Source organism: Nicotiana attenuata, chromosome 1 (genome assembly GCF_001879085.1).
Source record: "Nicotiana attenuata strain UT chromosome 1, NIATTr2, whole genome shotgun sequence".
In the NCBI taxonomy this organism is placed as follows: Eukaryota; Viridiplantae; Streptophyta; class Magnoliopsida; order Solanales; family Solanaceae; genus Nicotiana; species Nicotiana attenuata.
The window spans coordinates 11,570,928-11,643,016 of NC_031989.1; the positions used below are offsets into that span (position 1 = coordinate 11,570,928).

The 72,089-nt window shown below is 42.2% G+C and overlaps 1 long non-coding RNA gene across 3 annotated transcripts; it reads left to right on the plus strand.

Annotated features, from left to right (window-relative positions):
• On the plus strand, positions 19,199-44,285 carry LOC109239626. 3 transcript variants are annotated; one of them, XR_002069944.1, is made up of 5 exons: positions 19,199-19,630; positions 35,191-35,254; positions 35,885-36,027; positions 43,339-43,400; positions 44,023-44,285. It is a non-coding gene; the product is annotated as an uncharacterized LOC109239626 (long non-coding RNA). The 3 variants fall into 3 exon arrangements; XR_002069945.1 differs by lacking the exon at positions 43,339-43,400; XR_002069956.1 differs by lacking the exon at positions 35,885-36,027.

Consider the following 72,089-nt stretch of genomic DNA (forward strand, 5'->3'; position numbering starts at 1 on the left):
CTTAACCTCGGAAGGCAAGAAAGTAGCCTTATGCAAAATGCAGATAATGCAGATGGAGACAGAGCTTAGTCTCGGAAGGCAGAAGAGTAGCCTTATGCAATGCAAGGAAATAAAAGGCAAATAGTAATGAAATCTCTTAGCTGGTGGATGATAGCTGATAGCTGATTGCATCATTGTGGCTGCTGGGGATGTCGTGCACGGATAGCAATTGTGAATAGGTGACGATTCTAAGAAGTTTCATTCTTGAGAAAGTATGAGTGCATAAATATCTAATGATATTGTGAATTGAGTGCCTGCATCCAAAGAAAAATCGTGAGTTTTGTAAAAAGGGGGAAGGTTAGTTCGTCTTCCCGTGGCCTTTGCTCGTCCTGCTCGACGTTGTGTATCATTGGGGTAGCGTTTCTAAACAAAGCAATTCGGATAATAGTTATGCATGTTTTAGTAAAAAATGTAATGTAAATACATAGTCGAAAATAGTTTTCTTATAGATGATCCAACGACTGCGACGCGGTTCAAGACATTGAAGCCTCTTGCTTCGAAATTTTGAGGGTCCTCCTCAAAATTCTGCCCCTGTTTCTAATAGCGGGGGAAATGGAAATTCTATTGAATTGTGACCGAACCCATAGGGCTGCCTACGTATCCCCTATTAAACGGGAATTAGGTCAGGCGTAGTTCAAAATACATCATAAAGGAAATCATAAATGGTTACACATAGTATCGTTTCACTGCATCTGGATTGATTGGCTTCGGCCAAACTTCTCCGTCATTTCTTCAAGTATGAGGGCTCTTCCTGTTAGAACCCGGTGAACCATGTACGGACCTTGCCAGTAGGGAGAGAATTTCCCTTTGGCTTCATCTTGATGTGGAAAAATCTTCTTCAACACCAGCTGCCCCGGTGTAAACTTCCTTGGCTTGACTCTTTTGTTGAAAGCTCTAGACATTCTGTTCTGGTACAATTGACCATGCCAAACTGCATTCATTCTCTTCCTATCAGCCAACTCTCGTAGCGACTCTTTATACATTCTGCATCATCTAACTCCACTTCTTGTATAATTCTCAAAGAGGGAATTTCTACCTCGGCGGGAATGACCGCCTCCGTACCATACTAGCATATAGGGAGTTGCCCCGGTTGATGTTTGGACTATGGTGCGGTATCCCAATAAGGCGAATGATAACTTCTCATGCCACTGCTTGTGCTTCTCTATCATCTTCCTTAGTATCTTCTTGATATTTTTGTTGGCTGCTTCTACAGCTCCATTCATCTGAGGCCTGTAGGCTGTAGAGTTCTTGTGTTTGATCTTGAATGTTTCACACATTGCTTTCATCAGATCACTATTGAGATTGGACCCGTTGTCGTTAATGATCGACTCTGGAATGCCGAATCGACAAATAATATGGTCGCGGACAAAGTCTGCCACAACCTTCTTAGTTACTGCTTTATATGATGCTGCTTCGACCCATTTGGTAAAATAATCAATCGCCACCAGAATAAACCTATGCCCGTTTGATGCGGCAGGCTCGATAGATCCGATAACATCCATTCCCTAAGCGGCGAATGGCCATGGTGAGCTTGTTGCGGTAAGCTAATTTGGAGGCACCTTTATCATATCTGCATGTATCTGACAGCGATGGCATTTGTGAACATACTGGATGCAGTCTATTTCCATAGTCATCCAAAAATATCCTGCTCGGAGTATCTTCTTTGCTAAGACAAAACCATTCATGTGAGGACCGTAGGTCCCTACGTGCACTTCATCCAATAACCTTGATGCTTCTTTTGCTTCGACACACCTCAGTAATCCCAAATCGGGAGTCCTCCTGTACAGGATTCCTCCACTGTAAAAGAAGTTGTTAGACAACCGCCGAAGGGTGCGCTTCTGAGTAGCGTTGGCAAGTTCTGGGTATTCTCCTATTCTCAAGTACTCCTTGATGTCATGGAACCATGGTTTTCCATCTGCTTCTTCCTTGATATAAGCACAGTAAACTGGCTTATCATAAATCTTTACCGGGATGGGATCGATGAAATTCTTATCTGGGTGTTGAATCATATATGATAAGGTAGCCAATGCATCTGCGAATTCATTCTGGACCCTGGGGACGTGCTGAAATTCTGTCCTTGTGAATCTCTTCCTCAACTCCTATATGTGATGCAGATAAAGAAGTATCTTAGAGTTCTTGGTTGCCCATTCTTCTTGAACCTGATGTATGAGCAAGTCTGAATCCCCGATCACTAGCAACTCCTGAATGTTCATGTCAATGGCCAACTTGAGCCCCAAGATGCATGCTTCGTATTCGGCCATATTGTTGGTGCATGGGAACCTGAGTTTGGCGGATACCGGGTAATGTTGGCCGGTTTCTGATACTAGGACTGCTCCTAGGCCAACTCCTTTGAAGTTTGCTGCTCCATCGAAAAACATTCTCCAACCATCATAGGATTCTGCAATATCTTCTCCTATGAAAGATACCTCTTCATCGGGAAAATACGTCTTTAGTGGCTCGTACTCTCTGCCCACGGGATTCTCGGCGAGATGATCTGCCAAGGCTTGTCCTTTGATTGCCTTCTGAGTCACGTAAACAATGTCGAATTCACTTAGCAGGATTTGCCACTTGGCGAGCTTGCCAGTGGGCATGGGCTTCTGGAAGATATACTTCAGTGGATCCATCCTTGATATGAGATAAGTAGTGTAGGTACAAAAATAATGCCTCAACTTCTGAGCTACCCAAGTCAGAGCACAACTGGTGCGCTCTAATAGAGAATACCGGGCCTCGTATGGGGTGAACTTCTTTCTGAGATAGTAGATAGCCTGCTCCTTTCTCCCCATTTCGTCATGTTGTCCCAGAACACAACCGAATGCTCCATCCAATACTGCAAGGTAGAGCAACAGAGGTCTACCTGGTTTGGGCGGAACCAAAACTGGCGGCATTGAAAGGTATTCCTTGATTCTATCAAAGGCTTTCTAACAATTATCAGTCCATTTGGTAGCAGCGTCCTTCTTCAACATTTTAAAAATGGGTTCACAAATGACAGTGGACTGAGCTATAAACCGGCTGATATAGTTGAGTCTTCCCAGGAAACTCATCACGTCCTTCTTGTTCTTTGGTGGTGGCAATTCTTGAATGGCCTTAACCTTTGATGGATCCAATTCTATTCCTCGGTGACTCACAATGAACCCCAATAATTTTTCGGCAGGAACCCCGAATGCACACATGGCGGGGTTCAATTTCAGATTGTACCTTCTTAGTCTGTTGAAGAACTTCCTCAGATCTTCCATATGGTCAGTGGCTTTCTTTGATTTAATGATGACATCGTCTACGTATACCTCGATTTCCTTGTGTATCATGTCATGGAAAATAGTAGTCGTGGCCCTCATGTAGGTGGCACCAGCATTCTTAAATCCAAATGGCATCATCTTGTAGCAATACATCCCCCACGGTGCAATAAAAGCCGTTTTCTCCGCATCTTCCTCATCCATCCATATATGATAATACCCGGCAAAAAAATCAACAAATGACTGTAGCTCATGCTTGGCGCAGTTGTCAATAAGAATGTGTATGTTTGGCAAGGGGAAGTCATCTTTGGGACTGGCCCGATTAAGATCCCGGTAGTCAAAACGGACTCTAACCTTCCCATCTTTCTTCGGTACTGGCACAATGTTGGCTAACCATGTCGGATACTCTACCACCCTGAGAACCTTGGCTTTGACTTGCTTGGTAACTTCTTCCTTGATTTTTAAACTCATGTCAAGCTTGAACTTTCTGAGTTTCTGCTTTACCAGCGGACATGTTCGATATGTTGGTAGTTTGTGAGCTACAATGGATGTACTGAGACCATTCATATCATGATACGATCAGGCGAATATGTCCTCATATTCCTTTAGAAACTCCGTGTACTCTTTCTTTTCTGATGGTGACAGGTGAACACTGATGCGCGTTTCTTTGACATTCTCTGTATCCCCCCAAGTTAACGACCTTAGTTTCGTCCAAGTTAGACTTAGGCCTATTTTTAAAATCCTCAACTTCTTTAACGACTTTTTCAGGTATATCATCCTCTTCTGAATCTATGTTCGTTTGTTGCATTGTCTCGTTGCAAGTCACAATCGTTGGTTCATCATCAAAATAAGTAATAGTAATGCTGTGTAAATAAAGTAAATGATAAAGAAAATAATAAGAGCGAGATATACATAAGAAACTGAAATGCTTTGATTAAATTTCATAACTGTTTGGAACATTGGAGCTCTTTTCGAAATTAAAGAAAATATGGAGGAAATCGACTGGTAAAAAAGTAAAAAGTGATGCATGGTGCTTTGTTTAGCCTTGCTACCCCGAAGCTTTCCGGGCCCTGGTGGTTCTAATGGACCAATTATTGAGGCGTTCTCCTCGGTTCACAGCTTGTATGGAAGGGCCTTCCTCCCCTTCCTCCTCGAAAATAACACATCAGTCCATAGGATACTGGGACGTCTATCACTTGGAAATCAACGTCGAACTAAGTTGGTCCCATTTGCAGGCATAAACTGATTTCCCCAATAGTGGATCTTTGGGACCCATCGAAGGCTTTGACATTGATAGCCCCATCATTGATCTCATGCAGGATCTTCCCCAATGTTCTGAGGGTTATCAATGGACATATGTTGAGGCTGGATCCTCCATCGATCAGGACTCTAGTAATGAAATAATCCTCGCATTGCACGGTGATGTGCAGTGCCTTGTTGTGACTCAGCCCTTCCGATGGCAGCTCATCTTCGTGGAAGGTGATTTTGTGGCTTTCCAGTACTTGCCCTACCATGTTTGCCATTTCTCCTCCAGTTATGTTGCTGGGCACGTATGCCTCACTCAGTATCTTCATCAAGGCATTCTTGTGTGCATCGGAGCTCTGCATAAGAGCCAGGATGGAAATCTGTGCCGGTGTCTTATTTAGTTGTTCAACGACTGAGTACTCTTTTGCCTGTATCTTCCTCCAAAGATCATCGGGCCCAGTTTCTATAGGTCGTCCAGAGGCTTGCTTGCTGGACTCAACTAGGTGTTCTGGGGTGTAACCCTGTCGGTTCTGGTCATACCTTGTGCAACAATTGCTTCTCCAAATTTGGTTTTCCCTTTCCTTCTGGCTTCAGCTGTGTAATCCTACGGTATGGCCTTTGAGTGGAATGGTGTTATGTCTGTCATTGCAACCGGAATGTGCACCCTTGGAGGTAACACAGCAACTTCGAATGGCATAGGCGCTTTTGGAACTCCAAACTCGACCTCAATTGGTTCGGGCGCCTTTGCAGAAGAAGGTGCTTCAAACTCGAGTGGTATAGACATGTTTATTTCATCGCCCCCGGAGGGCTGGTTCTGGACAACAATCGGGTTAAGTGTGTCTGTTGGATTCTTTGGCTCATCACCCTCAGCAATCAATCCTATCGACCCTTTGGGGTCCCAATCATCTTCGATCTCGATCATGTGAATGCCCCCACCCTTATGGTCAGGCAGAGGGTTGTTGCGAACATTAGGAGCAGGCTCCTTTGCTACGATGATCTTGTTGTCGATCAGGGTTTGGATCTTGTCCTTCAGTGAGCGACACTCGTCAATGGTATGCCCCTTCATGCCGGAATGGTACGCACAGGTCTTGTTCGGGTTGACCCACTGGGAAGGATTTTCTGGAGTTATGGCAGGGAGAGGGGTGACATAACCAGCAACTTTAAGTTTTTGATACAGCTGGTCGATTGGTTTGGCGATGGCTGTGTATTGTCTGGGAGGTCTGCGGTCAAAATTCGGTCTAGGTCTAGGTCTAGGGAAATTTTGGCGAGTGGGAGGTGACTGGTAGTGAGAAGGTTGAGCATTATAAGCTTGGTAGACAGATGCGGGTTGAGAGTATCTAGGTGAAGTGGGCTGATATGTGGGAGGTAGAGATGATTGATAAACGGGTGGTGGATTTTGGTAGGAGGGTGTGGGTGCTTGGTAATTTGGGGTAGGCTGATATGTAAGTGGAGGTGATGGGTAAGTTTGGTATTTTATCGGGGATTTTGTTCTCTGTGCGACCATCACGGCACTCACATCCCTCTTCTTGGACATGCCACCAGACTATAGAGCCTTGTTGGTGGCCTGTAAAGCTTCAAGGTTAGTAACCATACCACTCTTAATGCCTTCCTCAATTCTTTCCCCTAGCTTGATGATATCGGAGAACTTCTGGCCGTCGATCAGCATCAACCTCTCATAATATTGTGGATCTTGAGCTCGGACGAAGAATCTGTTCATCTGTTCCTCTTCTAAGGTCGGCCTGACCTTAGCAGCCTCTGATCTCAAACGAGTAGCATACTCGCGGAATGTCTCTGTAGGTTTCTTCTTCAAATTTTGGATGTAGAATACATCTGGTGCATTCTCTGTATTGAATCTGAACCTGTCCATGAAATCGGACACCATACCTACCTAGCTTATCCACTTCTTGGGGTCTTGGCTGATGTACCAAGACAGAGCATCCCCTTTCAGACTTCTCATAAAGAGCTTCATACGGATTTTCTCATCCTTTCCGACTCTAACCAGTTTGTCACAGTATGTCCTTAAATGGACTCTGGGATCTCCCGTGCCATCGAACATTTTGAACTTGGGAGGTTTGTACCCTTCAGGAAGTTCAACATCTGGCTGAATGCAAAGGTCCTCGTAATTCAGCCCCTCATTACCTTTGTTTCCTTCAACACCCTGGACTCGGCTAGTCAACTTCTTGAGTTCTGCGGCCAGGTTCCTGATAAGAGAGTATTTGTCATCAGACTTAGGTGTGCTTGAGATTGGTTGGGTATAGTGTGGTATGGTTTCCACATACATGGGGGTGTTGTGGAGAGGATCATTTGTGGTGTTTAGTGGTTCAGGGATGAGCAATGGAGGGTTATTGGAAGTGTGGCATGTGTTGCAATGTTGAGTATGAGTGGGTTGTTTCTGTGGTTGCGGGATGTTCTGTGCAGGTGAGGGATTTTGAGTGTTGGGAAAGTTGATGTCTGGGGTGGTAAGGGAAAATGATAAGTTGGCCAAGTTCCAAACTTGGTCCAGTTCTTCTCGAAACTTCAATAACTTCTGCTCAAGTTGGGCAACACTTTCCTTGGAGATCTGGCTACCCTGAGTACCCTCTGCTCATTCACCCGAGTTCTCTATTCTAATGTTGTTCCAGTCTTCCATTTTAGCCTTGTTCTTGTTTCTGATAGGACTTGGAGGAGGAAGAGGTGCATGATGATGATGCTAGAGTGCATGAACTAACCTTTTGGGGAGGGGAGTAAAACAAAAGTAAAAACAAAAAGGTAACAAGTTAGTGCGGAAGAAAACGTCGCAATATTTAAACACATTGTGCACAAATATAAATCGTGTCCTAATTTGGGTGCCTCGTTGTGCCCGAGGTAGGCCTAGCGACAAGTTAATTAGGAGAACATATAATGCTAAATGCCTCATTTTATTGATAAAAATAAGACGAATCCTAAAACGACGCTAAATAACAGAAAGTAAAATATCACTAATGGCCATTGGCCTTATTACATCATTAAAGCAAAAGAAAAAGACTCCTAACTACTTGGTCCCGGAAGGACCTTCTTCAGGCTGAATGTTCTCGTTGATCAGATCCTCCAGCTCGCGCAGGTTTTCCAGTAAAAATTCCTTTGCCAGGCGCTCTCCTTCGCTTCCCTCAGCGTTTTGACAGTTGGTGACTCTTTTCCCTTCAAATTCCAGCAAGCTGTACTCCAGGTATTGTAGCTTCTCACTAGCCTTGGTGACTCTCTCTTTCCATTCATTGATTTGGTTGCTCGATGGGAGGTTCCTCCACCAGGTTAGCAAGAGTGAGGGTATGTTTACCATACCGAAGTCGGGAACTTTGTCATTAATTTCTGCAAAACGAAAGGATAAGGCCCTTACCCCCGCCGAACTCGACTATTTAAACCAACAATTAGCATAAAAAGCATTTAGTTCTCCAAATAAAGGCACAGAATATGGTGGTGTCCGTTTGGGTTTCAAGGAAATCAGTGGACTTTGGACAAGACTATCTTAATGAGTCATTATGTGGACAACATAACTGACTCGGATAGATTTGACCATAATGCATGCACAGTTAAACAGAGTAAGGTTTCTATGGGGTATTAGACCGGTACCCTTGAGCGGACAACTCAAGAGGGAAAGGCACGGAACTGTCGATTGCACCGCCGATCGACTGGTTTTACCGCAAATACGCCTTTGCCAAATTTAGGGGGTGATAATACTGGAAGAGCGCAACCACTCATTGTAAGCGTTGCTATGGTATTTTGTTTGGCACGAGTGGAATATGATGTTGAAGATGCAATTCCAAGAATGAAACAGATTGTCATGTATTTCCACGTTCATAAGATAATAATTACAATAATTGCTTGTAATTACAACAGTATTAAAGGAAAGCGGTAAAAGAAAGCATTAAAGAAAAGAAACAAAGAAACAAGTCAGTTTCATAGAAAAAGAAGACATACATCAGTAATAAAGCAATAAAGTCACAAATAACATGCAATGGTAAAAGCCTAAAGAACATCCCCAGCAGAGTCGCCGTGCTGTCGACGCCCCCTTTTTCTAAGAGTTGAAATCGGGTTTACGACATTTGGGAGGACAACTCTATTCCCTTTTGAGAATTGGTTTTTGGAATTGGAGAGTCGCCACCTAATGATTATAGTGCATTAGGACACTTTAAGAAGGGTTTGAGTTGAAGAAACCAGAGATTTGGGTAAGGGCTAGAATTATCTCGAGGGGAAGGTGTTAGGCACCCCTCAAGATCCACTAGTGTGGTCCCGGCCATGTTACAATTGTGACTTTACAAATAATCAATCAAGGCTCAAATAAGGACTTGCATACAACATTGCAATTAAATTAAAACTTGTGAAAGAAAGTAGAAAGAGAGAGCAGAAATTTGAAAGGTTTAAACAATTCAAAAGAAAGCAAACCAAGGAAAAGGGGTCCTAGGTTGACGATTAATATGGATCACTTCAATGCAATACCCAACAAACACTCCTCAAAGAGGGGCCGCACGTAATATTAGCGCATCAGTCATCATCTCCATATTCTACCCTTCCTACCCCGTAAAGGTTATTTAAACGCGTGGATTAGTCACGAATGCTTATCGAGTGCTATTACCCGTCCCATCCTATAAGTCCTAGAGGGTATTTAGGACCACTATTCCTACAAGGTAAGGACTAGGCTGAACCCTTAGGTTTAAAGGACAAAATGCTAGGCAACATACATAACAAGTAGGACTACACATAAGAGGAACCATACAAAGGCAAATAAGAGGCTCACAAATCCCTTCACAAGTAAACATGTAATTAGCACGCCTCAAACACATTTAAGGTCTTAAAAGATAAGAGCTTAAAGCAGGAATGCCGGAAAAAGATAAGTTTCAGTGAAAGCAGAAGGTTTAAAACTGAGTGACTTAAAGAATGTTCGATTTTCAGAAATATAAATAAAGACAGCAGTAATTATACAACAGTTTAGGAATTAGTAAAAGTATAGATAAACTTGTTAAAACAGACTTTGAAAATATAGTAGTGGTAGTAAAGATACAGTAACCTGACAAGGCGTGGTATAAATAGAAAATAGCACGATTCCGGACAAGAAAATAACCCAGTAGAAAACATGACAGAACAGATGCACGATTCTGAGATTATCTCAAAATAAGGCGGGAGTTTTAGTAGAAACATAATAACTTCAGAGAGCCAAACGAGGAGCAGAGTTCAGAAGTTTAAAAGAGGCTGAGTAGTCTGAAACAGGTAAAACATAATTAATTGATTTTATTAGGCCTAAAGCTTGACTAGGAGTCGTATGTATTGCATGCTTATCTTAAAAGGTGAACATGCATATTAATTCCAATTTTAAAGAGAAGACACAGTTAACCAAACTTGTATTATTAAATTAAACAACTGGTGAGGCGTTCAGCAATTGCAACTCAGATAAAATAAAAAATCCTAAGTAATATGATATCTAATGCACATAAAGCTCCTAAAACATGGTCTCTAAATGCCAGTGAGAATGCATCAGTAGTTTTAATAATTATTCGTTAGTTATTAGCTAGTCATGATTACGAAATGAGTATGATAACAGGCTGAAAGTAAAGAGCTCTAAAACGAGATCTCTAATTGCATGAGATGCATGTCCTATACATGATATCTATTGCACAAATAAGTAAGTAAAGCCCTATAAGCATGTTTTCTACCTATTGCTTTAACCTAAGCATGCATAACCCCACCCGATTTCACTATAACCCCAATCAGTTGTTTATAAGTTATTACAAACTATGATAGCTGAATTACATAAGTAAAGAAATATAAGAAGTTACTCTACAAGGAGCCTTCAACCAGGCCCAATTCTTCCAACCTCACTCCTTTCGAGTTTCACAACCTTTGCCATGGTCTGGGTGCGGCAAAGCTCCCTAGGATCCCATTGGGTCCCTGGCCAATACCAGCACCCAAACATTTACCAAAAATGTTGAACAAATGCAGTGTGGAATTACCGGCCTTGTGCATCAAAGTTAAGTGGGCACTCAGAGGTACCCAAAGCAATGCTTACACGAAGGGGGTAGAACCTAATCTCTAAGAGTAGTGAGAGTGTATGATAGAGTCTTAAAGAAATTGAGTTGAGAAAGAAAACATTTTTAAAAGATGATTCATATAGAATCAATTTTTGAAAGAAACAATAGAATAGTGAGACAGTTTGTAAGGAGGTGAGTAGGACAATCCCAGAACTAGAATACCACACATAGTTCAGGGAAGCAAACACAAACAGGGAAAAGGGGAATGGGGACAAGTAGTTCGCATCTAAGAGCATAGACATCATAGAAAACATTTAAACAATCACAACACATTTCATCCCAAAAGGTTCAGGATTACATTCTGATAATGTACTGGGGGTAGGGGGAAGGGGAGAACATGCATTAAGCAAATCAGTAGGCATGCTGAATTAAGAGGAGGATAGTCACATTAACGAACTAACACATAGGCATGTTAGTTGCAGTGAGAACAACAGAACCATAAGTAAAAGCATAAAAGAAACATAAGGAAGTGCAATGCACATAGAAACATATTGTTTTGAAGACTGTAAATCAAATAGAGGACATACCAGTCGAGGATGAGATAATATAGAGCAGTAGTGTTTAAGGAAGTGAGCAGTAGTATGCAGACCATGCAAGTAGCAATGTAAAGAGCAGTAGAATCGTAGAGCAGCCCAAAATCACTCAGTCTTGGCTTTCAGCCGACTGATTAACCAGTAGTCAATAGGGGAAGTGAGAGAAGATGTGTAGAAAATAAGAGAGAACACTGAGTATGCTTATGTGTGTAAGAGAGAGTTCAGAACAATGAATTTTTGTTCGTGTCCTATGCTAAAGAGAAGGTAGAGCATTTATAGTTTTGAAAATAAGTGGAAAATAAGGTAATATGTATAGACTGATTACAATTATAGAAAGAGTACCTATTAGAATCAATTAAAGACTCGGATTTCCTTCAATTAGGGAGTCATAGCTCAAACGGTACAAATTTCATCAAATAAGGAAGACTTTTGCAAGACTGATATTTTCTTAACAGGAATAGCATGATGCATGTAATAGGGACTAAGTACAACATAATTACAAGTAAGGAAAGTAAAATAACAGTATATTGTGCACATAAACAGGCAGATTATAGACTGATTTTGAAAAAATTGATTCAGGAAGTCACGGACGAGATTGAAAATCCCAGGGAATCAGCACTAAGTAAGGAAAGCATCTCACAAACAAGGAAGTGACTCCAATCAGTGGAAAACCTCCAAATAAATCACATTCAAAAATCAGGGATTCGAAGAGATGCACAGAATCAGCAGAACATTTAGTAAATAGAAAAAAATTAGACCTATTAAACACAACAGGCACAAAACCAAAGAACCCTAAGTAAGAAATCACAGAATCAGTGGAGCGTTAGAACAAAATTAAAGCATAGAAATTGGGAAATAACCTAGAAGATCACACAAACAAGTAGAAAAACAAACACAAACATATAGTACTAGAAAAAATTAGAAGTTATAGTGATTTCGGAAGAGGTTCAGAAACCATAGTTTTAAAAAGAAGAACAAAACGTTGAAAACTTGAGCAATCGTAAAGATCGAGTAGAGAGTAGTGTAAAACACAAAAGAGTAAGTTAAAGATCGTTAAAAAGACAGGGATTTAAGAGGTCTAGGTAGGGTTTCATAAGAAACTAGTGAGAGGTAAGAAACCTGGCTGCGAAACTCATCAATAATGGTGTTCGTAACACCATCGGACCAAAACCCATCGGAGAAAGGCCGGAGACAAACCGGGCAAAGCTTCCGGTGACCATCTTGTGTGGTGGAGGCTTCTGGGGTCTCGAAGATAGAGAGAATCAACAAGACAAGGTTTCACGGCGACTGATGGTCGATAGAGGTGAGGCTGAGGTGGCCGGAGAGGCGGTGGATTCATCGGAGAAGAAGAGAGAAGCAGAAGGTTCTAGAGAGAAGGGAGAGCAAGAGACCAAGAGAGAGAGAGAGAGAGAGTCTCATAAAAATTGAGGGGTCGGGGGAGGGTAGTTGGGATTTAATTTAGGAAATAAAATCTGGGCCGTTGATCTCATTTGATCAACGGCTAAGATTAGATCGGAGCTGGACCGAGTCATTTGAATTGGGTGTGGGTCGGGTTTAAGTAGAAATTGGGCTAGGAACTTGGGGTTAGAATTGAAATCTGAATGGGCTATAATTATAATGAAATGAGGCTACATGTTAAATTACCTAGTTTTCCCTTTTTATTTTATAAAAATAGTTAAAATGATTTTAAAAATATATGAAAAACACTGAACTAATTAATAATGTATAAGTATTAATCTAAAGATACTGGAAACGATTTTATAATTATAAAATGCAATTAATTATAAACTAGGCTATAATTGCAAATATATGCAATTTAACTTTAAAAATACCAAACAAATGTATAAAAATATGAAAAATTTATTTAAACTATATTTTAGTGTAGATATAAGAATGAAATGAGTTATTCGCCAAAATGATAACTTTGGAAATAATTACTGAATTTTGTAGTATTAAAATAGACAATAAATTGGGTTTTGAAAATCTTTAAAAATTTGGAAAAATACCAAAACACTTGAGTATGCTCATATATGCATATATATGTTATTCTGAAAGTACATTGAGTATAAAATACCTAGGAAAAAATTGGGCATCAACAAGGCCGACTTCGGTTTTTCTGCACAAACAATACTACCGAGTGTGAAGCTTGCATTATGGGCGTGAATATGGCAATCGACCAAGACGTCGAAGAATTGTTAATCATGGGAGATTTGGATCTGATTATTCGACAAGCTCAGGGAGAATGGGAAACTCGAGATGTCAAGCTTATTCCCTACATGCAACAGGTGGAAGATCTCAACAGGCGGTTCAAGGCAGTCGAGTTCAGGTACATCCCTCGTTGTCACAATGAATTGGCCGATGCACTCGCTACTTTAGCCTCAATGCTTCCATACCCAGGCAATGCCCACATTGACCGGTTGGAAATCCAAGTCCAGGAAAGGCACGGTTACTGCAGTACGGTTGAGGCATAACAGAATGTTCAACCATGGTATCATGATATTAAGAGAGTTCTGAAAACCAAATAATATCCCGATCAAGCCAGTAGAGACCGAAAGGGAACCATTAGACGGCTCGCAAGTGGTTTCTTCTTGAGCGGTGAGGTCTTATACAAAAGGACTCCAGATCTCAACTTGTTAAGATGTGTTGACGCCGAAGAGGCCAGAAGAATCATGTATGAATTACACTCAGGAGTATGCAGACCCCACATGAACGGGTATGTTTTGGCAAAGAAGATCTTTCGAGTAGGTTATTATTGGATGACTATGGAAAAAGATTATTTCAGTTTTGCCCGGAAATGTCATCAGTGTCAGGTGCACAGTGATCTGATTCATGTACCACCTATAGAACTGCATCCCATGTCAGCACCTTGGCCATTTGTTACCTGGGGTATGGACGTCATTGGGCCGATTGAGCTAAAAGCCTCAAATGGGCATAAATTCATATTAGTCGCTATCGATTACTTCACAAAGTGGGTCGAAGCAATTATTCTCAAATCTGTCACCAAGAAAGCTATGGTAGACTTCGTGCATGCCAACCTCATTTGTCATTTTGGTATCCCCGCAACTATCATTACAGATAATGCTGCAAACCTGAATAGTCATTTGATGAGGGAGATATGCGAGAAGTTTAAGATCACACATCGAAATTCTAGTCATATCGGCCCAAAGCCAACGGTAGCGTCGAAGCAGCAAATAAGAACATCAAAAAGATTCTGAGAAAGTTGATCCAAAGATCCAGGCAATGGCATGAAAAATTGCCGTTTGCATTGTTGGGATATTGCACTACTGTGCGCACATCAGTCGGAGCAACCTCGTATCTTTTGGTTTATGGCACTGAAGCCGTAATACCCATAAAAGTTGAAATCCATTCTCTTCGGATCATTGTTGAAGCTGAAATTGAAGACAGTGAGTGGGCCAAAACCCGCATGGAATAGTTAACCCTGATCAATGAAAAGCGAATGGCCGCCGTATGCCACAGGCAGTTGTATCAACAAAGAATGGCCCATGCTTACAACAAGAAAGTGCGGCCTAGACATTTTGAGGTGGGGAAACTCGTCTTGAGATGCATTCTCCCTCACCACCACGAAGCAAAAGGAAAGTTTGCTCCTAACTAGAAAGGCCCATACATTATCAGAAAATTGTTGCTAACAGGGGCATTATACCTGGGAGATATCGAAGGAAATGACCCTGAAACAACCGTAAATGCAGATTTAGTCAAAAGGTACTATGTCTAGTCGTTCTGCAGCAATAACATTATCTGATTGGGATGACGAAGGCTTTCATTCTCGCTACCCCAAACACTCCAATCCTTTGCTAACCTTTCGAGCCGGTTACCTTCCTTTCACTACCCTCTTTGAAACTTGATGTTAAAAACAAATCATCAAAACAAAAGAAAAGAAAAAAAAACAACAAAAACAGCAAAAACAAATGTCTCCCTGAACTACGTTTGACTTGATTCCGAAAGGATACGTAGGCAGCCTCTCTCTGGGGTTCAGTCACACCAAAACAAAAATCCAATTTCCCCCAAAAAATGAAACTGGGCAGATGTTATAATGGTTCAGCGATAATCCCGCCTGAATGGTTCCAAAGTTATAATTCGATCCGAGTCCTTTTTACCTAAGCCTTGTTCAAGTCCTTCCGATCAATCGGTGAAAGTTGTTCAAAATTAGGGAACGCAGTTGATTGGATCCAACACAATCAAGATGAAAGAAATAAAATAAGAGACTCTTACTGGTGAAAACCCATGGGCGCCATAAGTCGATGGTGAGTAGAGAAACTGAAAATGAGAGAGTCTTGTTAGTGAAAACTCGCAACAAGCACTATAAGGCGATGGTGAGAAGAGAAATGAGAGAGGTCGATTGGCGAAAACCCATAAAGGGCGCCGTTGATCGAAAAGAAGAAGCCCTTCACCACCATCGGTACTGAAAGAGTCCTGGCAAGGTTTCCTAGATTTAAAACACAGGTCGCAATGGGTTTATGAGAAGTTGGATAGTTGTGCAGATCAGGTATTTAGTCCAAGAAGCATGTCATGTCTATTGAAGTCTGCATGCACCCCAGATAAGTCCTTCTTTCCTCCCCGAAAGAGACACTTCTCCTTAAATTCACTTTCTTGTCTTTTGTTTACCTTTCTTTGAATCCCTTTCGGTCTAATTCTGTTCTGAAACTAATACAAAGAAAAGGTGACAAGATTGGTTTTACAGGGTTCTGCTTAATAAAATCCAAGTCCAAAGAAAAATATCCAGGCTCAGCGGATGCGTCAAGTCGATCCCGACTGGCCATGAGTGCCGATGCTCTTAAATCAAAGTTATTAAAAATAAAAGAAATGCAAAGTCAAAATCCCCTAGAGGCAGAATAAGGTGAAATGACCAAAGCCCCACACGAATGAACTGTCATCTGGAAAGTTTGGAAAGTTGAGTTCCTCGGTTTTAGGAGAAATATCAATCTTAAGAAAAGCCAGCAAGCAGTAGAGGTCCTCACTAAAAGAGTTGGGCCTAGATCAAAAACAACCAAGGCCACAAAACCAACCACCGTTTAAAACTAACAATTGTTCTTAGTTTAAAAATGTGAAACAGGTGCAATCCAAAGCAACCGTGCAAGAAGCAGGTGCAACAACCAAAAAAAAGCGCAAGTGCTAGAAACAGCTTTGCAGCGACAATCCATAAAAAGGGATGTCCCCTCCAATTTTTCTTTCCCGCATTTACTCAGTCCATGAAATAAAAAAAGAAGAAGAGAAATGAAAAAAGAAAATAATGGTAGTTTAGGATCCCCAATCTCAATACTTTACACTTTTCCAACATAGGGTCTCCAATCCCTAGTTGAGATTATTTTTAGACATGGGATCTCCATCCCCTAGTCGCCTTTTGCCAACATAGGGCTCCAATCCCTAGTTAAGATTTTAGACATAGAGCCTCAATTCCCTAGTCTCCTTTTGCCAACACAGGGCTCCAATCCCTAGTTGAGATTTTTAGACATAGGGTCTCCATTCCCTAGTCGCCTTTTGCCGACATAGGGCTCCAATCCATAGTTGAAATTTTAGACATAGGGCCTCCATTCCCTAGTCGCCTTTTTCCAACATAGGGCCCCCTTTTGCCGACATAGGGCTCCAATCCCTAATTGAGATTTTTAGACATAGGGCCTCCATTCCCTAGTCGTTTTTTGCCAATATAGGGCTGCAATCCCTAGTTGAGATTTTTAGACATAGGTTCTCCATTCCCTAGTCACCTTTTGCCGACATAGGGCTCCAATCCCTAGTTGAGATTTTAGACATAGGGCCTCCATTCCCTAGTCGCCTTTTGCCAACATAGGGCTCCAATCTCTAGTTGAGATTTTTTAGACATAGGGTCTCCATCCCCTAGTTGCCTTTACCCAAGATAGGGCTCCAATCCCTAGTTGAGATTTTAGACATAGGGCCTCCATTCCCTAGTCGCCTTTTGCCAACATAGGGCTTCAATCTCTAGTTGAGATTTTTAGACAGGGTCTCCATCCCCTAGTCGCCTTTTGCCAACATAGGGCTCCAATCCCTAGTTGAGATTTTAGATATAGGACTTCCATTACCTAGTCGCCTTTTGCCAACATAGGTATCCAATCCCTAGTTGAGATTTTAGACATAGGGACTCCATTCCCTAGTCGTCTTTTGCCAATATAGGGTTCCAATCCCTAGTTGAGATTTTTAGACATAGGGTCTCCATCCCCTAGTCGCCTTTTGCCAACATAGGGCTCCAATCCCTAGTTGAGATTTTAGACATAGGGCCTACATTCCCTAGTCGCCTTTTGCCAACATAGGGCTCCGATCCCTAGTTGAGATTTTTTAGACATAGGGTCTCCATCCCCTAGTCGCCTTTTGCTAACATAGGGTATCCAACCCCTAGTTGAGATTTTTAGACATAGGGTCTCCACCCCTTTGTCGCCTTTTGCCAACATAGGGTCTCCAACCCCTAGTTGAGATTTTTAGACATAGGGTCTCCATCCCTTAGTCGCATTTTTCCAACATAGGGTTTCCAACCCCTAATTGAGATTTTTTAGACATAGGGTCTCCATCCCCTAGTCGCTTTTTGCCAACATAGGGTCTCCAATCCCTAGTTGAGATATTTTTAGACATAGGTTCTCCATTCCGTAGTCGCCTTTTGCCAACAGAGGGTCTCCAATCGCTATTTGAGTTGTTTTAGACATAGGGTCTCCTTCCCTAGTCGCCTTTTGCCAACATAGGGTCTCCGATCCCTAGTCGAGAATTTAGACATAGGGTCTCCACTCCCTAGTCGCATTTTCCAACACAAGGTCACCACTCCTTGGTTGAGTTTTTAAAGATATAGGGCTCCATTCCCTAATCTCTTTCTCCTAAAGACACACAATCCTTATTTTATCGCTTTAAAAAAAAATAGTTTAGATTTTTGTAACAAATAACTCACACAATTTTCCTAGCGAAAAATGGGGCAGAAATATTTTGTTCGTTTGTATGATTTTGGTGTTTGAGCAAGTTTTACCTCGAGGCACAGGGTTCGAGACGACCAAAAGAACGAGTTTTAATCCAGAACAAAGAAAAGAATAAAAAGAACAAAAAAGAAGTGAACTCAAGGTGTGGAAGCGGATAAAGATGCAGATTGCTCAAGATATGATTGAAGTCACAAGCTTCGCATGTCCCGCCTTGATCCGAAAAGCTGAAGAGGAAGGAACCAGCACCTACAACTGATGAGCATCAAGATTCAGATCGGAGTCTACATCAAGAACCAACCAAGACTCACGATCAAACTTCAGAAGATTCATAGATAGGAATCTTGTAACTCGTAGTTGATAGGCTTAGCTAGTTTAGCTTTTCTTCTTTCATTTTGGTGTAATAAGGAGCTCAGCAAGCAGAAACAGCAGTAACAGTAGTAAAATCACAGCTTTCCAGTAGTCCCAGCTACTGAAACATCTAGAACTACACTGACCAGATTCCTTTATAGCCAAGGATATGTAGGCAACCTCCGAAGCAAGGTTCGGTCAGATTTTTCAAAAAAATGCTTCTTATGGAGTTTCAAATGGGCAAAAATCTCTCGTAATTGCTCATTTTATCTTTGCCCGAAAACCCTTTGTGTCTCCGAGCAAAGAGGGGCAGCTGTGAGCACGTGATTTTTACCCCACATGAATTACTCCTATAAAATCCCAAGAAAATAGATTTTTTGTTAATTATTTGCCCTTTTAGGAATTGTGTAGAATTTTATTTAATTGTTTACATTTTGTGCATGTTTAAGTTTTATTTAAATCATGAAAAAATACCAAAATATCACGCATGACATTTAGGCCTCATTTTTACATTTTTAGGATTAATTGGTAGTTACTTGTTTTATAGAAATTCGAAAATCACAAAAAATAGTTCATTTTTATATTTTTTGTCTTTTAATTTTTAGCTTATTGATATTTCTCTTTTAATTTAGAATCAATTATAGTTTATAATTTTTATAATTAGCTAATTAGTTTAATTTCATACTTTTGGATTATTTAGGATTTTTAATTGTAGGATTTTAATTAAAAAAGAGAAAAAGAAAAGGAAAAGGAAAATGAGTAAAAGTGGGGTCTTTCATTTGGGTTAATCTTAATACCCAAACCAGCCCAAATAAATTGCACCAAAATCTATCCAACCCAGGCCCAAAAACTAAAATGATCCAGCCGAAATCCCCTCTACCTAAGACCCCCTTTCTAATAACCTAAGAGATCAGATCATGACACCCCTTCATTAGAACCAAAAGCGGCAGATCTCCAAAAAAAAGAAAAGAAAAGACTCCTGAAGCAGCCTCTTCTCCTCTTCATCTTCTCCATTGAAGACCACTCAGCAGCGACTGACTTCTCTTTCTCCATACCAGGCACCGCCGAGACACTTTCCACCCATCCTCACTGATTTTCCCCAAAGAAAACAATTTGAAAATTTCAAAAAAATAAAAGAAGAAGAAGTTGTGGTAGAAAAATTGCTGTTGCTCGTTTTTCGGATCTGCCGCTCTGTTGTCCAGAGTTTCAGATCTGGGATTGGTTTGGTTTAGCTGATTTTCCTTACAAATAGGTCAATCCTAGTTCAAGTAAGTATGTCCTCTTACCTCTGTATTTTTCCAGATCTAGTTTAATATGAAGTCATGACTATTTTCCTTCATCTTTCATTGTTGTTTGGATTCTGTGCGTTGTAGTAATAACTGGATTTCATAAATAAAGATCATAGTGTGTGGGATGCTAAACTCGATATCAATATGTTATTTAGCCTTTTTGGGGCTTGCTGATGCTAGGAAATCTTTGTTTGGTTTTGTTTGGTCCCTTGTTTTAAGTGTGAGTTTATACACTATCATCTTAAGAAATATGGCTGTCCCAGTTTTCTTGTTTGTAGAAAATGGACTTCTGCATAATCATTCTTTAGTTTGTTCAGTTATATTTCTAATCAACATGGTCGCATTGAAAAAAAAAATCTCGTTTAGTTGTTGCCTGTGACTTTTGTTGTCTGTGTTAACTGGATGGTTACTCCTTACCATATTATCATTTGATAAGAATTGTAGTGTAAAGTTGAGTTTTGTTAAATAATAACGTCAGAATTTGATATAGCCTTGAAATGGTGATGTATGGGTTTAGTGCAGAATTATGTGAAAAGATGATTATATTGCTTTGATAATTGTCAAAGTTCTTTGCGGCATTCAAATGGGGTCAATTGTTTAAGCACACTACAGTATAATTGTTGTTTAAATAATAGTAGGCCATTGAAACAATTTACCAAACCATTATCAGTTATGTAACGTGAATTCCTTAAATTACTTAAGACTTTTGGAAAGTTTTTCTTTTTGTCTTTTCCTTTCGTTTGTTTTGTTTGTGTTGCCTTTTATATATACATTAGCAATTACCTTCGATTATCTCTCATATACCTATAAAAAACAATCATGAACATCCGTGGTTTGTTTAGTTGAGTACAATCTTTTGAAATAAATTGAGGCATGTCATGCCAAGTAAAATCCCTAAGCCCTCACAAAACTAGTTAGCTTTTATAGAAAATTTGAGGTGTGTCATTTTCATTAAATAACCCATGGCCCTCATGTAATTAATATTAACTCTTTAAAAACCGAGGTGTGCCATCAATTGAATTTTCCAGGGCTCTCGCAAACCTTGTTATTAATCTGAAGTTTCGTAGTTGCTTTAGGCGCGCTATGTAAAATGGTTTTCTTTTATTTATTAAATTCGGGTGTACATTTCATGTGACCCAATTTCAATTCTTAACAACGTTAAATAAAACGTGTTGCAAACCGCGGGTGCATTTCATGTGGTGTGGTTCAAGGGGTATTTTAAATAGCGTTGAATCTTCCTAAAAATAATTAAAAGCGGTTATAAAGTTAAAAATGCACAATAGTTTTAAAACATGTATCAAAATTAGATAATAGGCCAATTATAATAGTTTATGTGACCGTGCTAGAACCACGGAACCCGGGAATGCCTAACACCTTCTCCCGGGTTAACTGTATTCCTTACTTAAAGTTTTTGGTTCGCAGACTTCAAAAGAAAAGTCGAATTTTCCTCGATTTGAGATTTAAAAATAAACCGGTGACTTGGGACACCAATTAAAATATTCCAAGTGGCGACTCTAAAAAATTAAATAAATAATTCCATTTCGAATAACGTCACTTAAAGTGGAAAAACTTCCTTATATACCCTCGGGTGTGTAAAAAGGAGGTGTGGCAAGTTGGTGTACTCACATTACCCCCTGCACCTTGTGTGCATATCCAGGTATCTCGAGGTACGATAGCGGTTGCTGATCACTTGAGTGGTGGATTTTCTTTGTTGACAGCGAGTTAGCTGCCTGGCGATCGCAGTCCCGCTATCACGACCCGTGAACTGTCGTGACGGCACCTAGTCTCTACGACTAGGTAAGCCTAACAAGTGCGGAAGATAAACAACAACTTGCGGAAATGAAAATTAAAGGCCAACAATAACCAAAGGAAAACGATATATAAAATATCGCTCGGCATATACAGCTCAAGATCTCAAAATACTACAACACTATCCCAAAACCCGGAAACTCACGAGAACATAAGCTGAAAAAAATATAGTAAAGTGCTCTAACTCCAGAATGTCTACATCAACAGTAGGATAGAAAGGCTAACACTACAGGATAGAATAAAGATAGAGACTCCTTGGTCTGCGGACGCGACAGATATACCTCGAAGTCTCTGAAAGATCTCCCTGCCTCAAGGGTGATAAGCCTGGGTAGAGGTACCTAGATCTGCACACGAAAAACATGCGCAGAAAGGGCATGAGTACACCACAGCGGTACTCAGTAAGTGACAAGCCTAACCTCGGTCGGGTAGTGACAAGGAAGGTCAGGGCCCTACTGAGGTTAAACAAAATATAAAGTTTCAACAGTATAAAATAGGCAGCATGAATGAGTGCATTAGTGAAATAAAATAGGTTATACATGGCAACAACAACTACACAAAAACAGAGTAAACAAAGAAGTAAATACAACTCGGTACCAATAGTAACAAACGGGGATCTCCCAGGATACCGTCCTATAGTCCTTATTTCAACTGTCCAGTGGATCTCCCGGGATCCCGTCCCATAGTACAACTATCAATGCTCGGAGATCTACCGGAATCCCGACCGTAGTCCCAAATGTAAATACCCAGTACTGGGGCAATCTACCGGGTGCATTTCCGTAGTTCCATAAAACTGGGCAGGGGGATCTACCGGGAATCTAATCCATAGTCCCAAAGGAAACAAACAAGGGGGAGCTACCGGAATCCCACATCTGTAGTCCCAATGTAATTACACAGCAACATCAAGAAGATATTCAGAAATGGAATTTAATATTAAGGGAACAAGTACAGACGTCTCCATACCAATCAGCGAGACTCTAAGAAACTGGCCTGTGTTCCGTGACTCCTATGAACCCAGTGCTCTGATACTAACTTGTCACGACCCCAGTTTGCCCTTCGTGAACCATCATGTTGGCACCTAGTCTCTATGACTAGGTGAGCCTAACAATTGTGGAAAATAAACAGAAACTTGCGGAAATATAAATTAAAGGCCAAGAATAACCAAAGGAAAACGATATATAAAATGTCGCTCGGCATATACATCTCAACATCTCAAAATACTACAACACTATCCCAAAACCCAAAAAGTTACAGGAACACAAGCTGAATGAAATATAGTAAAGTGCTCTAACTCCAGAGTGTCTACAGCAATAGTAAGATAGAAAGGCTAACACTACATGACAGAATAAAGATAGAGACTCTTTGGTCTGCGGACGCGACATATATACCTCGAAGTCTCCGAAAGATCTCCCTACCTAAAGGGTGATAAGCCTGGGTAGAGGTACCTGGATCTGCACATGAAAAACATGCGCAGAAAGGGCATGAGTACACCACAACGGTACTCAGTAAGTGCCAAGCCTAACCTCGGTCGGGTAGTGACGAGGAAGGTCAGGGCCCTACTAAGATTAAGCAAAATATAAAGTTTCAACAGTATAAAATAGGCAGCATAAATGAGTACAACAGTGAAATAAAGCAGGTTATATAGGGCAACAACAACTACACAGAAATAGAGTAAACACGGAAGTAAATACAGCTCAGTACCAATAGTAACAAACGGGGATCTCCCAGGATACCGTCTTGTAGTCCCTATTTTAACTGTTCAGTGGATCTCCTGGGATCCTGTCCTGTAGTCCAACTATCAATGCGTGGGGATCTACCGGAATCCAGATCCGTAGTCCCTAATGTAAATACCCAGTACTGGGGGAATCTACCAGGTGCGTTTCGGTAGTTCCATATAAATGTGCAGGGGGATCTACCGGGAATCTAACCTGTAGTCCCAAAGTAAACAAACCAGGGGGAGCTACCAGATTTCCACATCCGTAGTCCCAATGTAAACACACAACAACAGCAAGAAGATATTTAGAAATGGAATTTAATATTAAGGAAACAGGTAATTCTAGCCTAACATGTTTCACGTAATGCAATCAAGGCAATTTAAGCAAATAGGCAATTTAAGTCAACTAAACATTCTTTTCTAACTAACAACATGCTAAATTTGCAAGTACGATAAAGCAGGAAAAGAAACATGCTAATGAATAATTTAAGAAAAATCGGATTTCCAACCATTTGCACAAGTACGCGCTTGTCACATCACGCACAAGGCAATTCAGTTACCAAATATACCAGTCCTAAGGGGAAGGTCCCCCACACAAGGTTAGACAAGCTACTTACCCCGAACAATGCTCAAATCAACCCGAAACCACACTTTTCCATGAGTATCCGACTCCAAATGGCCCAAATCTATTCAATTCAATTTCATAATGTAAATAACACTTCAAGTCACTGATTCTACAATTAAATTCTAAGCTAATACGCGGAATTATGTAAAACGACCAAAACGACCCTCGGGCCCACGTCTCGGAATCGGATAAAATTTATATTTTCAGAATGCTCATACTCTCACGAGTTCATACATACAAAAATTATCCAAATCCTAGGTCAAATTCCCAATCAAAAGTCGAATTTTAAGTCTAGGAACTTTCTTCCAACTTTTCCCCAATTTTCATCTCCAATCCGAATTTAAATGGTGAAGTTAACTATAGATTGATGGAATATAACTAGAAAGGCTTAAAGAATAGTTACCCAATGATCTCCTCTTCAATTCCCTCTCAAAATCGCCCTCTCCCGAGCTCCAAATCGATTTTTCAACTTTTGAAACTAAACCCTCGAAATTTCATATTTCTGCCCAGCGGTTTCCGCATCTGCGGTCATGATGCGGTCCCGCTTCTGCGGACCAAATGTCGCATCTGTGACTTTCATTAAATTGCTCAGGAATCACATCTGCGATCCTTCTTGCGCAGATGCGAAATCACTTCTACGGTGAACCTTCCGCATCTGCGGAACCTGAAGGAAAGCCAAAAATCCGCTTCTGCGGTCTCTACGCTGCTTCTGCGGAACCAAACCGCAGGTGCGGTTATGACAGATACAAGCTGAATTCAGCAATCTCCTAACTTTGAAATCCTTCCATCAACCATCCAAAATAATCCCGAGGCCCCCGGGACCCCAACCAAAAACACTAACATCACCTAATACCTTATTCAAACTTGTACCAATCCTTAAAACACCTAAAACAACATCGGAACCTCGAATTAATCAAGGATTTAAGCCTAAGAACTCCAAATTTCCTCAAAATACGCTTTCGATCAAAAACCCAACCAAACCACCTCCGAACGACCTGAAATTTTGCACATACATCCTAAATGACATAACGGAACTACTGCAACTCTCGGAATTCCACTCCGATCCTCGGATCAAAACTTCACTATCGGACCAGAAACTTCAAAAATTCAACTTTTGGCATTTCAAGCCTAATTAGCTACAGACCTCCAAAACACATTCTGATCATGCTCCTAACCCCGAAATCACCTAACGCAGCTAATGGAACTATCAGATTACCATTCCGAGGTTGTCTTCACACTACTCCGACTACGGTCAACTTTCCAACACTTAAGCTCTCATGTAGGGACTAAGTGTCCCAAAACTCTCTGAAACTCAAAACCAAACGTCCCCGCAAACCAAAATAGCAGAAATAAACACGGGGGAAGCAGTTAATAAGGGATCGGGGCGTTAATTCTAAAAACGACCGGCCAGGTCGTTACATCCTACCACACTTAAACATTCGTTCGTCCTCGAACGAGCATAGAGACATGCCTGAAGTAGTGAAAAGATGAGGGTATCGGCTGCGCATATCCTGCTCGGTCTCCCAGGTTGCCTCCTCGATTGGCTGACCCTGCCACTGAAACTTTACTGATGCAATGTTCTTTGACCTCAGCTTTCTGACCAGCCTCTCCAATATCATTGCTGGCTCCTCAACATAGGATAGATCCTTGTCCAACTGGACTGAACTAAAATCCAACACGTGCGACGAATCACCGTGATACCTTCGGAGCATCGAAACATGAAATACCGGATGAACTCCTGCCAAGCTGGGAGGTAAGGCAAGCTCATAAGCAACCTCTCCAACACGCCTCAAGATGTCAAAAGGCCCAATAAACCTCGGACTCACCTTCCCTTTCTTCCCAAATCACATCACGCCCTTCATAGGTTAAACCCGAAGCAGAACCCGCTCATCAACCATATAGGAAACATCACGAACCTCCCGGTCCGTGTAACTCTTCTGTCTGGACTGGGCTGTACGAAGTCTATCCTGAATCACCTTAACCTTCTCCAAAGCATCCTGAACCAAATCTGTGCCCAGTAATCTAGCCTCACCCGGCTCAAACCAACCCACCGGGGATCTGTACCGCCTACCATATAAGACCCTCCAAGCTCAATCACGCACGCACGAAGCATATCCTTAAGAATATGAATAGTGCGCTCGGATTGTCCGTCCGTCTGAGAGTGAAATGCTGTGCTCAACTCCACTCGAGTACCCAACTCCTGCTGAACGGACCTCTAGAACCGTGATGTGAACTGAGTACCTCTGTCTGATTTGATAGAAACTGGAATACCATGCAGACGAACAATCTCCCGGATATAAATCTCCGCTATCCGCTCTGAGGAATAAGTAGTACACATAGGAATAAAGTGCGCAGACTTGGTCAGCCAATCCATAATCACCCAAATGGCATCGAACTTCTTCGCAGTCCGAGGGAGTCCAACTACAAAGTCCATGGTGATCCTCTCCCATTTCCACTTTGGGATCTCTATCTGCTGAAGCAACCCACCCGCTCTCTGGTGCTCATACTTCACCTGCTGACAGTTGAGGCACCGAGCTACAAATCCCACTATGTCTTTCTTCATCCGCCTCCACCAATAGTGCTGCCTCAAATCCTGGTACATCTTCGCGGCACCCGGATGAATGGAATACCGTGCACTATGAGCCTCCTCCAATATCAACTCCCAAATACCATCAACATTGGGTACACAGACCCGACCCTGCATCCTTAATACCCTATCATCACTAATAGTCACTTCTCTGGCATCGACATGTTGAACCTTGTCCTTAAGGACAAGCAAATGAGGGTTATCATACTGCCGCTCCCTGATACCATCAAATAAGGAAGACCAAGAAACCATGCAATCTAGAACCCGACTGGGCTCCGAAAGATCAAATATCACAAACATGCTGGCTAAGGCCTGAACATCCATAGCCATAGGCCTCTCTGTTGCTGGTAAATAAGCCAAACTCCCCAAACTCTCTGCCCGGCGACTCAGGGCATCAGCCACCACATTGGCCCTGCCGGAGTGATACAGAATAGTGATATTATAGTCCTTCAGCAACTCAAGCCACCTCCTCTGGCACAAATTTAGATCCTTTTGCTTGAACAAGTACTGCAAGCTCCGATGATCCGTATAAATCTCACAAGGCATACCATACAAATAATGACGCCAGATCTTTAAGGTGTGAACAATCGCATCTAACTTAAGATCATGGACATGATAATTCTTCTCATGTACCTTCAACAGTCTGGACGCGTAGGCAATCACCCTACTGTCCTGCATCAAAACCACTACCAAGGCCAATCCTCGAGGCATCACAATAGACAATATAAGAACCTGAACCTATAGGCAATATCAAAATTGGGGTTGTAGTCAAAGTTGTCTTGAGCTTCTAAAAGCTCGCCTCACACTCCTCCGTCCACTGGAACGGAGCACCCTTCTGGGTCAGTATGGTCATAGGTGCTGCAATAGAAGAAAACCCCTCAACAAATCGATGGTAATAACCCACCAAGCCAAGGAAACTACGAATCTCTATAGTTGAGGAGGGTCTGGGCCAACTCTGCACTGCCTCTACTTTCTTCGGATCCACCCGTATACCCTCACTCGACACCACGTGACCCAAGAAAGCCACGGAATCCAACCAAACTCACATTTCGAGAACTTTGCATATAATTTATTTTCCCTCAGAGTCTGAAGCACTGTCCTCAGGTGTTGCTCATGATCTTCCCAACTCCGAGAGTATACAAGAATATCATCAATAAAGATAATGACGAATAAGTCGAGATATGGCCGGAACACACTGTGCATCAAATGCATAAAAGCTGTTGGGGAATTGGTCAGCCCAAATGACATGACAAGGAACTCGTAATGACCATACTGAGTCCTGAAGGCAGTCTTCAGGATATCTGGCTCCCGAATCTTCAACTGATGGTAACCTGAGCTCAAGTCAATCTTAGAAAACACCTGTGCGCCATGAAGCTGGTCAAACAGATCATCAATACGAGGAGAAAGATAATAGTTCTTCACTGTAACTTTGTTCAACTGGCGATAATCGATACACATACGCATAGAACCATTTTTTTTCTTCACAAACAAGACAGGCGCACCCAAGGTTAAACACTGGGCCGGATAAAATCCTTATCAAGCAATTCCTGTAACTGATTATTCAGCTCCTTCAACTCATGAGGAGCCATACGATACAGATGAATAGAAATGGGTTGAGTGCCAGGCAATAGATCAATGCCAAAATCAATATCTCTATCAGGCGGCATGCCCGGAAGATCAGCTAGAAACACATCGGGAAAGCCCCGTACTACAACGGCTGAATCAATAGAAGGGGTATCAATACTTATGTCTCTCACATAAGATAGATACGCGTCACACCCCTTCTCAACCAGACGCTGAGCCTTAAGGAAAGAAATAACTCTACTGGGAGTGTGATCTAAAGTACCCCTCCACTCAACACGTGGTACACCTGGCATAGCCAGCGTCACAGTTTTGGCATGATAATCAAGAATAGCATAATGGGGCGACAACCAGTCCATGCCCTAGATAATATCAAAATCAACCATGCTGAGTAACTATAAGTCGGCTCTGCTCTCAAAACCACTAAGAACAACCTAACACGACCGATAAACGCGGTCCACAATAAGAGAATCTCCCACAGGAGTAGAAACATAAACAGGGGAACTCAAATCCCGAGGTACACCCAAATGCGGAGCAAAATAAGAAGACACATAAAAATTAGTGGAGCCTGGATCGAATAGAACCAATGCATCTCTGTGACAAACCAGTATAATATCCGTATCACAAAATCGGAGGCAACAACCTCGGTATGGGCAAGAAGGGCATAGTATCTGGCCTGGCCTCCCCCTCTAGGGAGACCTCTACCTCCTCGACCTCCACCTCTGGCCGGCTGATCCTGTGGGGTAGTAAATGGAGCTGTAACCATAGCCTGAGAACTCTGCGGGGCACACTGTAGCTGCAAAGTCTGTGGAGGTGCACCCCTCCCAAGTCTGGGGCAATCCCTCACCATATGGAGTATGTCACCACACTCAAAGCAAGCTCTGGGAGGACGTAGTGGTTGTGACTGGCTCGGGCCATGTCTGCTAGACTGAACTTTGAAAGCACCACGCACAGGAGGCGCGCTAGAAATCTGATGTGCATAATAAGGCTCCTTAGGACTAGGAGGAGCTGGAGCACTACTGGCTGCTGGAAGAGCTGAATGAACAGGGCGACTCATATGGCCCCTACCATGACGACCTGAAGCTGGGGCACGGGCACCAGAGAAATGGCCCAACTCTTGAGACCTCTTGGCCTCCCTCTCCTCTTTCTCCCTAGCATGCATACCCTCAATCCTCCTAGCAATGCTCACCACCTGCTGATAAGAAATATCTATCTCCAACTCACGAGCCATGCTAAATCTGATAGGGAGAATAAGGCCCTCAATAAACCGGCGAACCCTCTCGCGGACAATAGAAACCAAGGCTAGTGCATGCCTAGCCAAACTGGTTTAACAAAGAGCATACTCTGAAACAGTCATAGCACCCTGGCACAAATGCTCAAACTCTGCGCTCCATGCTGAATGAAATATAGTAAAGTGCTCTAACTCCAGAGTGTCTACAGCAATAGTAAGATAGAAAGGCTAACACTACATGACAGAATAAAGATAGAGACTCTTTGGTCTGCGGACGCGACATATATACCTCGAAGTCTCCGAAAGATCTCCCTACCTAAAGGGTGATAAGCCTGGGTAGAGGTACCTGGATCTGCACATGAAAAACATGCGCAGAAAGGGCATGAGTACACCACAACGGTACTCAGTAAGTGCCAAGCCTAACCTCGGTCGGGTAGTGACGAGGAAGGTCAGGGCCCTACTAAGATTAAGCAAAATATAAAGTTTCAACAGTATAAAATAGGCAGCATAAATGAGTACAACAGTGAAATAAAGCAGGTTATATAGGGCAACAACAACTACACAAAAATAGAGTAAACACGGAAGTAAATACAGCTCAGTACCAATAGTAACAAACGGGGATCTCCCAGGATACCGTCTTGTAGTCCCTATTTTAACTGTTCAGTGGATCTCCTGGGATCCTGTCCTGTAGTCCAACTATCAATGCGTGGGGATCTACCGGAATCCAGATCCGTAGTCCCTAATGTAAATACCCAGTACTGGGGGAATCTACCAGGTGCGTTTCGGTAGTTCCATATAAATGTGCAGGGGGATCTACCGGGAATCTAACCTGTAGTCCCAAAGTAAACAAACCAGGGGGGAGCTACCAGATTTCCACATCCGTAGTCCCAATGTAAATACACAACAACAGCAAGAAGATATTTAGAAATGGAATTTAATATTAAGGAAACAGGTAATTCTAGCCTAACATGTTTCACGTAATGCAATCAAGGCAATTTAAGCAAATAGGCAATTTAAGTCAACTAAACATGCTTTTTTAACTAACAACATGCTAAATTAGCAAGTATGATAAAGCAGGAAAAGAAACATGCTAATGAATGCTTTAAGAAAAAATGGATTTCCAAAAATTTGCACAAGTACGCGCTCGTCACCTCACGCACTAGGAAATTTAGTTACCAAATATACCAATCCTAAGGGGAAGGTCCCTCACACAAGGTTAGACAAGCCACTTACCTCGAACAATGCTGAAATCAACCCCAAACCACGCTTTTGCCACGAGTATTCGATTCCAAATGGCCCAAATCTATTCAATTCAATTTCATAATATAAATAACACTTCAAGTAACTGATTCTACAATTAAATTCTAAGCTAATACGCGAAATTATGTAAAATGACCAAAACGACCCTCGGGCCCACGTCTTGGAATCGGATAAAATTTATATTTTCAGAATTCTCATATTCTCACGAGTTCATGCATAACAAAATTATCCAAATCCTAGGTCAAATTCCCAATCAAAAGTCGAATTTTAGGTCTAGGAACTTTCTTCCAATTTTTCCCCAATTTTCATCTCCAATCCGAATTTAAATGGTGAAATTAACTATAGATTGATGGAATATAACTAGAAAGGGTTAAAGAATCGTTACCCAATGATCTCCTCTTCAATTCCCTCTCAAAATCTCCCTCTTCTGAGCTCCAAATCGATTTTTCAACTTTTGAAACTAAACCCTCGAAATTTCATATTTCTGCCCAGCGGTTTCCGCATCAGCGATCATGATGCGGTTACGCTTCTGCAGACCAAATGTCGCATCTGCGACTTTCATTAAATTGCTCAGGAGCCGCATCTACGATTCTTTTTTGGCATATGCAAAACTGCTTCTACGGTGAACCTTCTGCATCTGCGAAACCTGAAGGAAAGCCAAAAATCTGCTTCTGCGGTCTCTATGCCGCTTCTGCTGCTCCGCACCTGCGGAACCAAAATACAGGTGCGGTTATGACAGATACCAACTGAATTCAGCAATCTCCTAACTTCGAAATCCTTCCGTCAACCATCCGAAATCATCCCGAGGCCCCCGGGACCTCAACCAAAAATACCAACATCACTTAATACCTTATTCAAACTTGTACCAATCTATAAAACACCTAAAACAACATCGGAACCTTGAATTAATCAAGGATTTAAGCCTAAGAACTCCAAATTTCCTCAAAATACGCTTTCGATAAAAAAACCCACCCAAACCACCTCCGAACGACCTAAAATTTTTGCACACACATCCCAAATGACATAAATGAACTACTGCAGCTCTCGAAATTCCATTCCGACCCCCGAATCAAAATCTCACTATCGGACCAGAAACTTCAAAAATTCAACTTTCGGCATTTCAAGCCTAAATTAGCTACGGACCTCGAAAACACATTTCGATCACGCTCCTAACCCTGAAATCCCCTAACGGAGCTAACGGAACCATCGAATTTCCATTCTGAGGCCGTCTTCACACTATTCCAACTATGGTCAACTTTCCAACACTTAAGCTCTCATTTAGTGACTAAGTGTCCCAAAACTCTCTGCAACTCAAAACTGAACGTCCCGACAAACCAAAATAGTGGAAATAAACACGGGGGAAGTAGTTAATAGGGGATCAGGGCATTAATTTTAAAAACGACCGGCCGGATCGTTACACCCGCCTTCTCCTTCCTTATCTTCCTCTTAGTGTATTGTTGGTTATTCTCAGACTATGTTAGTCTTGTTTATTTTGAATAGTTGTAGTATTTTGCTCATGACTTAGTAACACCTGAGGTCGGGCTTGTACTTTCCGCTTGTTTTGATTATTTTTACTTTATACCATTAATCGGATTTCTGTTAAAAACATGTTTTTTCTTAAGTTTTAAATGAAATATGGAGTATTTGGAAATAAGTTGACTGGCCTAGTTTCACGATAGGCGCCATCATGACTGGGTCAATTTTTGGGTCGTGACACATGCACAAATTGTCTATTGTTATTTCGGATTTTATATTAGGGTTTTTCGGGAAAACAGTCGAATATTCACTTTACTTTAGGGATTTTGTCTTTTTCATGACTGATCTGGCATTTAGGGTCAAATATTAGGACCTTTTTGCATATCAAAATATTCTTGTCTCCTACTTTGCTAAAGTTTATGGCTTTTTAGATTTAAAGTGTATTGACTTAGGCCGTTTTTTTATAGGTTTTAATGACTGTCTGTGTGAAATTACTGTTTCATCATCTAGGGTGTTTAGTGGCTGACCCATTTATGAGGTATGTAAATGGGCAAATTTGGCCAGTTATTCTTCAGGCTGACATTGATGAATTGCATATAATTTGTTTTAATGAGTGGGCTAAGGATATGGGGTATTTAACATTAGATAAATATGCATGTAAAATTAACCAAAAAGGAGAATTTAGTGTTAGCTTTGTGTAAAGACATTAAAGGTGGGGATTTTTTTGATGTATATCTATGTCACACAATTAATACACCTTGTGTTGATTTGGACCTGGATGAAATGTTAAATAGTGGTGGTATAAATGTGGACCCCACTGATGTTCAACTATGTGGCTTTAATGAAATGCCACATGGGAAAACTAGTGATGTTAATGCTAGGGCAACACACTCACCTAACAATGATATAAGTAGGGGTGATAACACTCATGGGAAGGGTAAAGAGAGGGCTGCTGATATAGAAGAGGATATAGAAGAGGATACAGAAGAGTCTAGTGAAGATGAATGTGAGTTCTACAACTTTCATTTAGCAACTGATTTTGAGGGTGATGAGGGAAGTACGAGAGTGAGGATGGTGATTATGAGGCTATTTCTGATGATGATGATTCCCGCTGCCATCTTCGGTGGATGCACCCCTTCAGTTAAAGGCAGATAGGGCACTGAGCCAACTTTTTAGATTTAATAAAGCGAAGTATATTCATGATATTCGGAAAGATGTATGCTTATTTTCTCTGCTGATGATGATACAGATGAGTCACTATATGGTGTTGATGAGGGAGAGACAAGTGACCTAGTGTAACTTTTGAGCAGTTGTACTTCGACCGGTTGTTCAGAATTAATGTAGAAAAATGATTCTCGGCAAGAAGCTTCAAATTGGAAAGGTTTGACCAAGTTTGACTTTTTAGAATTTGACTTCGGATTGCATCTCTGATGGTTCCGCTAGCGACGCTGGGTGATTTTGTACTTAGGAGCGCATCCGGATTGTGTTTTGAAGGTCCATGGTAGAATTAGGCTTGAATTGGCGAAATTGAAAATTTGGCGATTTTCGGTCGCCTGTGGAAAATTTGATATCGGAGTCAGAATAGAATTCTATGAGTTAGAGTAGGTTCACAGTATCATTTTTGATGTGTGTGCAAAATTGGAGGTTATTCGGACGAGGTTTGATAGGTTTCGACATTGGTTGTAGAGGTTTAAGGTTTCGAGTTCTTTAAGCTTGAATTGGTGTGCGATTCCTGTTTTTATTATTGTTTGATATGATTTGAGAGCTCGAATTAGTTTGTATGGTATTTTAGGACTTGAAGGTACCTTTGGTTGAGGTTCGAGAGGCCTCGAGTGTGTTTCGGGGTGAGTTTTGAGTGAGTCCATCATTTTCGGAACTCAAGTATGGTTCTGGTGCTTTGAATTTCACGGACCTCAGCAAAATTTTGCGGACTGCATAATTTTGCCGCGGCCACACTCCAGGGAAAGGTTCTGCAGATCCGCTGGTCCGACTTCGAAAGCCTATATCTTTTGATCTACAAGGATATTTGAGATGATTCAAAATCTAAAGTTGTAGCCCTCCGTGTCTAGTTTCTAGAAAGGTATATAAGTCATCATTTGGAAATATGTGGAGAAAGTTATGTCCAAAATACTAAAGCCTAATAGTGCAACCACCAAAGGATGCGATCGTAGGAGCTGGGAGGGGCGTCCGCGCTTGGAATTTCGTGGACCGCATAGTGGAGTTCAGAGTGTGCACTATATAAACAGGGTTTAGGGTATTATTTCACATTTTGGACCAAGGGAGCTCAGTTTGTGGACATTTCTCGTGGGTTTTTCAAGAAATTCATCGGAGTAAGTGATTCTAACTCGGATTTGGTTAATATATATGAATATATCAATGATTTCATCATCTGATTAGTACTTTAAGGTGGAAATTTAGGGAAAATTGTAGAAACTTCATAAAATGAATTTTTGGGATTTGAATGTCGATTTGAAGTCGGATTTGAGTGAAACTAGTATAGTTGGACTCATGAGTGAATGGGCTTTCAAGTTTTGTAACTTTTGTTGAATTTCGAGATGTGGGCCCAGGGGCCGAGTTTGAGCTGATTTCGGGTTTTTGGTCTAGTTTGATAGTTTTTGTTGTGGAATTCATTCCTTTAGCATAAACTGATAGTAATGTGCTGGTGGTGAATAGATTCGAAGCATATGGAGGCCGAATCGAGGGGCAAAAGCATCGCGGAGTAGAGATTTGACCGATTTGAGGTAAGTAACAATTTTAAATCTGGTTTTGAGAGTATGAAACCCAAAGATTTGATATTATGTGACTGTTTGGAGGTGAAATCCATGCCAGGTGACGGGCGTGTGGGTATACGCCACGAGGGATTGAGACTTGGTCTGTCCCGTGAGGCTGTGAGGCCTAATAGCCTTTATTTGTGTTTATGTGCTTTCCTGCTAGAACTTGGGCTGTAGGAGCACCTCCGGAGTCTGAACACCTCCAGTGAGTGCATGTACCTATTGAGCATATGTATTGAGGGTTGAGGGATTGAGTGACAGTCCTTGTGAGGTTTCATTTATTTTGTTGTTGTTGCATTTATCTGTTAATTGCCTAATAGTATTTGACAATCTATGAAACTGATCTCTTACTCATGTTATTCCTTAACTGTGAAAAATTATTAATTGAATTATACTGCTTGGCTCGTCACTACTACTCATTTCCTTAGTTATTACTGTTACTTGCTGAGTTGGTTATACTCATACTACACCCTACACTTCATGTCCAGATTCAGGTGTGTTTGTGTGCAGCGATTGTTGAGTTCAGGCCGTCAGAGTTTTGGAGAATGCAAGGTAACTGTCAGTGTCCGCAGGACCTTGTTACTCCTTCTATTTCTCCTTTTTGGTTGTATTGACATTTAGACAAATAGTTTAAGTACTTAGACGCTCATGAATTTGTGACACCCTGATGTTTGATGCTCATTTTTCGTTCTTCATTTTCTAATTTAAATTAGGTTTGACTTTTATGAAAATTTCTAGCATTAAGAATCTTTACTTAACTCTTATATCTTAAATTGGTGGTATTTTTGGGAAAATAGGCTTGCCTAGTATCACGATACGCGCCATCACGACAGGGTTTAGATTTTGGTCTTGACAAGTTGGTAGGAGAGCCTAGGTTACATAGGTCTCACGATTCATGAGCGGGTTTAGTAGTGTCACGATCGCAAATACCCGGTCGTGATGGCGCCTATGACATTACTAGGCAATCCATCCCAAATATCGATCACAACACTTTTTCTTTTATAAAACCATTTTCTAACACGAGTTTAAATACCAAGTTTTGTAAGTAGTGATTAAAACAACTAAAAATGTATGGAAATCAATTAAACATAAGACAACACAGCCCAAACATCTGGTGTCACGAATCTAGAGCCTCTAGATACACAACCGACTGTCTAATACATCATAAGTCTAAAAATGCAGAAAAGGACAAGATAGGAAGGAGGAAAGCAGGATTGCGGATGCCATGCAGCTACCTTGCAATCTCCGGCAAACTCTGGATAAGCTGAGGACCCTCATTCTGCCGCTCGGGCACCTAGATCAGCACACAAGGTGCAAGGAGTAATGTGAGTATGCCAACTTAGTAAGCAACTAAAGTAAATAAGGTCTGAAAGCAATGACGAACAGTTAAAAATCATATAATGGAATAAACAACAGAATAACAAATAAAACTCCAGTGTTTAAAAAACCAGTTTCGTCATAAAATCATCAGTTTCAATTGGAATACTTGAAACCATATACTTAGCAAATTTTCAATAGAGGCTTATTTTAAAAGAAGAGTGAAATCAGTGAAAATGTCATAACTGGGCCCACGGGCAAGGTATCACTCAGAATATGGCCTCTCGGGCAGTCTCTCAATCACTCGTAACTCAACTGTCGTCACTCGGTACTCGCTCTCAGCACTCAGGGTCATTAATATCTCATAATAATAATAATCATGGTAACCGCTGCGGCGTGCAGCCCGATCCATAATTTATCGTCGACTGCGCTCACTGGTGGTGTACAGACTCCGGAGGGGCTCCTACAGCCCAAGCATCATATTGCTGTGGCGCGTAGTCCGATCCAATATATATCGCTGCGGCGTGCAGCCCGATCAATATAAGTATCAGTGCAGCGTGTAGCCCGATCCATAATATATATATATATATATATATCCATTCCCTAGTCGCCTTTTGCCAATANTCCATAATATAATCCTCACGATTAGGTCTTCAATCTCTCTCAGTCATTAACCTCACAACCACTTGGGCATAATAGAAGAATTCAGGAAACTCAGTCCAAACAACTCTCACATTTTACGAAGTACAGTGATAAACCAGTTTTAAACAAAATAAACATGTAAAACATGACTGAGGATATGCTTTCAAACAAATAGAATGAGGAAAAACAGTAAAAATGTTGGGGTTTTGTACCCTCAGTTCTAGATTTACAGTGGTTACTTACCTCAAACCGTATGAAAATACTACTCCGCGATGCCTTTGCCCCTCGAATCAACCTCCACTCACATCAAATATATCCAAAATCAGAATCACAACGTCAAAATATGCTAAGGGAATGAAGCCCAAGCGAAATCAAATGATACCAAAAATCTCGAAATTTGCCAAACCCGACCCCCAGGCCCACATCTCGAAACTCGATAAGAATTACATCAACGGAATCCTTATTCTCCCACGAGTTCATTCATACCAAAAGCATCAAAATCCAACCACAAACGACCCCTCAAATCCCAATTTCTAGGTCTGCAATTTCAAGCCCTAGTTCTTCAATTTTAGGCTTAATTTCCATGATTAATTAGGTAGATTTCACATTAGAATCAAGTTTTAAGTCCATGAATCTTATCTCCAAGTGATTCCTCTTGAATCCCTCTTCAATCCTCTTCAAAAAGCTCCAAAACGCTCAACAATAGAGGAAATAAACCCCAAAATTGCGGACAAGACGACTGTTTAAACCTTCTGCCCAGGCCTGAAATCCTTCATCGCGATCGCGGGACCCTCATTGCGATTCCAAAGCACAAGTTACCAGGCCCTCAAATTTACTCTACGCGAACGCGATGCATAGGACCTTAAACCTACGCGAACGCGGATAGAGCCACGCGAATGCGATGCACAACTTGCCCAACTCACGCGATCGCGAAGAACAATCTAGCTTGCCCTCATCACAGCCCTACGCGATCGCGATGGAGAAAACTCTGCAACAGCTGAAGCTAAAAAATCTGCAACTTTTCCAAAGAACGAAATGGCCCGATTGACCACCCGAAACTCACCCGAGGCCCCCGGGGCCTCAACCAAACATCCCAAAATATACCATAACCTCATTCAAACTTGTTCCAACCTTCGGAATGCTCAAAACAACATCAGAACACTAAATTCGCATCAGATTCAAGCCTAAGAATTCCAAAATCTTCTAAATTATGCTTTTGATCAAAAACCCAATCAAACCATGTCCGAATAACCTAAAATTTTGCACATACATCCCAAATGACACCACGGAACTACTACAACTCTCGGAATTCCATTCCGACCCCTATATCAAAATCTCACCTATCAACCGGAAATCGCCAAAAATCCAATTTCGCCAATTCAAGCCTAAATCTACTCTGGACCTCCAAAACTCATTTCTATCACGCTCCTAAGTTCCAAATCACCACTCGCAGCTATCCGAACAATCGAAACTCACATCCGAGCTCTCTAACACATAAGTCAACATCTGGTTGAATTTTCCAACTTAAGCTTCCTCAAAAGAGACTAAGTATCTCAATCCTTACCAAATCCTTTCCGAACCCGAGCCAACCAACCTGATCACATATAGAACCAATATATAAAGCAATAAGAAGCAAAAATGGGGGAAACAAAATGGTAACTCATGAGACGTCTGGCCGGGTCATCACAAGTAGAGTCTTGCGCATTGGTATAGAGACGTCTGTACTTATCTTTGATAGGCTATAAAACCCTTTGGAAATTTCAAATTCTTGAATTCTTGTCGTCCGATATTGATTCAGCTTGAAACGTAATCCTTTGGATTCCTTCCACACATTTGTATGCGTGCTTAAGCGCTCGGTATTAGCTTTGCATCGACGACTCACGATTCCATGGATGAGGTACGAGATGTGATTTTAGTGTGCTGATGAAGGGCCAGTCTAGAGGACATAATGTCGGGATTTGACCATAGCTTGAGCATAGAGATGTTGATTCTGTGAGCATGCTTGTTGATTTATATGTCCGATAGTGCCCTATTAGTGGAATTTGTGGCTGAATGGCTGCGTGATGAGTATGATGTGACTACAAAATGAGTTCATATGATTTGAATGTGACGAGAAGGATTTGCTTGAGGTATATAAAGAACTATTTGGTGCTTGATTTCCATCCTGATTTGATGTATAGTCTCGAGTTATAAGCGTGATGCAGTATCCTTTTCATGTTATTTAGTTGAGGAGTGGAAGTATATTTTTATGTCGTGATATGAGTTCAGACTCAGGAAGATTAAGTGATTGCGTAATGTTTATGACTGTGGAAGGGTATAAAGAGATGTTAGTTTGAGGCGAAGCAGGTGGGTTATCTCCTGCGGGGTGTCCTGAGGGTCGTGTGATCCCTGTGTTGTTTTGTAGCGAGTTCTCTTTCAATAATAAAATATATGTGTTGCAATTTGAGTTTGGATCGCTTGTGATAGCGGACTTGACTATTACAAGGGTGAATGCGAGATTTGCAGATGATTCGAGATGCTAGATGGTTTGTGTTACATGAGCTTATGGAGGATTTTGTTGAATCCCAATGTGATATTATGGCTATAATAAGGTATGGGCATTGTGAGTTATGGTGTGTTTCGAACTATGGCTTTGAGCCAAGTGGGGTAGTCTACTATTGATAAGTTAATTATAAAGTGATGTGATGTATTGGTTTTGGTTTGAGGTATACTTGTGAATGAGTTATGTATAGAGGGTGAAATCGAGGATGACTTGACTAAAGGAATTTCTGGGTACGAGCTGTATTAGGCTTTATGAGTATATGAGAATCACTGAATGATTTGAGTTGTTATTGGTGAAGGATGCGATGTGCATGGAGCAAGAATTTATTTAGTTGTATTAAGGTGGGGTACTTCCTTGGGTGTTGGAGTGCTAATGAGGTACATGTCGTTCGGTCATCTTGACTAGTCTAATTGAGATTTTAGTAGAGTGGGATGACTCTCGAGAATGGTTAATGAATTCAAGATTTATACGTGGCAATTGAGAATGTTGCAGATTTGTATATGGCTAGAAGCTGAGAGTTACATTGGGTGGTGTCGAGACTCGTAGTATTTCTATATCATTATGGATTATACATTTAGTATCAGAAAGGTAAAAATGAACATCTCTAAATTCACAAAAGGTCTCTTCAGAGAGGGTATCTCGGTTGTGGTACTTTTTGGATACTTAAGAGAACATTCAGCGGCTTATGAGCCTTAGGGCGGTGTGGTTTTATGCTAGGGTCTCGTGTGGTGAGTCTTGGATGAGGATTGTGGTATTTTGGCGAGGAGAAGTATCAATTTGAAGGTAATTTAGAAGGAACTTGGACAAATAGGATAGCTTAGTAGTAGGTTGGATCGGAAATGGTAATGGGTATGATCGGTTCTTTGGGTGCTTATGATGTGGTGAGTTTTCATAGGTGTTTCGTGGCAATGCTCTTAGGTTTTTGGTGACCTGCGTAGCTTTGTTGAGATAGGAGGATTCAGTCCTGACGGTTTGGTTTTGTGCAAGGATTCAGAGAGTTCTCGATGGCTTCTACCACGATTTGAGATGTAAATTTACTATTGGTGTGTGGAGCATGTTGCGTATTGTGATTTTCTTCTGGACGAGATCAAATAGAGGATTCTTAGCTAATTGAGTACGTAGTTTGATTGCTACTCAGAGTTGATCTTGAGATTTTTTTCTTCATATGATGGCATAATAGGTGTGGTGTGATATGTAAGATTGAGATTTGCATGTGCAAGGTTACGATTCGGTTTTAAAAGGAAGGTCCTAAATCCTTAGGCAACATGGACAGTTTCAGATGACTAGGTAAATGACATTTCTACTTGGTATGGCTTGATGAGAGTATACATTTCAAAAGGGGCAATATGTTTTGATTTATGGACACTTCATTGGAATTGTGGCACTCTCTTGTTTGATCTACTAGTGGTGTTCAAATTTTGCCTTATGGAACAGAAGAATTATAGAAGTATTCCTCGTGGGATGGTTGTGTACTGGAGTAGCATTAGACATTCAGGCGGTGGAGTTGAGATCAGATATGGTGATCCGTGTGTTCTATGAATTTGGAGACTGGGAGTTCTCATGAGTAGATTGTTTCGTGGTTGTGGACTTTGAAAACGTAGCCGAGGTTGGTCAGAAGATAGCATGTGTTGTGATTCAACTATTGTGGGATTTTGGAAGTGATTTGGGGTTCATTGGTAGGCCCAATATGGATGTGTGTTGTACATCGAGTCGGATTGGTTGACTCCGTACTGTTGTTGTTGAGGGATGTGTCATTCGGTTAGAGTTGAGCTTACTCGTTTTCCAATATGTTCTATGAGTTACCCTTCTATGCTACGAGGGATTGTGATTCGTTGGCTATATACACCCATGGTGCGGTTCTATTTGGGCTTTATGGTAGAATTTGAGTGAGATGAGTAATTCAGTATTACAGGATTGAGGCGTATTGGTTATGTTCTTTCGGGTTTTGTGTGGCATTGTATTGTCTGATTCTCGTGGTTAAGGTAATGCACTTTGAATACTTGATGTCGAATGTCACGTGATTATTGATTTTGAGCAAGGCGGAGCGAGGTATATAATATGGACCAGCGTTTGGATGGGATCGCGCCGTATAGCGAAGTTATGTTGGGGTATGATCCTTTGTGTTAGATTCGTGTGTCTTGGTTCTACGGTGTGTGATGGGTTTTTAGCATTGCATTATGGTAGTACTGGTTCAGCTTTTGGGACGGTTCTCTCATTGGAGTCATTTTTCTATATTTGAGTACGTTTGTATTGTTGCATATTGGTGCATGGATTTCACGGGTGTGGCTCTGGGTAGTATCGGTGTGACATGGAAGTAGAGTAGTTTGTATTTGATAAGATGAGGTTGCCGGAGCAAGAATAGGTGCTGTCGGGTTTGATTATGGTATATTTAAAAGGGTAATGTCGCTGATCGGCTTAGAAATTGGCTATAGTTCTGGTTGAAGGAAAGGGCGTTCCACCACTGGTTGATCTGATGAATGGTTATGAGTTGTTGTGTGCTTCTTCCATCGTTGGTAGTAGTAGGGCATTAGAACGAGGCTCTATTTGATACGAGGTTATTACCAGCGTTTGATTGTTTTGGGCAGCCGTTGTGATTAGAAATCATCGTTGTGAGTGTTTGAGTTATGTGGTATATCATGTGATTTCATCTTGGGTTATGGCTATAGCTGGATACAGCTTGTTCATACTTATACAGAGTGTGGACGCGTGATTCTGATCTTATAGAAAATTTCGGATGTGGAAATTGGATTTTAAGGCTTATGGGCTAGGTTGGATGAAGAAATTTCAGATGTGTTGTGTTATCAGATATATGGGGGGTGTCGACGCCCCCTTTTTCTAAGGCAAAATCGGGTTTACGACATTTGGGAGGACAACTCTATTCCCTTTCGAGGATTGGGTCTTGAAATTGGAGAGTCGCCACCTAATGATTATACTGCATTAGGACACTTTAAGAAGGGTTTGAGTTGAAGAAACCAGAGTTTGGGTAAGGGCTAGAAATTATCTCGAGGGGAAGGTGTTAGGCACCCCTCAAGATCCACTAGTGTGGTCCCGGCCATGTTACAATTGTGACTTTTCAAATAAGCAATCAAGGCTCAAATAAGGACTTGCATACAACATTGCTATTAGGTTGAAACTTGTGAAAGTAAGTAGAAAGAGAGCAGAAATTTGAAAGGTTTAAACAATTCTAAAGAAAGCAAACAAAGACAAACAAAGGAAAAGAGATCCTAGGTTTATGATTAATATGGATCACTTCAATGCAATACCCAGCAATCATTTCTCAAAAGAGGGGTCGCACGTGATATTAGCGCATCGGTCATCATCTCCATATTCTACCCTTCCCACCCCGTAAAGGTTATTTAAACCCGTGGATTGGTCACGAGTGCTTATTGCGTGCTATTACCCGTCCCCTCCTATAAGTCCTAGAGGGTATTTAAGACCAACTATTCCTACGGGGTAAGGACTAGGCTAAACCCTTAGGTTTAAAGGACAAAATGCTAGGCGACATTCATAACAAGTAGGACTACACATAAAGGGAACATGCAAAGGAAAATAAGAGGCTCACAAATCCCTCAACAAGTAAGCATGTAGTTAGCACGTCTCTTAACACATATAAGGTCTCAAAGATAAGAGTTTAAAAAGCAGGAATGTCGGAAAAAAGGTAAGTTTCAGTGAAAGCAGAAGGTTTAATTAAAACTGAGTGACCCGCAGAATGTTCAATATCCTTCGGATATACACATATGATGGACTATGGGACGGTACCCCGGGAGATCCTTCGGATATACACATATGATGGACTACGGGACGGTATACCAGGAGATCCGCTGGACAGTTGAGAAAAGGACTACATGACGATATCCTGGAAGATCTTCATTGTTGCCATTGGTATTGAGATGTACATATTCCGTGTTTACTCTGTTCTTTGTGTATTTGTTATTGCCTTGTTTAACCTGTCTTATTTCACTGTTGTATTCATTATTACTGCCTGTTTTCATACTGATAATTCATATTATATTGTTTAACGTCAGTAGGGCCCTAACCTTCCTCGTCACTACCCGACCGAGGTTAGGCTTGACACTTACTGAGTACCGCTGTGGTGTACTCATGCCTTTTCTGCGCATGTTTTTTTCATGTGCAGATCCAGGTAATTCTTCTCAGGTCTATCATCCTTGAGGGAGGTGACTATTCAGAGACTTCGAGGTATACCTGCCACGTCCGCAGGCCGAGGAGTCCCTTTTCATTCCTACTTTTAGTATTTTAGCCCTTCTGTACCTTCTGATCTTGATAGACAAATTCCGGAGTTAGAGTTATGTAGTATTTCTTGTCTTAGCTTATGATTCGTGGGTTTTCGAATTTTGGGGTGATATTGTAGACCTCCGCATTATTGAGTTGTGTATGCCGAGCGGCATTTATATATAGTTTTTCTTTTAGTTGTTCAGTTTTAATTAATTATTCTGCAAGTTATATTGTTTTCCGCATTGTTAGGCTTACCTAGTTATAGGGACTAGGTGCCATCACGACATGTTCACAGAGGGCGAACTGGGGTCGTGACATTGATACATCTGAGTTGTAGAGATAGAATACGAGATTAAGAAATTATATCTTCAAAGGAAATTTTTGGAAGATTATGTAATTTACTGTTTTATCCCATTATCATTATTGTGCTTCATATCTGCTTATGATCTATCATATATTTTTTATTGGACCACTAGTATGTGTCGATGTCGACCCCTCGTCACAACTACTCCGGGTTTGGGAAGATACTTACTGGGTACGCGTTGATTTACGTACTCATACTACACTTGCTGCACTTTTTGTGCAGGTATATACTTCTGGTAGTCTATTGGGCATAGAGGCGCAGTTAATGCGGAGACTTTACGGTGAGCTGCACTCCATGTTACGATCCGCAATACACTCTCTGTATGAGTTATTTACATTCTTCTATCTATCTTGTATTCCAGACAGATGTTGTATTTTATTATATTTTCTAGTAGATGCTCATGTGACACCGGGTTTTGGGAGTCCTTACGGGTTGTTCGCTATTGTAGTTATGAAAATGTTATCTTTTACCAAGTAGATTCTATTTCAAACAATTTAATTAAGGAAAAGTTATGATTTCAAAGTACTGAAACGAGTAATAAATTTGGTAAATCTCCATTGGCTTGCTTGCTGGCGGCGTTAGGCACCATCTCAAAGACCATCAGAATGTACTTCAAGAATACAGCGTTTAATAAACTTGCTTAATAATTGAATGGTTATTTTAATTGAATCGAAACTTCGAGGTCTCAACTCTCAACATTTGAAATCCATGAACTGTAAGTAAATTAAAAGTCAGCTAATTAAAATAAGCTCTATTGGGTCATGCCTAGAATGCATATAACGTTGGATATAGAGTACGCTTCTTAACTTTGTCCACGAAAGGTCTTAATTAGGGGTCGTTTGGCTAACGCAATAAGTATATTATATTATGAAGTTTGAAATTATAGTTATTTTATATTTGGTAATGTGTATCAGCTAATGTTAGTTTAAATCTTGTACTAAAATGATTGTGTTAGCTATTTCATATAGAAGGTGGATAGATAATACCACGATATATCCCACACTTATAATCTCATGAGATATATGTTTATTTCTAATTTATTTTTTGATATATATATTCATTAAGAAAGTGATACGAAATATGTGTGTAATGAGTGAAGAGATACTACTAGTAAATATATAAAGTAGTGACTATACTTGAAGTTAATTCCAGTGCATCTCAAAATCTCATGAGTTCTAAAATTTGAATACTCCGGTTGTGCTTAAATAATACACTTGTTTACCATGAAAATGGTAATAACAATTAAATTTGTTAATAAGACTCTAAAAATACGTGATCTATTTTTATGCTAGTTGTTAAGGCAGTTGATGCTAGATATGTCAAGCTTGACGACGAAATACGAACTAAAACAAGGCTATAATCAAACAGAGGGGCTTACTGTCCGGGCCTCAGACTGACCGATGAGAGGCCTCAAGGTCGATGTCTGGGCTGGGGCTCGAGCTATCGGGGATAATCAGGAAAGGGCTAACGGTTAGGATATAATTAAAGGAGGATCTTTATGGCCAATATCAAGCAATAAGTGAAGAACAAGTATGAAAGCAATAAATGAAAGAGGTAGCCTTGAGCGAGTAAGTTAGAGAGAAAAGAGAGAGAGAGTTGTTATTGATCTTGTGTAGAATAGTTGGAGCAACATCAACCCCTTACAAAGTGGTGAGGATCCCCTTTATATAGGAGGAGAATCCCGTTATAGAACAAATGCATTAATTGTAAAGACATGGAGATGGGAGACGTGATGCCTTGACACAGGCTCTGGGTAGGCCGGCTTTGTCAGAATTAGTCGTGCGCCTTCGGAATTCCCCATTTTACTCTAGCCTCGATCTACGTCCTCTTTAGGTCGGACCTCGACGGGCTCCAAGGGAGGGAACTCGGTCACAGCTTCGCGTCCTCGGGGTCTCGAGGTATTCTTCTTAAGTGACTGATAGCACGAATTCAGACCTTCTGATTTTGCCACATACAGATACTTTCTACGTTTCTCGGAACGAAATGACAGGAAAAGATTATGATACCCGACTTCTCGGGCTTACCATGACGATGTCATACTGATGATGCAATCTATGGCGTGAATTTTCATGTTAAGTAGGAAAATCCATGGACTTGTCTTTTCGATGCCATGTATTGTGCTGTCGATTCCCGTTCTTCAAAGTGGAAGTACCGCCGTCGATTCATTTTTTCAAGAACACAGTAATTGCGTCTGCCAGTCAGTCTTCCAAAGGCCTTGATAACCGTGTCGTTATCTCCTATAAATGGGAGCGTTCTGGTGTTACTTTTCTATCCAAGTGTCTTCATTTGCTCATTCATCCCCTTCTCCTCGCCATTTTCCTCTATTATTGATCACCATGTTTGAAGTTTACGGCCTTAAGGTTGTTTGGCAGCGTTCCGATAGCCCGTGTCGTGGCCTTTTGCCTGCGCTCCCCTTTGTCGAGCACGATTATACCATTTTGTCGCTGATGTTTTTTTTCTTACGTCTACTGTCGTTGTCCTTATTGGCTAGAGACGATGATGTACGGGGGTCGACTTTCCTCACTTTAGAAAGTTCTTCGGACTATATACCGATGCTCACAAGGGAGCTCGGATTATACACCGCTACTCACCTTCATACCCCAGCTCGACGTGGCAATTTGCCTCGGGCTGGCAACTTGCACGGCTCAATGTTCCAAGAAGTGGATTCAAAGTGGCCGTGCAAGCAAGGCCGATATGCGCCAGGTCTGTTGTCTCTCCGAGGTTCTCTTGGCCAGTGAAGGTCCTCGACCTTTGGCGGGCTATGGCATTTTTTCATCCCTCCCTACTTCTCGACTTATCGTTTGGGGATATTAGTGTGGAAGGCCGAGATAAGGCTTCTGAGGATGCGTGCCCGGAGGCGTTGTTGCACGAGGTGGATCTTCGAGAGTAGACTAGGGTCTTAGGTTTTCACCATGGGTGTATGCCCCTTTGTTTCTTTGTTTCTGTGTAAGGATCCCTTAAGAGCTTTTGTAATTGTATGTAAGGACCCCCCGAGGGCTATTGTAAGCCAATATTCATGAATTATAAAGCCATCTTCTTTGCTTCTGCTTTTGACATCTGCAATATTCTCATACATTTGCGGGGATTTTGAATGTATGCCTTTGTTGATGATTGTCGATATCTTTCCCGGTTTTTGGTCGATAGAAATGGCTCCTTTCCGAGCCTACCGTGGTTCCTCGGACCAAGGCTGAAGAGATCCAATAGACTCGGGTCATCGGGACCTTCAAACCGCATGAAGATGGAGTATCGAACCTTTAAATCTTCGAGGGTGGTCTCTGAGTGAAGGTCAGCTTCGAGCACCTGGAGATTTACTTTGAACTTGATGTAGATAACCTTTTAAGGCGTCGCAGATGGGCTCATGTGGAGAGGTTGCTCATGGCCGGGTGACGTCCTAAGGTCGAACCCTCACGGACGGAGCCTTACTTTTCTTCTTGGGAGGAACCTTCGAGGTTGGATACCTTCTCGAGATTGGAGACGATGTCGCTGACCTTTTGAAGCCTAGCTTCCTTTTGACGGAGTTCCATAGAGTCGGGTACCACCTCGGAGCCCGTACTAAAGCCGTTGGCCACCGGGCGTAACCTAGGCAGGCGAATCGTTGTTGTTTCCCCACATATATATGGGGTTGCTCCCGCTTCTTGGAAGATCCCATTATTCTATATAGCTATCCTTCCGCTTTGGCATCGAGTCCTTTGTGACCTTAAGCGCCAAAGTGTTCATGTAGGTTCCCGCTTCAGTTCGCTAGTTCCATCATATCCATGACTGCTTCTTTAGGGTCTGCCCGGCAGGGAGGGGAGAGTTCCATTCCCAATGCTTAGGATCAACGGGAGTTTACCCTGAAGACTGTGTCTTCAATAAGAGAGGAGCATCTGGAAAAAGTAAGGAGAGATTGGGGATGGGGCGAGGGGGTAGCGTTGCAGGCGCTTCCCCTGGATGAGGGTATCACGAACCTCGCCGATAGATTCCCGAACGTGTACTTGTACCCTTTCGCGCGCCCCCTTGATAGGTTAGTGCTCGATTTCTGTTAATGTACCGGGTTACTCTGGCGCAGATACATCCGTCATTTTGGCGAATAGTGTTGATGATGAGGTTCTTTGCGGAGAAAGCAGGGCTTGAATACACGCTAAGTCACCTTGTCAGGTTTTACCGACCCTTTTATCATCGAGGTCTACTAACCTTGCGGTGTCGTTCGTCCACGCCCTTTGTTATTGATGATGAGAGATTGAGATCGAGAATGGATTAGTCGATCCGTCCGGACTTGGACGACTGACATTATACCTATGGAACTTATGCCATTCCCCGAGGAATGGAATTACACGCGTGAGTGGAGCGTCTCTTGCTTTCTCAGATTCGCTCATGGTAAAAGCTAGTTTAGTAATCGCGTTTCCTTCTTTTTTTGCAGCAATTTCATGGGCTCCGGGCGAAGTTCCTGATCTGCCCGGCTGGGTCCGAAAGCTGGCAACCCATTCTACTGTGACGAGCGTAAGTGGCGAGTTGTGTCTTGGGGTAGATGGGAAGCAAAATACCAAGATATGTGCGTACGCTGCTTTTACCTTGTCCTTCGACATTTTTATGTTTTTATGTACTAACCTTGCCGTCTTAGGTATCGGAAGGTCCCCAAGGGTGAGGTTGTGCTCCTCCGGAGAGGGAGAGGAGTTGCCAGTTCCCGAGCCAAAGGACAATAGTGATAAACGGGATATGCACTTGCAGTACGATGGAGCTCTTAGCAGGGCGAAACGGGTCCGAGTTTTCAAGGAGAAAACATCGCCCAAGCCTACTGTACCCAAAGTCTCTGGTTCTGGAGTAGAGGTTCCTCCGAGTGATCATGCTTCGACCGAGGTTGGTTCTTCCAGGGCAGACGGGGTTGGATCAACAAAAGTGTGCTCGGCCTTCGAGGAAGTCTGCCGGCTTCACTTCGCGGTGAGTTTTGGCACAGGCCTTCCGCATCTCGTGTCTTCCCTTCCTTATCGAGTTTTTCTTCTGCAGGCCTTTGAAAGTCTTAGGTCTTAGCTGCTCTTTCATGGGGCTAGGCTTCGGAAAGCTCTGGATGGGTAGACCCCTTAGTCTCCTTTGCAAGGAGAAGGAAGTTGAGTTGATGCACTGGCGATATGAGGCGGAGCTCGAATTACGAGAGCTATTTGACAGAGCAAGTAATTCCCTATGGTATGCGTTTCGCTTTTTAACCTTTTGGGTTAACTTTATTCCTATCTCAGTTGCAGAAAAAGCAGAGGCTCTGGAGCACCTTAGGGGTGAAGCCGACCTAGTTAGGAATGATTGTGACGAGCTAAAAGCTCAAGAGAAGGCTCAAGCTTCATAGGAGAAAGGTGCCTTGACTAAAATTCCTGCCTTCGAGGCCCAACTCCGTTTGACTCGTGACAACGCTTCAGTTCAAGAGGATATGATCACGAAGCTCGAGTCCGAACTTTCGAAGGTCAGGGCTAAGATTATCGATGCTCGGGTTGAAGTAGTATTGAGCCGGACTAAGGCTAATCAGGAGATGGCGATTCATTTGAAGGATCCTACTGATGCCTAAGACGAGTTGAAAACGGCCCTCGATCGTGAAGAGAGGATCGAGGAATATGTTCGTTGCAGATACCGAAGAAGGGTACTTGAAGAGATTGGCGCCAGGGGTTTTGTTATCCCGGAAGAGTTTGCTCGAGCAAGGGAGGACGAGCGTGATGCTCGGTCACTTCTGTTCGACGCCGCGGAAAGTGAAGATGAGGTCGGTAGGTTGTAGCCTTTAGGGGCGGGGCATAGACTCTGCCATCTTGTGTGTGATATTTCCAAAGCGCGTCTGTAGATGGAGGATGCAATTTTTTATGTATGTAAATAGAAGGGAACTTGAAGCTTTATTTCCTATGTATCTCTTTCTACTTCACTTCTGACCAGGTGGACTGGTTTCAGAGTTGGTCAGAATCCTTAGATTCGTAATATGGCTCTGGGGCTCATCAGGCATACCCGGGGTCCCTTACGCGTTCGGTCGATAAGGCCTTTAGTGTAAGCTGGCGTTGAGCTCTTATGCTTTTCCTCAATTGTTTTGGGTTTAGTCTCCGAGTGGGGCTTACCCATTCAACCCTCAAGCTTTTGTGTCTGCATGGGCGGGCGACGATGGCTCTTTACGCCTTACCCTTGGGTATTTGTATTTTAACTATTTTGGGTTCAGTCTCCGGGTCGGATTATGACTCGAGCACAATTGACCCTCAAGCTTTGTATTTTCGTGGGCTGGTGACAGTGGCTCTTACGCCTTGGGTCGAAGCTACCTTTTATGTATGTGGCCCTGAGGCTCATGAGCTAGCGATAATGGCTCTTACGATTTGCCCTTAGTCATGTATAGTTAACTATTTTGGATCCAGTCACCAAATTGGGTTACTACTCGAGCTCACTTTGACCCTCAAGCTTTCAAATTTTTAAGCTGGTGATAGTGGCTCTTACATTTTTGGTCGTTGCGAACATTTAGTGTGTGTGGCCCTGAGGCTCATTAGGCAGGCGACAATGGCTCTTACGCTTTACACTTAGGCATATGTAGGATTTGTTTTCCTTTTGTTAAGGACTTTTGAAATATTTCTGCCTGACTCTTTGTAAGTTTGGGAAGAACCTCGATTTTAAGTCATCTGCGGGGATGTTCAAGCACCTCGAAAGTTTTAGATCGTAGGATGAGTAGCTCGAAGCCTTATGATTTGGAGTTGACATGGTCGAAGCTCATTTGCCTGTCAAGGGTAGCCTGTTTAACTGGGATTTTTCGAAGTAGATTCCAAGTAATGGCTTGTGATTTTACAGCAATGGTCGGGTGTCCCCGAGTCGGTTAATTTGGCTGGTGCAGCCGTATTGACCGTAGTCATTTGTTTTTGGCCGGAGCCATTTTTGATCCCGAGTGTGGTAGTTTAGGCATCTACATCGAGGGTATGCCCTTTCGGGAGTCTTACAAATGCAACATATAGCCTAAACTTCGGGATCAAGCTTTATGCCTGTAGTAAGGTCTTACAAAATTTCATGCATGTTGAGATCTTACAGTTTTTTCATGCATGTTGAGGTCTTACAGTTTTTCCATGCTTGTTGAGGTCTTACAGTTTTGTTATGCCTGTTGAGGTCTTACAGTTTTTCCATGTCGGTTCAGGTCTTACAGTTTTGTCATGCATGTTGATTTCTTACAGTTTTGTCATGCATGTTGAGGTTTTACATTTTTCGGAGATTCCGATCCTGGGGTCATGCATTTTCTGAGTTTGTGAAGCCAGTCTCCGAGTGTTCGGGGCAATTTTCCCTTTTGGATATGTTTCATAATTTCTGTGTTGCCTCATTGGGGGATTACGAGTTTGGAGTCCCGACCCTGAGGTCATGCGGGCGCCGAGTTGTTGGCGTTAATCTCTGAGTTTTTTGGAACGTCCTCAGCGAAGGGATTATCTTAGTGAAAATGCTGAATTTCCTTTGGAGTACGAGATGTTTCGGCGAAAGATGTTCTTTGATTGTTCAGCATAAGTATATGCTATTTTGTTGCGGCGAGCCCGGCTTATGTGGACACGGTTTATTTGACCGTTTGGCCCGATACATTATTTTCTATTGGAACTTTGTCCGTTGTTCTTGGCTCTTCCGAGCGGATGGCCTCTCAAAAAGGGGTGCCCTCCAGTGTTCGGGGTTGATTGCAAAAGAAGCCCTCCAAGCTTGTCGGATCCTCCTTAGGTGGCGCGTTTCCCTGTTAAGAACCTTGCCGGAGAAACCCTCTTTGGGACAAAAGCTCGACCGAAAGGAAAGAGTGCAACGGATGTTATTAAGGCCTTGGGATCTTTGGGTTGAGTTAACACTTTCGACCGCCCTGACCGGGCGCCTGCATATGGGTTAGTGTAAAATAACAAAAGAGGGGGGTGGTCTTTCCCTATCGCGGGGTGCGCAGGCGATGCTCCGAGACCTGATGGGTCCCTGTTGTTTGGAGCGAGGACTCTGTACGGCCCTCCGCTGTGTTTAATCTGGCTTAGCCAAAGACATAGTTTGATTACCCTTTGACTCTTTCGAGAGTGGAGATATTGGTGCTGGCGCTACGTTACGTAACGCGAACACTTCCCTTGCCACGTATTGTTTGCCGTTGATAGTTTTAATTCCGCCCTTTGCTGGGGATTTCAATATTTGGAGAAGAGGGGACGGTATCGCCTTCACGCGGTGCGTTCACGGCCGTCCGAATAGGGCTTATACCTCACGTCTCTTTTGACAATATGGAACTTGGCATTTCCGGTCTGCGCCAGCCATGCTGAATGATAGAACGGTCTCTCCTCTTGTTGTTTCGATCGCCATGTTGAATCCGCCAAGGATTTGAGAGGCAGGCATGATTTGGCTTGGCATCCCGAGCTACCCTATCATCCTTGACCCGATGATGTTTGTCGGGCCACCTGAATTCACGAGCACATGTTTTATTTGAAATGAACGAATGAGGAAGAAAGTTACCAATGCGTTGTTATAAGGTTGGGGCGAGGTTTCGAAGCCTTCTTTGCCGAATACGAGAGCATCTTCGGGTACGTATCCCCGGGTGTGTTTTTCTCTGGTGACTGATATTATTGTCCTCCCCTTCACAAGTTCCTGGAGAGTGTCACACTCCTCAATGTCATGGTAATATGTCGCGGCCCATTTGATTTGTTCTTCTCGGCAGCCTTTCTTTCTCGGAACTGATCTTGAGCTCCATTGCTCAAAAATCCTCGACGGTGACTCTTATTGGGTAGCTTGGCTGTTTCCTTGCAGAGTTGGTGGCAATCTTTAGTCCTATGGCTGTGTGTATTATGAAGTTCACATACTGAGTTGTTATTCCTCCGGGAAGGATCCGACTGGATAGGCCTGGGCCGTTTGGTGTCCCTGGTTTCGTTGATCATGAACAGGATGACCGCTATATTGATGTTGGAGGTATATTCTGGTAGGCGAGGTCCTCCGTTGTCCTCGCGTCTCCATCGAACCTGGCTCTGTAGATGGGCCCTCGAGGATATTGTCATTGATCCATTCTCCGACCATTGCGAGGTAGGTTGCTTCTTGGGGTATTCCTTCTATCTTCGGCGTACGGCTGGTATCTTTCTTTGTTTGGTTTCGGTTTCTTTGCCAGGATCTTGCTTGGGTATACGGAGCCCGAGGGAGCTCCCAGCTGGTCATCCTCGACTCTGATTTGCGACTAGTACCGGCTATGGGCGCTCGACCAGGTCATAGCTGGATACTCGATCAAGTTTTGTTTCAACTATTCCGAAGCCGCCGAGCTTCGTTTGTTTTGGCCTTGAGCGAAGGCCTGCACTGCCCATTCGTCAGAGACTAGGGGTAGTTGCATTCGTTCTGTTTGGAAATGAGATATGAAGTCTCGCAACATTTTATCCTCCCTCTGTTCAAACTTGAATACGCCGGACTTCCATGTTGATACTTTGACGGCACCGGCGTGTGCCTTTATGAAGGAATCTGCTAGCATGGCAAATGAATATATGTGGTTGGGAGCTAGGTTGTGACCCCACATCATGGCCCCCTTCGAGGGCGTTTCCCCGAGCTTCCTCGGTAAGATGGACTCGATCTCGGCGTCTTTTATGTGATTTCCTTATACCGCGCAGGTGTAGGCAGTAACGTGTTCATTTTGGTCTGTGGTCCCGTTGTATTACGGAGTTTTGGCATTCTGAACTTCTTTGGAATGGGTTCCGGGGCCGCTTCTTCGGGGAACGGCCTTTGTATGAACTTCTTCGAATCCATACCCTTGAGGACTGGGGGTGGGCCCGGGATCTGATCGACCCTGGAGTTGTAGGTCTCGACCTTCTTGTCATTGGATGCTTATCATTTTCTCACCCGATTTGAACCTTTTGGTGAGATCCTCGAGCATTTTTATGATGGCAGGGTCGGTTATCGATCTGTTATTGGTCAATCTCTCAGGTACCTGTTCGGCTGGGAGAGCTGTCCCCGGTACTACCGTGTTGGGAGTCTTCGGGTGGCTTTGTAGCTGAGCGATAGCCAGCTATTATGCCTGTAACATTTCAAAAATAACATGAAGGCTAACTTCCAGTTCTTCCCGAGCTCGGGTTCTTCGGGCTTCCTGCTGGTCTCCATGTCGTATGCTCTTGCCGGTGCGTGAGGTTTCGTCGACCTGCTGCGCGTCTTGCGAATCCATGTCCGCTGGAATCGGTCCAGGTGCGTTATCGGGGTTCTGCGGTGGCGCTCCAACAACTGGAACAACCACACCATTTTCTCCGTAGTTTTCGAGGTTCTCGTTCTCGACTCTGTTTACTGAGCCAGACATTTTGACCTGAAATCGAAGATTTTGGACAAGAAAAAGAGTGAAAGATAACTTGCATTGTGCAATGAAACCATCAAGAAAACAATCACTATTATTTTTAGCCCCACTGTGGGTGCCAAACTTTTTACCGTGAAAATGGTAATAACAATTAAATTTGTTAATGGGACTCTAAAAATATGTGATCTATTTTTATGCTAGTTGTTAAGGCAGTTGATGCTAGATATGTGAAGCTTGACGATAAAATACGAACTAAAACAAGGTTATAATCAAACCGAGGGGCTTACTTTCTGGGCCTCGGACAGACCGATGAGAGGCCTCGAGGTCGATGTATGTTCTCGGGCTCGAGCTATCGAGGATAATCAGGAAAGGGATAACAGTTAGGATATAATTAAAGGAGGCTTTTTTTGGCCAATATCAAGCAATAAGTGAAGAACAAGTATGAAAGCAATAAATGAAAGAGGTAGCCTCGAGCGAGTAAGTTAGAGAGAAAAGAGAGAGAGAGAGTTGTTATTGATCTTGTGTAGAATAGTTGGAGCAACAGCAGCCCCTTACAATGTGGTGAGGATCCCCTTTATATAGGAGGAGAATTCCGTTATAGTACAAATACATTAATTGTAAAGCCATAGAGATGGGATGGCTAGACGTGACGCCTTGACACAGGCTCTGGGTAGATCGGTTTTGTCAGACTTAGCCGTGCGCCTTGGGAATTCCCCATTTTACTCTAGCCTCGATCTACGTTCTCTTTTGGGTCAAACCTCGATGGGCTCCGAGGGAGGGAACTCTGTCACAGCTTCGCGTCCTCGGGGTCTCGAGGTATTCTTCTTATGTGACTCGATAGCAAGAATTCAGACCTTCTGATTTTGCCGCATACAACACTTTTATTGTTTTAAACAGTCACCGCGCAAATCATAAACAATGATTATTAACCATTTGAATTAGCAGTTCAAGAATGCATGTATAAATTGGTTAATAAATCAATAGGAAACCAAAGAGCACTAGCTTAATCATTACCAATATGCATACAAAACTAAAGTTAAGGAACAAAATTTGAAAGTTTTTTTTTAAGGTTAAAGATACTTATATTAATAATAATAATAAAAATAATCCCACGACATTTGTCTTAGGGAACGAGTCCCATAGAGCCACCGTGAGTACATAATTGTTCCATGCCCCCTAGGGCATTATCATTACCTAGTGAAGCTAAAATATTACATGCAAAAAAACTACATGTCTGAAAACTATCACAACCATCCTTATCCTTAAAATACACATTTAGAGCAAAATTAGGAGGTTCCGCAAAATAGCTAGTTATATTATAGCTAGTAAAGTAGTGCTTTCTTGGCCAATTGGTGTGCCACCCTGTTCCCCTCTCGAAAGATATGCTTCCTTTGGATCTCCCCCCTCTCCATTAGTTTCTCCATTAAGTACCTGCATTCATTAAGTAAAGTATTGTAAGTAGGATAATCTTCTTCTAAGAATCGTATTACCTCAGTAGCATCCATCTCTATTTCACATGGTGTGAAATTTCCCTTCATAATTGTTTGCAAAGCTTGTCGAAAAGCTAGCAGTTCTACATGGATTGGTGATATACTTTCACACTTTGTGTAGAATCCCAGCATCCATTCTCCCTTATTATTTCTTATGACTCCACTGATGCCTCCATGTAAGTTCTCTTCGTTGAACGCTCCGTCGATATTGATCTTGTACCAACACTTAGGAGGCAGATGCCACTTAACCTTCACCTTAATGGATGTATTACTTGTAGTGTGTGTAGTAGCTAATAAAAAATATTCCAGTGCATGATTAAACATTTCTGTGGTGTTGATTTTATTAGCAGTGTTATTAATATTATTCTCATTTCTGGTTTTCCAGATTGACCATAATGCAAACTGAAAAACCTCTTCCCAATTGATGAGATTGTTTGGTATGTTAGGAGTTTTTTTTCTTAGGAAATCCACCCAATGCTCATGTGGCATAGGGTTGTTTAAATGTACCCCTATAGATGCCCAAAAATGTTTTGCCACTTTACAATCCCAAAAAATATGGAGAAGGGATTCATTAGCTTTACAAATTGGGCAGTTTGTATCTATGTTAACACCAATTTTTCCTAGGTAATCCCTAGTAGGGAGTCTTGAGTGGTAACACTTCCATATAAAAAACTTGATTTTCCTAGGACATTTTAATCCCCATGTCCATGCAAAATTATTTCCAGTATAGTTATGCTTGTCAATTAATTTGTAGCATGAGGAGGTTGTGAATATCCCACTAGTGTTTATTGTCCAAAAAATTGTGTTAGGTTGAATGTTGGATGTGGTTAGTGAGTGGATACTATTCAGGATTTTATTTGGAAGTTCAAATGAAATGTGAGACATGTCCCATGAAATATGAATTTTTATGTCTTCTAATGTCAGCTTACTCTCCTTTTTATTGAGAGGGCCAATAATATTATCCCTTAATTTTCCAAACTTAGGGGTCCAGTTGGTATCCCATATGGACATGTTGGTATTGTTTTTCACAGGCCATCTTGTACCCTCTCTACAATAATTCCATCCCTTTAAGAGGGTTTTCCAAGTATGTGAAACCCCCTTGGTCGATTTTGTGTGGCTATAAATACTAGTAATAATATGTGCCCAAGTAGAAGAAGGGTTATTAAGAAGCCTCCAAACCAGGCTTGCCAGAAGCGACAAGTTTTTAGATTTTGCCTTTCTAATACCTAGACCCCCCCCCCCCCCCCCGCCCCATATCTTTGGGTAGAGTTACCACATTCATACCTATTAAGTGCATTTTCTTCTTTTCCGTAGTAGTTCCCCATAGGAAATGCCTTTGAATTTTATCTATTTCTTTAAGGGTCCTACTAGGGAGCATTGAGAGCTGCATTTGGTGATTAGGAATTCTGTTTAGTGTAGACTTTATAAGAGTGCACCTTTCTGCCGTATTGAGCCGATTGGCATTCCAAATGTTTAAACTTGCCCTCATTTTTTCAATTAAAGGCAAATAATCTTTATGTTTGGGTGGATTACCACTCATTGGGAAACCTAGGTAGCTACCAAAATCCTTACTGACCTTTATGTCTAACATGGAGATGATCTAGTTGCACAATCCATTGGAGCAATTCTTTGAAAGAAGCAGTTTTGATTTATCTTTGTTGATGTTAAGGCCAGATAACCGGCAAAAGACATCCATACTATCTTTCATATTAATGATTGTTTTTTTATTAGCTCTACCCAATAAGGTTAAATCGTCACCAAAAAACAAATGGGATAGCAGAGGGCTTTTTTTATTCAATAGAATTGGATCCCACCGTAGGGTGTCAACTTGGTGTTTAATATTTTTGGATAACATATCCATGCACAAGATAAATATATAGGGTGATATTGGGTCCCCTTGCCTGATTCCCCTTGTAGGGCAAAACTTCTCAGTTTTATTACCATTAACAAGAATTGAGATAGAACTAGTAGTAATGCAACTTAGAATAAGAGAGAAAATGTTAGGAGGGAAATTGTGGAACCTTAGTGTTCGATAAACAAAATACCATTCCAATTTATCGAAAGCCTTTTCCAGATCTAGCTTTAAAAGCCAATTTCCTATTCTTGTCCTGTTATTAAAGCGTTTTAGGACCTCTTGAATAATGATTGCATTATCACTAGGTCGTCTATTTTTCACAAATCTAGTCTGATGTTCGCTAACTATCTTGTTTAATAAAGGCTTAATACGATTTGCAATTATCTTAGTAATTACTTTATATAAAGTATTACAAAGACTAATAGGTCTAAAATTTTGTAGTTTGTTAGCATTGTTGAATTTGGGGAGCAAACAAACATAGGTTTTATTAAGGTCATGGGGTATTGTTCTGGAATTAAAAATCCCTTGGCATAAATTAATAACCTTATGTCCTAGAATGGGCCAAAATTTTTGGAAGAAAAAGGGGTGTAACCCATCAGGGCCGGGTGCCTTCGTTGGTTTAAATGAAAAAATAGCTCTTCTAACCTCATGATTTCTAAGGGGCTTATCAAGGCAAGACAAGTCTATTTTGGTAAAATTTATACTACCCAAATTTAACTGTTTCCAATTTGTGACTTCATGAGAAGTAGTAAAGATATTGTGGAAGTAATTTGACACATGATGCATGAGAGCATTTTGGTTTTCAATCCAGCAGCCATTATTTTCCTTGAAGAAGACAATATTATTTCTCCTTCTCCGGTTAGTGGCTGCATATGGAAATATCTCGTATTTGCATCTCCGTTATTTAGCCATTTAACCCTAGAACGAAGTTTCCAATAATCCTCCTCTAATTTGAGAACAGAATCATACTCTTCTATAAGGTTAACTTCTAGGTCCCTAAGAAATTGGCTATACTGGTAGTTAGGAGAGTTTTGGATGCCTGTTATACGCTTTGATAGGTTTCTTTTTTTGCAAAAATATTCCCAAAGGTTTCCTTTTTCCATTCCAAAACATTTTTTTGGAAATGCACAGTACCCTCTATAATGTCCTTATTAGCCCAGCTATCCGTAATAATTCTTGGGAAATATGGGTGGGAGCACCAAAATATTTCCATTCTAAAGGGTCTAGCATTATTATTGTTAATATTATTATTAATATTGACTAATATAGGGTTATGGTCCGAGTGGATTTTAGGTAGGTGAGTAACTGTAACCTTATTATACTCTTGTAATCAAATTTGATTAGTGTATACTCTATCTAACCTTTCCATAATGAGACCCCTATTTCTCCTATGGTGGTTTGACCAAGTGTATTTACACCCTTTGTAACCAAGGTCCATTAGATGACAATAATTAAGGCACTCAATAAGAGTATTAGCCCTTCTTTGATTAATAGATCTCCCCCCAATTTTTTCCGTAGAGTTAGTTATTTCATTAAAATCACCAGTCACGAGCCAGGGTCCCTTATATCTATCATAGATATATTTAAAATCATCCCACAATAATATCCTATTGGCTATATTATTACTAGCATAAACTGTAGAAAAAAGCCAAAAGAAATTGTTGGGCTTTACCTCAATCATTGCATGGATGGATTGACCATTTTTTGTAAAGTTGTACACTTTAACCACAGCCGTATTCCACAGGAGCGCCATTCCACCAGAATTTCCCACCGCTGGGACCTCGACCATCTCATTAAAGTTGTACCCTTCCAAAATAGAAACATGGCTTTCCATTTTTGTTTCAAGCAGTGCAACTAGATTAGGCCTGTGAGTATCCATAATTTCATTAAAGTGCCTCCTAAAATTATCGTTGTTTTCACCTCAAACATTCCAAACAATTATGTTACTCGGTTGAGGCATTGAACTCATTGTGGAGGGGATGTTGTTTGGATTCCTCCTCAAGGAAGGGACTAAAATGACTACATTCTTGCCTACTGTGGAATCGTGGGGAGGACGGATGTCCAAGGAGCACTTGTAAAGTGTTATTGGGCAGCAGAAGATATGTTTCCTGTCTAGCATTTCCTTGAAGATGAGTATTTTTACCTCGTTTAGGTTTGAAAAGGCCACTGGTGGCTCTAACAATATTTCTAAGTCCTCCTCTTCTTCCTCCTGACCCCCTTCCTGATTTTGCATATTTGGGATTGGTTGTTGTACCTCCATTGGCTCTGGTTGTGGACCTAGTTGTTGGCCTTGCATGGGATGTTGTGGTGTCCATTATGTAAAAATGGGATTCAGCATCATTAGATCCTCCGGGGCAAAGAATGGTAAGTTGATTGGTGAATTTTGTGGTAGTTGTTGGTTGGCATTGTGTGGTATGTTCCATATCTCTCGCATATTTTGCACTAGATTCTGGTTCAGTGATTGTGCAAGGGGTTGTAGAATATTGCTCATCCACATTTGGTTGATATAGTTATTCATGGCTACGGTCATTCCCTCCGAGATCAGTTGTGCAAGAAAATGTGTGTTTTGAATGATGAGAATGGAGTCTTGGACATTGATCTCCATGTTGAAGGAGATGGCTTGCCCCTGAAGCCCCAGTTCCACCCATGATTGGGGTACATGGTTGGGAAGGCTTGGTGGTTGGGCATAGACTATGGGTGGTGGTTGTATTTGGGGTGGGAGTGGTGGTAGGTTGTTTATTGTTGGATTCCTTGAGAGATAAAATAGTTGGAGCAATCGATACCTTCTTCTCACTGTTAGTGGGGTTCTTGCCATTTTCAGATGTTAAGGGTAATATAGAGGGGTAAGTGACTATATGGGTAGTAGGGTTAGTAATTATTTGATCTAGAGTAGTAGTATGATAGATTTTTTGCGTGTGGTTTATATCAATATCCACCGGATCTTGCATGGATATGCTAACGTCCACTTAGCATTGTTCAACTTCCATGTGTTGCATGGATGAGTTGTTATTAGTGGAGGGAGTTTGCATGTTGCTAATTTGATGATTATGCCAATACCGTCGTAAATGTCCTTCAGGTAGTGTGCGTGGCGGTGGTAATCCGGCTACTGGTGCAAGTTCGTCCAATGTACCCAACTATCAAGGATACCCCTAGACTTTAATTTTGGTATTATTTTTTGTAATACGTGTCTGTACTTGTGTATGTTGCAATATATATGAAATAAATTAATTTCCACAATCTTGTTAGATCTTATTTTTTAAGGTTATATTTTGAAATGGTTGTTCAAATATTGAACTTATTTGTGTTAGTAAAGAAGACCAAGAATGTAGAACAAAAAAAAGATTTCGTATTAAAAAATAAATTAAATATGTAAAGCGTGGTTCAATAATGTGTTTTATCAATTGTCTTGTCGTTCTCAAAAATATGTAAAGCGTGGTTCAAAAGCTTGAATGATTGAAGAAAAAGCTATTTTTTTTTTGCAGAAAAATGTATATGTAAAGCGTGGTATAATACTACATTTTGTTGAGCTGTCATGTCGTTCTAAAAAAGCTAAAAACCATGTGAAAACACTATTTTTTCTTCAGAATAATTGAATAGGTAAATCGCAGTATAATACTCGTTTTGTGTGAAATCTTGACTATAAATAACGGTCGCATGCTACTTATTTGCTTCGCTTAACAATAACCAAAGTTTCTCTTTAAGAAATGTCTGAACAACCCGTTTATGTCCCAACGTGCTACTGCGGAGAAAAATGCAGTTTGTACAAATGGTGGCCAGATGGTGGACGCCGCTACTGGGCATGTACGAACAGGCTTGACGAGCTACCCGGCAAGTCTACATGTGAATTTGAGGTTTGGATGGATGAACCATGTAACCAGGAGTACTACAAAGAAAGAATTTATGACCTTCATTGTACTTGTACGAGCCAAGCGGTACGTGAGCGCCGAACCAACGATGAAATTGAGGCGTTGAAGGCCAAACTCAACGAGGTAGAAGAAGAGAAAAAAAGCTGGAAGAACAACTCGAGTGGTTGGAGCAAATTGTAGTACGTGGTCGTGATTAAACAATGGCTTGTACGTGATAAGCGTAGTAGTGTATCTTTATGTTTCCCTTGTCAAGTGTTTTTATTAGTTCTACTATTTGTATCTTAGATTTGCCGTATTTGTGTTTGTGTTGTCATGTTCAAATAAAATTGTTGTTCAAATTCTGTTACAATAAAAATATTGTTACAGTACAGTTGTTGTCATTAAATACATAATGTATTATTTTCTTCATAGAATTGTTCAAATATTCAACTTATTATTGTTGCTATATAACTCCATTCTAAAAATTTTAAAAAATATATATATATATATGTAAAGCGTGGTATAACACATACGTTTTGTTGAGTTGTCATGTCGTTCTGAAAAGGCTGAAAACCATGAGGAAACCCTGTTTGTGTCAGAGAAATTTAATATGTAAATCGTAGTATAATACTACGTTTTGTTGAGTTGTCATGTCGTTCTGAAAAGGCTGAAAACCCTGTTTCGTGTCAGAGAAATTTAATATGTAAATCGCAGTATAATACTACGTTTTGTTGAGTTGTCATGTCGTTCTGAAAAAGCTGAAAATCATGTGAAAACCCTGTTTTTTTCAGAAAAATTTAATATGTAAATCGCAGTACAATACTACGTTTTACGTGTATGTAAAGCGTGGTATAACACTACGATCAATCTAAAATCTTGCCTATAAATAACGAGCGCATTCTAGTTATTTTCTGCGCTTAACAACAACCTATAGCAAGATTTTCCATAAAACCAAAGTTCTCTCTAAGAAATGTCTCAACGACCCCTTTATTGCCCAAAGTGCGACTGCGGAATAAAAAGCTTGATGTACGATTGTTGGGAAGAAGATGGATGTCGTTACTGGGCGTGCATGAACAAGTTTTATAGGCAACCAGACGTACCTATATGCAATTTTAAGGTATGGATTGATGAACCATGTGAGCAGGAGTACTACAAAGACAAGTTGTATCATCTTCGTGATGTGTGTACGGGGCAGTGGGACAGAGAGCGCCAATCGAAGCAAGAAATTGAAGAGTTGAAGGCGAAAATCAAGGAGGTTGAAGAAGAGAAAAAAAGGTTGGAAAAAAAGCGCGAGAGGATGAAGCAGAGAATACTAGGCGGTCGTAACTAAGCAATGACATTTACGTGTTGAGTGTTGTAGTGTATCCTTATGTTTCCTTTATCAAGTGCTTTCATTAGTTCTACTGTTTGTTTTTGTGTTAGGTTTGCAAGGTTTGTGTTTGTGTTGTACTGTTTATGTAAAATTGTTGTTCAACCGCAATTAAACTAAAATTGTTATTAAAAGATAATTGTTACAATTATTTACATAAAGCACTATTTACACAAAGTAAATACATAAGTACATCAGTGAGTGCCGCAGCCTGTGTGCTTCAGTGCTGCTGCTGGCCTAAGTCGCATCCCCTGTCGCCCGGGCACACTATCTGGATCATCATCATCAAGCCGCCTCTTTATGTGAGGATGTGCAGCAGCATCGACACTACAGCTGCCAGGATCGGAAGAATAGGCCATCGGGCCGTTAGCAACCTACAAAACAAATAGTAATCTTAGCATGTGAAAAAGTATATTTTGTTTTTTGTGTTAGGTAAAAAATATTTTCTCACCATGGTCTCATCGGCCTCCTGAGTATATGCCTCCGTGGTGTGCTCATCACCGCATGTAGTGGCCTCAAAGATGGGCTGGGACGAAGACTTCATAAGAAAGTTAAAAACTAATTAATGGCAGCTCATTAAGGAAAAGAAAACAAATTGAAATTATAAAGTAATACAAACATACCGCCGCCTATGGTAGATCCGCATGAACCGCTGGGGATGATGCATAACTCAACCTGCGCCCACCATCCACATGTCACGACCCCAATCCCCGGTCGTGATGGCGCCCAACACGATGCTAGGAAAGCCCGACCAATTCATCACTCTCAATCCCTTAAGTATAATTCATTACCAATTAACAGGATTTAATACCAAATTAACATGATTATAACTCCGTACCAGTAGCTAAAACAGTGCAGAAAACCCATAAAATATCAATACAAATCCCACCGATCTGGTGTCACGAGTCAAGAGCCTCTAATACAAGTCTGAGTAGCAACCTATACATACAATTGTCTAGAATGCGGAAAATAAAGAGAATAAGGGGAGAAATCGGGTCCTGCGGACGCCATGCAGCTACCTCGATGACTCCGGTGATAATCTGGACAGCAGCAGAAAACTCAAACTATGCCTCCGGGATACCTGTATCTGCACACATGGTGCAGGGAGTAAAGTGAGTACTCCAACTCAGTGAGTAATAGCAATAAATAATGACTGACGGAAAGAAAACTCGTAAAAAAACACTATGTTGTTCTATATTAAAACAGTAAGAACATTAAAAGCAGCGACTGAATGAAGAAGTCAGTTAAAAATCCTTTAAGCAGTATTCAACTCATTTACTTCCCACGATAACCGAATTCATAACTATAATGTTGCGGCGTGCAGTCCGATCCACATAGTATACTGCTGCGGCACGCAGCCCGATCCATATATATATATATATATATATATATATATATATATATATATATATATATATATATATATATATACTGCTGCGGCGTGCAGCTCGATCTAATAATAATATATACTGTTGCGGCGTGCAGCCCGATCCGTATAAATATATATACTGCTGCGGCGTGCAGCCCGGTCCATAGAATATCAAATACCCTCACAATGGCATTCTCGATCCCTCTCAGTCAATATAGATTTGGCCTCTCGGGCACACTAAGATAATACGGGGTTCCCAACCCACAAGTTATTCTCATTGGGATTTACCAATTTCTAAAGCCGGTTCATAATATGTTTAACAGTGAGAATCATGACTGAGGGTATGTTTTTAACAAATACAGTGAGGTCAATCAGTACAAATGCCCCTAAGGGTTCTACAGGCCGGCACAAGGCCCCAAACATGGCAACTAGCCCAGACTACAATGATATTAATTAAGTCTCAGTCAAAATATAGTAGATTCATCAATCGGGATGGACCAAGTCCGAATCCCCAACAATATCAGACCCCACGCTCATCATGCAACGTGTGTCTCATCTCAACATAGCACTACGTTGTGCAAATCCGGGGTTTCAAACCCTCAGGATATCATTTATAACCATTACTCACCTCAAGAGGGCCGAAATCCTAGCTCGCTACTCCCTTGCCTCGCAAATCAACCTCCTCGAGCGTCGAATCTGATCAAAACCACAAGGAATACGTTACAATAGGCTAAGGGAATACAACCCAATCGAAAAGACTCGAAAAATATAGAAAATCACGAAGTTGGCAAAATCCGAGCCCTGTGCCCACTTCTCGAAAAATCAGAAAATTCACATCACCGGATTTCTTATCTCACCACGAGTCTATACATATCAAATTTACCAAAATCCGAGCTCAAATGCTCCCTCAAACCCCAAATTTTCATTCAAAAAGTCAAGCCCTAATTCTTCCCTTTTTAATCAAATTTCCATGAATTTAAGTGTTGAATCCACAATTAAATGATGTTTCTAGGCCAAAAGACTCACCTCCAATCGATTCCCAGTCGAAAACCTCTTTAATCCTCGTCAAAAGCTCTCAAGGTTACTCAAAAATGGTGGAAATGGGACTTGGATCGCGGATGAAATGTTTAATAAAACCCTTCTGTCAGCCCAAATTTTACTCTATGTGATCGCATCCAAGCCTCCGCGATCGCATAGCTCAACTTTCCCAGGCCTCCAAAATGGTCTATGCGAATGCGACCCCTTTACTGCGATCGCACTGCTTCACCAATCAAACCTACGCGATCGTATTACACCTCATGCGATCGCAATGAACAACCTCCTCAACCTATGCGATCGCATACCCTATTCCGCGATCGCATTGAGCAATCAGAACAGCCTTCCAAAACCTTCTATGCAATCGCAATTGCCCTCCTGCGATTGCAGAGAACAAAAATGTTCCGCAACACTCAGCTGAAATCTGCAGCTTTCAAAAACCAACATTGGTCCGATTGACCATCCGAAATCACCCCGAGGCCCCCGGGACCTCAACCAAAAGTGCCAACCCGTTCTTAAACATCAATCAAACTTGTTCCAATCATCAAAACACCACAAACAACACCAAAACCATCAAATTACATCGGATTCAAGCCTAAGTTTCTTAAAAACTTCCGAAATACGCATTTGATCAAAAACCCGACCAAAACACCTCCGAATGATCTGAAACTTTGCACACACATCCAAAATCACCTAGCGAAGCTACTGCAACTCTCGAAATTCCATTCCGATCCTCGGATCAAAATCCCACCTATCAACCGGAAATCGCCAAAACACTAACTTCGCCAATTCAAGCCTATTTCTACACCGGTCCTCCAAAACCGCTTCCGATCACGCTCCTAAGTCACAAATCATCCCCTGAAGCTAACCAAATCACCGGAAATCACATCCGAGCCTTCTAACTCATAAGTCAACATCCGGTTGATTTTTCCAAATCAAGCTTTCCTTAAAGAGACTAAGTGTCTCATTTCCTACCAAAACCAATCCAATTCAACTCTAACACACCAATTGCCGACAATGAAACATGAAGAGCATAAAATGGGGAAAACGGGGCGGTAACTCACGCGACGACGGGCCGGGTCGTCACATCCTCCCCAACTAAAACAGACACTCATCCTCGAGCGGGTCAAGAAACATACCTGAAGCCACAAACAGGTGAGGATATCTGCTCCGCATCTCCCACTCGGTCTCCCAAGTAGCCTCCTCCACGGGCCGACTTCTCCATTGCACCTTCACCGAAGCTATATCCTTTGATCTCAATCTCTGAACCTGACGACCCAAAATAGCCACTGGCTCCACCTCGTAGGTCAAATCATCATCCAACTGGACCGTGCTGAAGTCTAAAACATGAGACGGGTCCCCAACATACTTCCGGAGCATAGAAACATGGAATACCGGATGAACGCTCGACAAGCTGGGTGGCAAAGCAAGCTCATAAGCCACCTCCCCAATCCTCCTAAGTACCTCAAAAGGCCCAATAAACTGCGGACTCAGCTTCCCTTTCTTCCCAAACCGCATAACACCCTTCATGGGCGAAACCTTCAGCAAGACCTTCTCACCCACCATATATGACACATCCCGAACCTTCCGGTCCACATAACTCTTCTAACGCGACTGTGTTGTACGAAGCCTCTCCTAAATCAACTTCACCTTCTCTAAGGCATCCTGAACCATCTCCGTCCCCAATAACCTAGCCTCGCCGGGCTTGAACCGTCCAACAGGAGACCTGCACCGCCTCCTATACAATGCCTCATACGGAGCCATCTGAATGCTCGACTGATAACTGTTGTTGTAGGAAAACTCGGCAAGCAGAAAAAACTCATCCCAAGAACCCCCAAAATCAATAACACAGGCACGCAACATGTCCTCTGATATCTGAATAGTGCGCTCGGACTGCCCGTCCGTCTGAGGATGGAATGTTGTGCTCAACTCTACCTGCGTACCCAACTCTCGCTGAAATGTCCTCCAGAACTGAGAAGTGAACTGAGTACCCCTATCTGAGATAATAGACACTGGAACCCCATGCAATCGGACAATCTCTCGAATAAAGATCCCTGCCAGCCGCTCCGAAGAATAGGTAGTACATACCGGAATGAAGTGCGTGGACTTGGTCAGCCGATCCACAATCACCCAAATCTAATCGAACTTCTTCAAAGTCCGAGGGAGACCACTCACAAAATCCGTAGTAACTCTCTCCCACTTCCACTCGGGAATAATCATCCGCTGAAGTACACCACCCGGTCTCTGATGCTCGTGCTTTACCTGCTGACAGTTGAGACACCGAGCCACAAACCCTACTATATCCTTTTTCATCCTTCTCCACCAGTAGTGCTGCCTCAAATCCTGATACATCTTCGCGGCACCCGGATGAATGGAATACCGCGAGCTATGGGCCTCCTCAAGAATCAACTCCCTGAGCCCATCTACATTAGGCACACAAATCCGGCCCTGCATCCTCAACACACCATCATCACCTATAGTCACATCCCTGGCATCATCATGCTGAACCCTATCCTTAAGGACAAGCAAATGTGGATCATCATACTGGCGCTCTCTGATGCGATCATACAGGGAAGACCGAGAAACCACACAAGCCAACACCCGACTAGGCTCCAAAATATCTAGTCTCACCATCCGATTGTCCAAAGCCTAAACATCAACTGCAAAGGGCCTCTCCCCAACTGGAATGTACGCCAAACTCCGCATGCTAACCGCCTTCCGGCTCAACGCATCGGCCACCACATTGGCCTTTCCCGGGTGATATAAAATGGTAATATCATAATCCTTGAGCAACTCAAGACACCTCCACTGCCTCAAATTAAGATCCTTTTGCTTGAACAAATGCTGAAGACTGCGATGATCATTGAATACCTCACAAGATACGCCATATAAATAGTGCCTCCAAATCTTCAAAGCATGGACTATAGCAGCCAACTCTAAGTCATGAACAGGGTAGTTCTTCTCGTGGGGCTTCAACTGACGAGAAGCATATGCAATCACTCTACCCTCCTGCATCAACACACAGCCAATCCCAACTCTCAAAGCGTCACAATAGACGGTATAAGAACCTGAAGCTGATGGTAACACCAATACTGGAGCCGTGGTCAAATCTGTCCTGAGCTTCTGGAAGCTCTCCTCGCACTCGTCCGACCATACAAATAGAGCACCCTTCTAAGTCAACTTGGTCAAGGGCGAGGCAATAGATGAAAAACCCTGAACGAACCGGCGATAATAACCCACCAAACCGAGGAAACTACGAATCTTTGTGGCTGAGGTCGGTCTGGGCCAACTCTGTACCGCCTCTATCTTCTGCAGGTCAACCTGAATACCCTCGCTAGACACTACGTGTCCCAAGAAAGCCACTAACCCAAGCCAAAACTCACACTTGGAGAACTTTGCATAAAGCTTCTCCTCCCTCAATCTCTGTAATACAACTCGCAAATGCTGCGCGTGCTGCTCCTGGCTACGCGAGTACACCAGAATATCATCAATAAAAACAATAACAAATGAATCCAGATACGGCCAAAATACATTGTTCATCAAATGCATGAACGCTGCTGGGGCATTAGTCAGCCCGAAAGACATGACAAGAAACTCATAGTGCCCATATCTAGTCCTGAAAGCAGTCTTCATAATATCTGAATCCCTGATCTTCAACTGGTGATAACCTGAAAGTAGATCAATCTTGGAGAACACCCTCGCTCCCTGAAGCTGGTCAAATAAATCATCAATACGAGGTAGGGGATACTTGTTCTTCACTGTTACTTTGTTCACTACCTGTGTTCAGTGCACATCCTCGTTGTGCCATCTTTCTTCTTCACAAATAGATTAGGTGCACCCCACGGTGACACACTAGGCCGAATGAACCCCTTATCTAGGAGTTCCTGAAGCTAATCCTTCAACTCTTTCAGCTCTGCTGGTGCCATACGATACGGCAGAGTGGAAATGGGCTGAGTGCCCGGCACCAGATCAATACCAAAATCAATGTCCCTGTCCGGTGGCATGCCCGGTAGGTTTGCAGGAAAAACATCGGGAAACTCCCTCACAACTGGAATAGAATCAATTCTAGGAGTCTCAGCTCCGACATCCCACTCAAAGGCTAAATATGACAGGCAACCTTTCCCAATCATACGCTGGGCCTTCAGGAAAGAAATCACTCTACTAGGGACATAATCAGTCACACCTCGCCACTCGATCCTCGGAACACCCAGCATCGCCAAAGTGACTATCTTCGCATGACAGTCTAGAATAGCATGATACGAAGATAGCCAATCCATGCCCAGAATAACATCAAAGTCCACCATGCTCAATAGCAATAAATCAACTCGGGTCTCCAGACCCCCAATAGTCACCAAACACGACCGATATACATGGTCTACAATAATAGTATCACCCACCGAGGTAGATACATGAACAGGTAAGGTAAGACACCCTCGGGTCGTACCCAAATGATGAGTAAAATATGAAGACACAAAGGAATAGGTGGAACCGGGATCAAATAAGACTGAGGAATCCCTATGGAAGACTGAAATAATACCTGTGATAACAGCATCCGAGGCAATAGCATTTGTCCTGCCCTGAAGAGCATAAAAGCGAGCCTGACCACCGCCCGATCGGCCTCCCCCTCTAGGGAGACCCCTGGCTGCCTGACCCACACCCCTAGCTAGTGGGGCGGGTGATGAAGAAACTGGGCCAGAAGATGAGGACTGACCCCTCTACTAAGATGAGCTAGCAGCATGGCGAGGACACTCCCTTCGCATATGCCTGAACTCTCTACACTCATAGCAACTCCCGGGTGCTGGGAACTGGGACTGAAGGGAACCCCTCGCACTAGAGTGGCTAGCTGGTGCACTCGGCCTGGAGGAACCCTGAGCAGATGGAGCACGAGATGAACTCTGTGCTGGAAGAGCGCTGAGAGATGGCTGACTCTGCTGAGAACCCTAATAACCACGACCAGAAGATCCACCTCAGTACTCAGGTCGAGCTGACTGAGCGGGCCTGAAAGAATAACCCCGACCCTGCAGGAACTGGCCCCTCGAAGGAGCACCACTGAAACTGTCGGAACCTCGAGGCCTCTTGGCCTCCCTCTCCTCTCTCTCCTGACGGCGAGCCGTCTTAATATCACGAGCAATATCAACTGCATCCTCAAAGGAAATACCCATAACTCTCTCTCGAGTCATCAGAATACGAAGGTGATAATTAAGACCATCCACAAACCTCTTAATCCTCTCCCAATCAGTCGAAACTATCCATGAGGCATAACGAGCCAACTCAGAAAATCTCGCCTCATACTGAGACACAGTCATATCTCCCTGGTGAAGCCACTCAAACTGTCTACGCAGCTCCTCCCTCTGAGACTGCGGTATCCACTTCTCCAAGAAGAGAGTGGAGAACTCCTACCAAGTCAAAGGTGCTGCACCTGCCGGCCTACGCCACTCATACGCCTCCCACCAAGTGAAGGTCGCTCCAGTAAACTGAAATATAGTAAAAGCCACATCGTTGGACTCAAGAATCCTCGCTGTCCGAAGCATACGCTAACACTTGTCGAGAAAACCTTGGGCATCCTCGCCCTGAGCACCACTGAATGAAGGAGGCTGAAGCCTACTGAACCTCTTGAGACGATGTTGCTCATCTTCTGGCATAACTGGAACCCTGTACTCCTGAACTGGTACCACTGGCTGAGCTGGAGGTGCCTCTAGAGTCTGTAATCCCTGCACTACCTGCTCAGGTGTGCGAGCAGCGGGGGTCTGATTTCCTCCCCCGGCCTGTGAAGTAGCTGCTGCTGTTGTGGTGGCTGAAACCACCTGAGCCAGGCCCGTACAAACTTCAATATCTGGGCCAATGTCTCCTGGAGACCCGGTATCACAATGGGCACAGCTGGTGCCTGCACTGGTGCTGCTGGAGCCTGGTCCTGAGCTGGGACAACTAAAGGATCCACAGGTGCTGCCCCTGCTGCTCTGCCTCTACCACGACCACGACCGCGTCCACGGCCTCTGGTAGCCTGAGTAGGTGGTACTGGTGGTCGTCCGGCACGTTCAGTAGCTCGTTTCCTCACCATCTCTGAGAGAATCGAATAAAGAGAAATTTAGTATTCGGAAAAACAATTTCGCACGGCAAGAATTTCAAGAATGTGGAATTTTCCTAACAGGTTCTGCAGCCTCCCGAGGATAAGTACAGACGTCTTTGTACCGATCCGCCAGACTCTACTAAACCGGCTCAAGACTCGCGAGACCTGGTAACCTAGGCTCTGATACCAACTTGTCATGACCCCAATCCCCGGTAGTGATGGCGCCCAACACGATGCTAGGCAAGCCCGACCAATTCATCACTCTCAATTCCTTAAGTAGAATTCATTACCAAATAACAGGATTTAATGCCAAATTAACATGATTATAACTCTGTAACAGTAGCTAAAACAGTGCGGAAAACCCATAAAATATCAATACAAATCCCACCGATCTGGTGTCACGAGTTAAGAGCCTCTAATACAAGTCTGAGTACAACCTATACATAGAGTTGTCTAGAATGTGGAAAATAAAGAGAATAAGGGGAGAAATCGGGTCCTGCGGACGCCATGCAGCTACCTCGATGACTCTGGTGATAATCTGGACAGCAGCAGAAAACTCAAACTATGCCTCTGGGATACTTGTATCTGCACACATGGTGCAGGGAGTAAAGTGAGTACTCCGACTCAGTGAGTAATAGCAATAAATAATGACTGACGGAAAGAAAACTCGTAAAAAAACACTACGCAGTTCTATATTAAAACAGTAAGAACATTAAAAGCAGCGACTGAATGAAGAAGTCAGTTAAAAATCCTTTAAGCCAGTATTCATCTCATTTACTTCCCACAATAACCGAATTCATAACTATAATGTTGCGGCGTGCAGCCCGATCCACATAGTATACAGCTGCGGCGCGCAGCCCGATCCATTATATATATATATATATATATATATATATATATATATATATGCAGCCCGATCCAATACTGCGCTCACTGGGGGTGTGCAGGCTCCGGAGGGGCTCCTACAGCCCAAGCGCTATACTACTGCGGCGTGCAGTCCGATCCATATAAATATACTGTTGCGACGTGCA